This window comes from Hydra vulgaris, chromosome 05 (assembly GCF_038396675.1).
Source record: "Hydra vulgaris chromosome 05, alternate assembly HydraT2T_AEP".
Classification (NCBI taxonomy): domain Eukaryota; kingdom Metazoa; phylum Cnidaria; class Hydrozoa; order Anthoathecata; family Hydridae; genus Hydra; species Hydra vulgaris.
The window spans coordinates 24,765,394-24,837,482 of NC_088924.1; the positions used below are offsets into that span (position 1 = coordinate 24,765,394).

The 72,089-nt window shown below is 27.9% G+C and overlaps 1 protein-coding gene across 1 annotated transcript; it reads right to left on the reverse strand.

Annotated features, from left to right (window-relative positions):
* Nucleotides 1–18,774: 18,774 nt before the first annotated feature.
* LOC136080285 (uncharacterized) lies at nucleotides 18,775–57,992 on the reverse strand. Its single transcript, XM_065796901.1, has 6 exons — nucleotides 57,753–57,992; nucleotides 54,514–54,550; nucleotides 42,384–42,854; nucleotides 30,708–30,842; nucleotides 18,982–19,116; nucleotides 18,775–18,830 (listed from the first exon to the last, which is right to left on the reverse strand). The coding sequence occupies exons 3-6, from the start codon at nucleotides 42,775–42,777 to the stop codon at nucleotides 18,775–18,777; spliced, it is 720 nt and encodes a 239-aa protein (XP_065652973.1). The 5' UTR covers nucleotides 42,778–42,854; nucleotides 54,514–54,550; nucleotides 57,753–57,992.
* Nucleotides 57,993–72,089: the final 14,097 nt, after the last annotated feature.

Below are 72,089 nucleotides of genomic sequence, written 5' to 3' on the forward strand. Positions count from 1 at the left end.
TTATTGCTTTTTTGTAAAAAATTGTTGCCCTAAATAGAGCCTTTAAAACTTATATGTTTTAGTATTTAATCATGTTCCTGTGAGCATTTATTACTTCTTTTATACGATTTTCCATAGATGATGCAAACCTGTCGCATAATTCTTTACTAATTTCCGTCACCAGGTCAATTTGAGAGATTCACTTAATTTTTTAACCGATGCTGTATTGTAGCATTGTACCTTGTCCTTCAATATTTTCCCGGCCATTCCAGAACATTTATATTATGCTCATTAAGCCAATCTTTGACTTTTTTAGATGTGTGGCAAGGAGATGTCATGTTGGAATAATGTTGTTTTAGGAAACCGCATAAATTGCAGAAGATCAAGGACTTTAATATAACGATCTCCATTCGTTATAAAATTGGAGGCAAAAAATCCCAATGCTTGTTGGAGGCAACATCCCAATGCACATTTAGCAAAATCAAGTTGTTTCTTCATCATGGCGGCTGTGATGAGAGACGTTATGTAATGATGCTGCACTGTCTTAATGGAGACATTTCCAAGTAATTCGAGATTCTTTTTTCTTCTGCACGCCAAATAAAGTCAAACTTTATTTGGTGTGCAGAAACAAAAGAAATATTAACTACTGCACGTTTTACAATTTTATCTGCCTTTCAAGCTATTTTCCTTGGTCTTCAAGAAGGTTTTTTTCTGATGGGGGTCTTGCGTTCAGGATCGGCCAAATACCCATTTAGCCATCTTGCTACCGTCGAATGATGTCGACGAATTTCCTTACCTACGTCCCTAGTATTTTTTCCCTTTCTTATGTCATAGAAAAATGTTGGCAATCTTTTATTTTCAAGATTACAGAACTTCATACAGCCAAAATTTTTTAAGATAGACGGATACATGTCTTTCAACGAAGATGCAAAAAATAGGCTATTTTGCTGAAAGCAGTAACGCAATTGAACACGAAAGAAAACTCCAATATACTGAATTGAAATAGTTTAGTATGCATTAATATAGAGAGGAATTACTGCTAGTGATAATAGAAAACGGTTGGTTTCAATGAAATGAGTGTAACCAATTTAATTAATTTTTTCTACAGAGATCAAACTTTTGATTTTTTAGCACTTCTTGCAATACATTGCGGGTACTGTATATTCTAAGTGATTATTATAATTATTATATTAAAACATTAAGGAATATTAAAAAACTAAGTTATATTTTTATATTCATGGTTTTATGATAAACTTTTTTTTAAAAAGTATGATTTATTAATTTTCTATATTGAATACTAAGTAGAAATTTAGTTACTTAAAATTGTCAAACAGCATCAACAGACTGTAAAACCACACCTATGTAAAAAAAAAATTGGGTAATCCTAAAATTTTTTATTAACTTTTATAATACAACATTGTAAAATATAAGTTTAACTTCTAGCTTATTGTTTGTAGTGTTATTATAAAGAGTTAGATTTACTTAAAAATTCTCTTTACTTTTACATCTATAGTTAATAATGTTCAACATGTTTTCTCCACCTGTTGTCAATTGACCTCTTCTAATTTTAATATGTTCCAGAAATGAATTGTAAATGAAGTTAGACCTGGTCACTCCTCAAACAAGGTGTCATCTCTTGTTTCATTACCCAAAACTCAACCTTACATTACTTCTCATTCAGAAACTTTGCATTTTTTTTAAAAGTAAATTTACCTTCGTGCTCAAAAAACATTTATTTAATTTTTTTTTTTTCTCGCACATCATCGCTTTGAAAATATTACTTTTTTAATTGTATTTTAACTAAATCTTAACAATACAATTTATAGTTATTTTAATTCTCTTTTTTGTTTTCTGTTGCCTTGCTTATGTAAAAGAAAGCAGAATAGAAAATTAAAATATCTGAAAATTGCATTTTTATCATAATATAACTGTGAGAACTAAATATAGTTTTAAGTAGTTCAATAATTCCAGTTGCTAAATGTGTGTTTTATTTTCAAAATTTTGACATTATGTGTGAATATATTGTGTTTCTGGGATTTCAGACATTTTTACCTAAATATGTGATGTATATATACTTAACTAGTAAATGACATTAAAAAAAAAAAAGTAGGTATAACAAAACTATTTGTTGCATCATAACAAAATTAAAAATTAAAAGGAGTTTCTGGCAGGTTTTATACATATTTCATTTGATAATGATATGGTAATGATTTGATGATGATTATTATGATATATTTTATACAAAATGATATAATATGATTATTAATGAGTTTGATATGAATTAATAAACTAAATTTGCCTTTCAGTTTATTAGTGTTAATATGAGTAAAAAAAGTAGATTAAACAACTTAATAAAATACATTTTTCCAAACATTGATAAAGGATACCACACAGCTTTTAATGTATAAGAAATCATTGAAACATGATTTGATGAAGTGCAAAAGTTTAATGAACTTTAAAGTCACAAAAAAAACAATGAGTGAAACAAAGCATACATACATCATGTCACAGTATGATGCAAACTGAAAGTTGATAAACACTTGCGGTTTTTTATCTGGAAGCCGCTCCATTAATTTTTTTGCAAGATATTTTAAAAAAATCAATTAAAATTAATATAAAAAATACAGTTGTGAATTTTTGTAAAAAATGTAAATTACAGAATTAAAAAAATGGGCAAAATAGATACCTTTATAAAAGAAAAGTACCACATCAATAACAGATAGTATTATTAATGCAACTTCCACTAAATTCCAAAACTCAAAAAAGTATTTACAACCAGCTCGATACAAAAACCGAGACTCGCGAATTGTAAATATCATAGTCATAAAAACAAATAAAAAATAGATACCCAGCATAACCTTTGATCCAGTTACTGATGTAATCAAGTTAAACTTTTGAACAGTGAAGTTAGGAACAACTCCACCTGAAGCTAAAAACTCTAAAGCCATTGTAACCATGATGAAATAATTAGTAGCAGCATTAAACAAAGCAAACTCGATTATTATAGCTCGAGTTTGTCTATCAATCCATCTGCGATTTTTTGCTTGATCAATAATAAAGTAATTTTTCCATTTCTATAACATAATCTCCACCATAGTAAATGTCTAAACTAGCTGCATATGGATACCCATCAAGTTCTTTCCAAGTTTGATACCTTCAAGGCATTGTCAAAGTATTAATTGTAGAGTTATATTGTTTTTAAATAGTTTAATTCAAGTCAAAATCTCTTGTCCCCTCTAATGCAGTTTTATATGGAGACAAGCAGTTTATTGTAATATACTCAGCAATTGAGTTGGCTTTTGCACAGGAGTCTAAATTAAACTATTTTTGTGTGCATACTTTGCAATATTATTGCAGTTTTTTTTATTACGCAAGTTAATATAAACTATTGAGCAGAAAATAGTAACATTATTTATAAAATGGTAACATTAGGCATTAAACAAAACAAATATAAAGTGAGCTATAATCAACTATAATCAAAGTGAGTTTGTTAAATGAGTTTGCAACATGTGATTACTACTAATGCCTTGATCAGCACCGACAAAAAATTTGGTTACTTGAAAAATCTATGAAATGTTACAATAAAAAAAGCTTTACAAAAATTGCTAATAGTATAGTTTAACAGTAATAATAACAGTATTTGATTTCAAATAGGATATAGGTCCTATTAAAGCCATGAAATGACTAAAGGCATCTATCTATTTTAATGTCAAGCAGTCGTTAGAAACGATACATTTTAAACAAATTATTTTCCAATACCAATGGTTAGCAGCACGATTACTAAAGAAATATTAATATTATTCATAATTTCACCTAATTTCACGTATAAGCTGTTCTCTTTTATCGAGCTGGACAAATCAATGGGTAAGTAAGCCAATTGATGATGGCTGTATACTCTGTAAATACCTCTTGTCAGTTCCGGCTCCCATCATCTAGTAAGGGATGGCCAAAACGTGGCTCGGGAGCCGCATGCGGCTCTTGGAATGTCAATGCGGCTTGCTTTCCGCATGCGGCTCTAGGAATTTTATAAAGGCTCTTTTCGTATTTACTTTATTTAATCGCAAAATTTTTTGAAATGGATAAAGTAACTACTAACAATAATTCACTTCGCAACAGCAGAAAGAAAAGAAAAATTGATGACGAGAAAAGAATCTTTAATGAAGATTGGACAGAAAAATTTGCATTTATTGAAAAAATATGATCATATGGCTCAATTTATCTGCAAGAAAAAATATGATCATATGGCTCAATTTATCTCCAAGAAAAAATAATCACCCTAAAAAAAGTATATTAAACAGGCGATGCTTCAAGAACTTTAACAAAAATATATTTATTGAAGATGTTTACAACATTAACTGGGCCCTTTATATTAAAAAAGATGATGATGTATATCAATCTATCAGTTTTCTTTTAAAGACATTTGAAAAAATATTAGACCTACATGCTCTATACAAAAAACTAACTAAGCAGCAAATTAAACTTAAATCAAAACCATGGATCACCAATGGCATACTTAAATCTATTTCTATTAAAAACAAACTATATAAAAAACACACAAAATGTAAGTAATGTAAAATGAACTAAAAATGAGCTGTTTTCTAAATTTAAGTTTTATAGAAACAGAATCAGCAATCTACTAAAAAGTAGTAAAAAATCTTATTACACAACCTATTTTAGTAAAAACTTAAACAATATTAAGAATACTTGGAAAGGGATAAGAGAAATCATTAATATAAAACCTTCCTACTATAGTTCAATTCTCAAACTTAAATTGAAAGAAAATATTATAACAGATCCAACTACTGTATCAAATGTATTAAACAACGTTTTTGTTACTATCCAAAACAAACTTCAAAACAAAAACATACCTTCAACATCCAAATTTACTGACTATTTCAACTCTCCAAATTCTAACACGTTCTTTATTGATCCTGTCAGAGAGAATGAAATCTCTGGTCTTATTAAAACCACTCTTAAAACTGGAAAAAGCTTTGGTCCTAATAGCCTTCCTACATTCCTTCTTAAATTTATTCCAGACATAATTTCTAAACCTCTTAGTATTATTATAAATAACTCATTTCAAAACGGTTTATTCCAGATGCTTTCAAAGTTGCTAAAGTCATTCCAATATTGAAGAAAGGTTCTATAATGGATATGTCTAACTATCCACCTATCTCTCTTCTTTCAAACCTAAGCAAACTCTTCGAAAAAGCTATGCATAAGAGACTCTTTGCATTTTTGAATAAATTTAAATGCCTTTACAAACACCAGTATGGTTTCGTGCTAATCATTCCACGACTCACTCACTTATTAAAATTACTGAGTCAATTAGAAAAGCTCTTGATAATAAAAACTTTGCATGCAGCGTCTTTGTAGATCTACAAAAAGCTTTTGATACAGTAGATCATTCTATCCTACTCAAGAAGTTAGAATATTATGGAATCAGAGGAATCCCTCTTAAATGGTTTACCTCCTATCTTCACAACAGATCTCAGTTTGTCTTAGTCGGTGACTCAAAATCTACTCAAATAAAATGTTCCAACAGTGTTCCTCAAGGCTCAGTATTAGGACCACAACTTTTTCTTCTCTATATTAATGACCTCAATAACTCAATTAAGTATGCAACTCCTTACCACTTTGCTGATAATACTAACTTGCTCATTATCAACAAATCTTTAAAAAAAATTAACAAATACATTATTCATGATCTTGCCAATTTAATTCAGTGGCTTCGCTCAAATAAGCTTTTCCTCAACTGTAACAAAACTGAACTGGTCATAGTCAAATAAAAAAAAACAAAAATCAATAAAAATTTAAACTTTAGATTAAGTGGCCAGAAAATCATTCCTGTAAACTCAATCAAATATCTTGGAATTTTAATTGATTCCAACCTATCGTTTGTATCCACCTCAAAGACTTAGCCTTAAAATTGAGCAGATCAAATGAAACGCTGGCTAAAGTTCGCCATTATGTCAATCTGAAAGCATTATTAAACATATATCATGCCATTTTTGGCTCGCATATACGATATGCTTGTCAAATATGCGGACAATCTCAACAGCAAGAAGTTTAAAGGATATCTCATCTTCAAAACAAAGCTTTAAAAATAATACATTTTCAGAATTACAAATCCAATCCTAATGTGCTTTATCTTACTTCTAAGATCCTTAAACTATGTGATCTTGTTCAATTCTTGAATTGCCAGTTTGTCTGGAACCACAAACACAAAAACCTACCTCTTACCTTCAACAATTTCTTCCCAAAAAATGCAAATAACCGATACTATCTTCGATCAACTGATAATCTCAATCTTGCAGTCTTAAATCATCGTTCTGTTACTTATGGAAATAAGTCCATAAAAAACCAAAGTATAAAATCTTGGAATTACCTTCTCTATGACCTAAAAGCTCTCCGTTCAATTTTTTTGTTTCAATTCAATGTTTTTAAGATTAACCTATTCCATTCCTTCCTAATCAAATACAGTTTATAAATCCAAAGATATGCGTATCTATGTATAAGTGTTTGTGATAAGCGCATGTGAATAAGTGCGAGTGTATATGTATGTATGTGTATATGTATACATGGGTGTGTATGTGTGTATATATTTATATGTGTATATTTATGTGTGCGTGTGTATCTAAGTATATATATTTATATATATATATTTGTGTGTGTGTATGTGTATGTATATGTATGTATGTATATATATATATATATATATATATATATATATATATATATATATATATATATATATATATAGATATATGTATATATCTATATATATGTCTAGATGTATATATATGTATATTTGTTGGTGTGTGGTTATATATATATATATATATGTGTGTGTGTGTGTGTGTGTGTGTGTGTGTGTGTGTGTGTGTGTGTGTTTGTGTATATATATGTGTATGTGTATGTATATATATGTATATGTGTATGTATGTATGTGTGTATATATATATGCGTGTTTATATATGTGTCTATATACGTGTGTATGTAACATAACGTGTTTATGAACATAATTTTATATTCTGATATTTTTTTATTCTGATATAATTACTGTCGTGTAAGGTTTTTATATAACCAACTTTATTAATATATTTGATTACCTATTTGAGTTTATAAATCACAGTTTAGAATAAATCACATTAATAAAATATGATAATAATATAAATCACATTAATAAAAGGTGTATGTGTGTGACTAATACTAAATGACTATTATTCTTTTTATGATTATTGTAATTATTTTTATTTTTGTCATTTTATTTTCATTATTGTCTTTATACTCTTATCATTGTATTGTTATTATTGTTACTACTACCACTCTTATTATTATCATTATTAGTATTTTACTCCTTTAACTTTTATTGTTTGCTTTGTTACAGCTGTGGATGATTATTACTCTTATAAGGTTTTTACTTAAGATTAGTACATGTACTATTTGTAAACTTCCGTGAAGTTAACAACTATTTCAGAATATATGAATTGATTGATTAATTGAAAAAAAATAAACTATTCTGTTTAATTTGTAATAAAGAACTTGCTCATAACAAGTCAGGGAACGTTAAACACCACTATGAAACATATCATATAAATTTTTCCAAGGAATATCCACTAAATTCAGATTACATGAAAAATAAAATTGAGTTGCTCAAAACAATAATTAACAATCAAATAAATGATTTATCTTTCAATAAAGAATCAATTATTACAACAGAAGCAAGTTTTGTTATAGCATGGAAGCCATTACAAAACATAACATTACAAAAAAAAAACATCCAACCACTGATGGAGAATTTGTAAAGCAAAATATTTCATATGCCCTCTTAGTTTTAGAACCTAAAATTTACAAAATTTAACATCAGATGTAATTGTGAAAGAAGAAATACTAGATTTGGTTGAGCTAAAATTCGTGGAGTTGATTTAAAGGAAGCTCTTGAAACAGTTCTAGTTAAAGCCAATGCACCTATCAACAAACTTGTTAGTGTTGCTACAAATATTTCACCCGCAATGGTTGGCAAACATATTGGACTTATTGGTTTATTAAAAGTGATCCTAAGTATCCAGAGTTCATTCCAGTTCATTGTTTGATTCATCGAGAACAATTAGTGGCAAAACATTTTACTTTTTCAATGGTTCTGAAATCAGTGTCAGAAATTGTAAATTATATTCAATCAAATGCTAAAAATTACAACAGTTTAAAAACTTTATTAATGAATTGGATCTTGCTGACAAACCAAATGATTTATCATTTTACTGCGCTGTACGGTGGCTTTCAACTAGCGATGTTTTATTTAAGTTCGTAGAATTATTAGAACCCTTAAGAAGTTATATGAAAATTGCAAAAGTTCTTTCGTTATTTTCTTGAAATATATATATTTTAAAGTATAAAATCTGACCAACAACAAATTGAACATGTTAGCTTCATTTTCACACTAAATTAATTTCGATTATGCAAATAAATTCATGCTTAAAATAACATTTTACAATGATACTTTTTTTATGATGTGACCATGAGTAAAACTGTAACTTTTGGTCCCAAACAGTTACAAAAATTGACATAAATTAAAATTTGCATAAGTGCGCTAAATAAATTTGCAAACAAATGGGTATTGCGAACTTTCATAAGTGAGAAGCAGTTGCAAAAACTGGAATAAGAGCAAATTGGCATAAGTGCAAATTGGCATAAGTGCGCTGAATAAATTTGCAAACATTGGTATAAGTGCGAAGCAGTTGCAAAAACTAGCATATGTGCAAACTGTCATAAGTGCACCAAAGAAAATTGCAAATATTAACATAAATTTGAACTGGCATTTAGAACTTATGCCAATTCGCACTTATGCCAGTTTGCACTTATGCCAATGTTTACAAAATCTTTTGGCGCACTTATGCCAGTTTGCATTTTTGCTGTTTCGCACTTATGCCAGGTTTTGCAACTGCTTCACACTTATGTCAGTTTGCACTTATGCCAATTTGCACATATACCAATTCGTACTTATGCCAATGTTTGTAAATTGTTAAGCATAATTATGCCAATTCACATTTATGCTGATTCTCACGTATGCCAGTTTTTACAATTGCTTTGCACTATGCCAGTTTGCACTTTTGGCAAGTTGCACTTATGCCAATGTTTGCAAATTCTTAGAGCGCACTTACGCCAGTTTGCATTTATGCCAGTTCGCATTTGTGCCAGTTTTTGCAACAGATTTGCATTTATGACAGTTCGAATATATGCCAAATTGCACTTATGCCAGTGTTAGCAAACTCTTTTGGTCAACTGACATGTCAGTTTGCACTTATACCAGTTTGCACTTACACAAGTTTGCACTGACGCCATTCGCACTTATGCCAGTTCACACTTATGAAATTTGCACTTATATAACAACAACAATATAAATAATCATCTTGCAGTTTTAGATAAAAAAAAACAAACTAAAAGTAACTTGGTCCTCAATTACAAAGAGAGAATTAGTTTAAATTAGAGTTTCAAGCCATAAGGGCAATTTTTACCTTAATTAAGGACATTAGAAAGTGAGAAAATAATGTCTTTTATATGTCTAATATTGTAAAATATATGTAAATTATAAAATATATTGTAAAACATTGTCTTTGAAATGTCTCAAAGGAGAAAGGAGATTGATACTCAAAACCATAAACTTTAAAGTGTTGATTGATTTATTTAGAGAAATAAGTGTGAAATAAAATATAATCAAAAAAGTTTTTTTTGAAGCAGCCCTGTTTTAGAACAAATAACCAAAACTGAATAGAAATTTTGAAAGCATCTAGAAAGCTTAAGACGTTGAATAATTTTCTAAAATTATACATTAATCTGGATTAAACCAAAGTCGAAAGAAAAAAACAAAAGAATTAGTTATTGACAAAAATAAATACAACAGAAAACTTGCTATAGATGGAACCATCAACAAGTTCTTGACATGGTATTCAAGGAATTAGTCAGCAAAATCTGAATAAAGTAAATTGACAAGAAAATACAGTCATCTGTCTTGCTGGTATACTAATGCAACATTGCTAAACAACAAGTTTGATGAACTATTAATTAATATTGAAGTTAAGCAATCACATATTGTAATGTGAAACATGGCAAAGTTAATCATCAACAACAAATACTCAGAGTTATTCCTTGTACAGACAAAACAGACAGATTAATATGGGAGATGGTGTATGCATTTATGGCCATGAACAAGCGCTGTAGACTTGCATAAAAACATGTTATTTGTTTACAGAGGATTGTGGGATGCCCTGGTTGTATAACATTTAAGTGCGTTGTTTTAAATATTCAAATGCTGTCAGTAATTGGTTGCTCGTAATTTATTTTGCAAACTATTTATAAAATTCTTTTTTTTTATTTTCTTTTTTATACTATTTTGACATTATTTTAAAAAATTTCCGATTAGAATTTTAGGTTTCTTAAACAACTTTGCTTAAAAGAACAGTAATATTACAATAAATTATTCAAACAAATTTTTACAATGTAATTATAAGTAAAGTTTTATTTGAAAATCTTCAAATAAAACTTAAAAAATAATTTGCAATGTAATAATCACATAGTAAATTATCATTATCAATTTAAGTTTAAACATACATACACACATATGTATATATATATATATATATATATATATATATATATATATATATATATATATATATATATATATTTATATAATAATACTTTTAATATTATATATATATATTTATAATTTTAAACATACATATATATATACTAAATATATATATATATATTTATATATTTATTTTATATATTATATATACATATTTATTATTTATATATATATTATATATATATATTTATTTTATATATATATATATATTATACATATATGTATATATATATATATATATATATGTATTATATGTATATGTATGTGTGTATATATATATATATATATATATATATATATATATATATATATATATATATATAGCGTTTTGAAAATTTTTGTTTATTTTCAAACAGTAGCAATATTATTACGCAAAAAAAATTAAATGATCAAAATATATTTATTTTATTCAGGTGCAGGTAGGTGCACCACAAAAACCGCATAAATGATGGCATACTTGTATTTTCTTATGGACAATTTATTTACAAATTTTTTTAGAATTTTTCATTACTACTACTATAAATAACTCCAGAGTGCTGCTAGAAATTATTTATAACTGGTTACTATTTTTTACCATGTCAAAAAGTCATTGCTTTTTCAATGCGCACCTCAAAAACCACATCAACAAAAATGCAAATAAAATTTTTTCCTAACAAGTTTAAACTTCAGAATATGTTTTGCGGTAGTTATATTATATTCTGAGTTGATTTTATATGTGATTGCAAACTTTTTTATTTAGCATGTTATTCACTACAAAATCCAAATCATACGCACCCCAAAAACTACATTAATTTTTTTTACTATCCAATAATTATTCTTAAAATTGCTTGTTATACATATATAGCTATACCACATGTAGCAGTTTTATTAGATTTACTTTTATTTGCTTTAAATTGCTGTCAAAGCAACTTAATTAATGCAAAATAATTGCAAGAAAGTACATAAATGCAATAAACAGTTGGCAGAAGCTGTAGCATGGTGCAAAGATAACAATGTAAGAGGACATTGTGCCCTGAAATCAAAACTTTTTCCGTTGATTAAAGATCGAGAGACAATAAATCAACGTTTGGATGGTAAAATAGAAACAGGAAAAGAACGTCAATACTGCTCTAAATTATTAAAAGAGGAAGAGAATTCAATTGTACGATATGAGAAAAATAAAAATAGATCTTTGCAAGGTATCAATAAAGCATAACTGACTAAATTAATGTTAGATACATTGAAAATAAGAGATTACACAAACAAGAGATTAAAAGAAGGACAAAAATATCATCCATTGTCATCTGCAGCTAAATTGGCATTAAAGAACCAACAGTATTTCTAAAACTTGCTTTTATTTCCAGAATTTTAAGTACTTGTTAAACTAACTAGTACTTGTATTTTTCACAAGCTATAAAAAATACTTTATAAAAAAAAATGATCTATGTTTGCATATTTAATTTTTTAGATTTGGTCGTTTATTTTGGCTAAGATTTCATGCAAAACATAACAGTTTAACTGTCAAACGTCAAGGACAAGTGTCAATCAACAGAGCTTTAAATTGTACAAAAAAAATGGCTCGCAATCACATTGGTTTTTTGTTATTGAAAACTGATGATGTCATGTTTTTAGAGAATAAATCATTATCTAATCAGTTGTGTTAAAAATATGTGTTTTCTCTTCAATTCCTTTCTTTCTTTTTAAAGTCTTATTGCAAATAAGTATAGTCAGTTTAACCAATTATATTGTAGATGCGCTTGCAGAGAAACTTATTGCTGCTGGAATTATGACAGAAGCCGAGCACATCGAGGAAGGTATTTAGAAAGGAAATATTGACACCACAAGAGTTTTTAATAATGATGAAACTCCACAATTCATTCATTATGGTGTTGATGGAACTTCTTCTGGTTTGGTCTATGCAGCGAAATAATGATGAAACTCCACAATTCATTCATTATGGTGTTGATGGAACTTCTTCTGGTTTGGTCTATGCAGCGAAAGGAGATCAATCCAAAAAAATGCAGAAAGAAAACAGAGAATGTGTTACCATCCATACCTTCGTGTCATTCTCAGGTTTGTTTTTATTTTAATATTTGATATTTTCTTAAAATGATTAAATTTTTTCAATATTTTCAGATGTAAAACCAATTTTCTTATTTAAACTATATTTTTTAACAAATCTATTATTATCAAGACTTACTGGTCTATTTTATCATTTAACTAAATTAAACGTAAAGTACTAAAACTGTGCTGTTTAGTAACTTTTTAAACTAACTTAAAATGAGATCATATACTAAAAAAATTACAACTTACAATTTCAGGAGAGGTCTGTATGTGTCAAGTAATATTTTGCAATTTTGGTATAACAAGCCTGATGGCACCTAATAAAGCAGCAGGTAAAATAAAGCATCTACTGGTAACCACTTCAGACCATGGCGTATAAGATGGCCATACACTTTCAGCCACTTTTAAGGAATTTGATGAGTATTTAAAAGAGAAAAATATCAAAAGACCAGTGGTCCTATTATCAGATGGACATAGTTTGGGATTTGATTATTGTCATTCCTTCAAACAAAAGACATATGGATGTTTCTTACCCCACCAGATACAACAGGGGCTGCACAACTATTAGACCAGTTAAATAAAAATATTCATCACGAATATAGAAAAGAAAAAGAAGAAATGTTTACTGAGGCAAATTCTCTAAACAAACAAGCACTCATTCTTATTCTAGCAAATATATGGGATAAATGGGCAACAAAACCCACTCTCTTAAAAGCTGCAAAGCAAGTTGGTGTAACCAATGAAGCCTTGAGCATTGAATTCATGCAGCAGGACAAGTTTGATAGAGCAGATAATTGCATAGAGGCTCCTTAATAGGCATCAGTTTCATCCGTGCAATCAACATTGACTTCCCCTAATTCAACATTTGTTGTCTCTCCTGATAGAAGAAGAGGATCAGCATTGTATTGGAAAGAAAAGATTGAAAGTGCTCAATCTTTGGTTAACAAGCTGCATGAGAAGAGCATCCAACTTGAGGAGATTTACTGGTTTATGACTATTACTTTTCTAATAGTCATAAACCAGGATTTATGACTATTAGAAAAGTAAAACCAAAACTATCTACCAGTTCAACACGAATAACTCAAGTTCATGGGTCCATGAAAGCTTAAGACATTTTGAGTTTAGTTGCAAGCATTAATGAAAAGAAAGAACAAAAGGTTCAAACACAATTGCAAAATGCAGAAAAAGAAGTAAAGAAAGTCTTTATTAAATGTAAAGAGATATGTGTATGTACTGGAAACATTTGTAAAGTAACAATGTTTAGGGAATGTCCAAAATGCCACAATATTTTAAAATCTCAGTGCAGCAAGTTAGCGTGTCGTGTTGAGGGTAACAAACCTGCAATGATTTTTCCTGCTGCAGCTTTGCAAAAAGCAGGGACAAGTCCAGGGAAAAGTTTATTCAATAAGTAATACATCAGAGAGGGATGAATAGTTTTTTTATAAAGAATTTATGTATAACTAAAACATTCATTTCAAATGTAATGTATGATTTTAAGTTATTATGATTTCAAGTTATTATTAAACATTATTTTTGTTGCGGTTTTTAACTTTCAAGTTTATTTTCTAAATACACCCCAAAAATTACAACACAATTAGGTTGAACTTGGCTCAAAGATGTAAAAAATAATACTGCAAAATAACTTAACTTCATGATTAATATTGAAAATATGTATATATGTATATGTGTATTTATATATATATATATATATATATATATATATATATATATATATATATATATATATATATACACATATATATGTATATATATATATATATATATATATATATATATATATATATATATATATATATATATATATATATATATATATATATATATATATATGGCAATCTTGAAATAAAATGTCAAAAGTACAGAATTCCATGATTTTAAATATCGAATAAAATCAATGATATAAATAAGGATTTTGGTAAATAATATTGGCGGTTTGTTTTCCTATTGGTCTCTAAACTATGCCTAATATCCATTGCTCCACAACAAAACATTACCACACACTGTTGACACAGTCAGACACCTTTTTTAACAAGATAACAAAATCTGCATGCTTTGTACAATAGTTTTCTTTATAAGAGTCAAGATTCTAAGAGCCAACCAAAAATGTAAAAGTACCAAGATTGTAAGAGTCAACCTGTTTAAATGAATTTTTTTTTGTAAATAAAAAATACACAATCTTGTTTGGTTGGTTTTTTAAGTGTAAATGTTTAAATAAAGCATTTATATGCAGTAAAACGCTATTATCTGTTTCTGTAAAACAATTGTTTTTAGACCTGCTAGTTTCTAATGACAACAACAACAAAACATTGAGGTAAGCTAATCCAAATTGTTTGAAAGTCTGTCATTTCAACCTTCTTTGCTCTGAAGAGCTCCAATCAAACTTTCTAAATAATCTTGATTAAAGTGAGATGTGAAAATACAGCTAAATTTTTTCGAGAGAAGCTCCTGACACAATTTCAGTATACAGTTATTGTAACATTTAATCTCTAATGAGATAGGGATTTTAAATCAAAAAACATTCATTTTTTAATCCGAAGTTGATATTCCCTTACCAGTAACATGTTATTTTCCATTGATAAAACATCACATTTATTTTATCAGCATGATACTTTTTTGAATTCATTAGATTAAAAAGAGAATTATTTTTATCAACAAATTGGTTGGTCAGCAAGAAGTCAGTATAACAGTTGACAGTAATATTTAATTCAAAAAATGCTCCAAGAATTTTGGTGCAAGACAGATGGAACTGCATTTGTCTATCTTATACAGCGTCTGAATGTGGCGCCATGAGACAATATTTAGAACTTAAATACTGTAGAAATTGGCATTATGGAGAAGACATTTTTCATAATGCTAAGGCTTTTCTGAACAATGAAGAGTATTATTTATTAAAAATTAATGCAATATAAAAAAGAAAAGTTTGTAGAGTTCTAACCAAGGTTGTTGTTGTGAACTTATTTCTACACAACCAGGACATCCCATAATGCCTTGAGCATACGATTACACTTTAAACAATTTGATTGTAAAAGAGTCGACAGCGCTTGGTCATGAAAGCATCAGTTCATTTAATTTGACTGATAGTTATTTACATAATGACAATACTGAGTAAAAATGGTGCTTGGTTTAAAATAATTTTTACATTTAACTAATAGATAACAAAAGCATATTCTAAAGTTAATAAAATTCCTTATCTTAATTTTAAAAGTTATTAAAGTTAATAAACATAAAGGGTAATTACACATTATATCAGGTTTTCAAACATAACGTTAACCATAGATCATCCAGGTCATATTTGAAAATCAGGAAAACTGTTTAAGTTAAATATCTAGATAAAATCCAGAATATATTTTTCCCTTAATTTTGCTTTTAGCTGAGTTGTTTTTATTTATTTTTTCCAACTTTTCTTAATTTTTGTTTAAGTGATGAGTGAAAAAGCTTGGAAAACAAATATATTACAAAAATATGTACCTGAACATGTATGTATGGAAAACGTTTTGGATATCCGGAAAGACTAAAAATTGGAAAAAAAAATTCAAAATTCCGTATATATCCAAAAAAGATAATTCATAGTTAACATAACATAAGTTTTTTTTCATAAGAATTATGTTGAAAACTACAGGAATTAATTGTTTTGTTCAAAATATAGCTGTTATGAAAAAAACGTAATGGTATTTGTCATTATGTTTTTTTCATGAGTTATACATTGAACATAACAGTAACTAACCTTTATTAAACACAGAATCTAGTGTTGTATTTTTTTATAATATAATTAGTATTTTTTTACAATGTATAGTTAAAATGTTTTACATCAAAATGGTTTTACATCAAAATGGTTTTACATCAAAATGGTTTTACATCAAAATGTTTTACATCAAAATGGTTTTACATCAAAATGGTGACACCAATTTGAAATGAAACTCCTCTATATTAAAAAAGACAAGTATTTCAAAAATATACATTTTCAAAATGAAATTTATTAACCTTTAATTTAAATGAAAAGTAATATTACTAATATAGTATACATTTTCGGAGATGATTTTAAGTGTGTATTTATTTTGTTTTGTGCTTTATTTATTAAATATGTAAACCCAATAAAACATATTATCTTTTCAAATAGCTTAACATTAATGTAAAATTAATTAAGATAATATGTTTTCTGCGGTGGGTAACTTTTTTTTAAATTAAAACAAATAACAGATTTATTTAATAATATACATAAATACACATTAAGGGCTATGGAGCTCACTACTTCTTACCATTCACTATAAATGGTTAAGGCCATTGCTCTTGACATTTCAAAAGCTTTTGATAAAGTTTGGCATGCTGGTCTTCTCCATAAGCTTTTTTCTTATGGTGTATCTGGCAACATCTTTAAGATCATTAAATCCTTCCTTTCCAATTGCAGCATAAAAGTTGTCCTCGATGGACAACACTCTTCTTCTTATTCTGTAACTTCAGGGGTTCCTCAAGGTTCTATCCTTGGCCCTATACTCTTTTTAATTTACATTAACAATCTTCCAGATATTCTCACATCTAAGGTGGCATTGTTTGCTGATGATACTACCATTTATTCTTGTCGTGATAAGAAACCATCACCCTCTGATTGCTTGGAGGGGGCATTTGAGCTTGAAAAGGATCTCACTTCTGCTACAGCATGGGGCTCACAGTGGCTGGTGAACTTTAATTCAGATAAAACTCAATTTTTTTCAGCCAATCATTATCGCAATAATTTAGATCTTCCTATATTTATGAACGGTGATGTACTTGATGAGTCATCTACTCTTCATCTTCTAGGATTAACTCTTACTTCCAATCTTTCTTGGAAACCATATATCAAATCAGTTGCAAAATTAGCATCTGCTAAGGTTGCATCTCTTTATCGAGCTCGTCACTTTCTTACTTCGGATTCTATTCTCTATCTCTATAAATCCCAAATCCGGCCTTGTATGGAATACTGTTGCCATATCTAGGGCGGATCTTCTAATCATGCCCTTTCTCTTTTAGACAAGGTGCAAAAACGCATTGTAAACATTGTTGGACCTGCTCTTGCAGCCAACCTCCAACCATTATCACATCGTCGTAATGTTGCTTCTCTTTCTCTTTTCTACAAATACTATAATGGGCACTGCTCTAAAGAGCTAGCGTCTCTTGTGCCATCTACAAAAATTCATTCTCGTGTTACTCGTCATTCAATTAAGTGTCATCCTTTTTCTGTGACTGTTCCTAAGTGCTCCAAAAATGCTTATTCGTCTAGTTTTTTTCCTCGAACATCAGTTCTTTGGAATTTGCTTCCTTCATCTTGCTTTCCTGATTCATACAATTTGCAATCTTTTAAGTTGTCTGTCAATCGTTATCTTGCTCTACAATCTTCATCTTTTCTCTTTCAGTAACTTCCAACTTTAATTAGTGGCTGCTTGCAGCCTTGTTGGAAGCAAAGATGTTTAAAAAAAAAAAAAAAAAAGTTAAAACATAAATACAATTTGTTTATATCTCAATTTAATTTTTTAACTTAAGTGTTATTCATAGTTTTCCTCTTTGAAACATTTTTTTAATTTTTTTAATTAAAAATATTTTAAAACCATTGTGATGTCTTCAGCATTATTTACTAAAAGCAAACATGAAATGACATAATCAACCAAGGACTGCAGCAACACAACAGCAATTACAGTATCACGACAAGTTACCAAAAACAGATATTGTTTTGTTAATTGGTGAATTATTTGTTAACTTTTTAACAACACATAAATTGGTTATTTAATGTTAATATTTATGTAATAGTTATGTAATAAACAAAAGGGTCAGAATTATAAAAAAAAAATTGATATTTGTGAAAATTTTGTTTTAGAGATATTTGTCATTTATGATGGAGAGACATATTTATATAATCAATTAATTTAGTTTGTGCATTTAAAGAAATAAAAAATTTTCTTTTTAAAAATAAAAATAATGAAGGGGGAGAGGGAGACTAAAAAACTAAAAAGCATTTAACATTTGAAGTTATTAATATTATAACAAGTAATACACATTTTAAAATATATAAGAATTTATAAGAAGTTATAAATTATTTAATATTCATTGTTAATTCAAAGCCATGATAAAGTATCATTATTATCTACCACTAACTTAAACTTATTAAAATCTATAGATTAAAGAATAACTATATAACAGGGTGTCTGCTGGATCAAGGAATTCAAAAAAACATTTTTCTAAAAAAGTTTAAATCCATTTTTTCTGAAATGGGCAATTAAGGAAAGTTATGAAGATAAGTTAAGATTTCAGGATAATTTTACCTGAATATTCCAATAATTCTGATTGGTTAGCATAACTCCACTCTAAAATACTTAAAACAATACACTCTCTTGTTCTGTTCATAAATCCATTAGAATTGCTACAGTTTGACCAATTGCTCCATTGTGCCCAAAAAACTAAAGTAGGGTAAAAAGTAAAGGAAAAGGAAAACATTTTATAAAACCATTATAAATATGTGGTAAATAAAAACGAACCATAAACAAAATAAATTGTTTATATGAAAGGAAATTTATTTGAAATTAATTTTTAGCATAAATAAATAATAATAATATTAATACTAAACGGTTTAAAAATTATTAATAACATTTAAACCATTTAAAGTATTATGGTATTAAGGTATAATATAACACTTTTTTATTACTTTTTATTATTATTTTTGCATATTTATTTTAAAAAACAAAAAGTAAAAATAATAGTAAAACTTCATTTTGCCTAATATAAAAATATATTTATATATTTAAACATATACCCAAACAGTATGATCAAAATTTTATATCAAGTAAAACTGTTAAAACACTTAAACACAGTTAACCACACTTTAACAAATTGATTGCATGATAAAAAAACATAATGTTTTTTTATTAAAGCATAATCTACATGATTACCAGTGATAACTTGATGTTAAAGTATAAAATTAGCGATACCAGTTTGTTGTCAAATCAACAACACACATCAAATCTTTTGACTTGACAAAATACTTTGCATTTGAACTTGGTTTTATAAACAAATTAGGTTGAAAAAAAATATATAAAACTCATACCACGTTTAAAATAAATGACCACTAATGTTCTCTCCATGGTTTCTATGGATTTTAAACTCCATGGTTTCTCTGGATTTTAATTGCTATGGTTTCCTTATTTTTAAATTGCTTTAAATAATAACCTTATAACTTATTTTTAACAGATTAAAAGCAACTAAATAATGTTGATTCACAATGATATTATATTGAATCAAAGTACTTTCTTCTAAGAATAAGAGCAATATTTATTTAAAATTAAGATAGAAGGTCGCATCACATCATATCAATTAAACAATGAAAACCACACTAAATAAACACAATCAAGCTCATCACAATCAAGCTCATCATTGGTATGCAGCTCTTATTGACAAAAACATAAAGGCTGAAAAATGTAAAAAAAAGATTTGTCAGATAACATATACAAGACTTGTCTAGAAAAATATACTTTATTAAAATTTGATGATGCAACATTTCATTACATACTAGGAAAATACTTATTGTTAAAACTTTTTATTTTAAGTTTTTATTTAATACTTTATTTTAAATTAATTCATCCAACGGAGAAATTTTTATGCATTAAAGTTTGCATCAGCTCATTAATTTTAAAACAGCTTTTATTTTGATTGTAATTTTGCTAATTAAAATCAAAATAAAAAAAGTATAAAAGTTCTCAAAAAGAAGAGCACCGCTCAAGAGCATCTAACTAGGAAATTCATACCCCCTTCCTTACCAATGTTGCCTATTGGAGTAGAGCTGACATCAAACCTTGACCTCTGGGTTATGAGCCAGAACTCTAACCACTATACCACCGCTACTTGACACTACTTTAGACAATGATTACACAGTGAGCTGCTATAGCTGCATTAGTATGGTGAATGCTTTAATATCAAATTGCTACATTAGCATCACAGCAAAACTTTTTTTTAAACTAGTAAACTTTTCTTCTTTTTTTTTTTAATCTTTTACACTCAAGTCATTCATTTGAGCTACAGAGCAACCAATCAATAAAATATGATTCAGATGAGGGCAGATTTGCTCTAAATACTTAGAGCAAATTTGCATTTTTAACAAACACTGATTCATACTTTCATAAGTTTTCAGTTAAAATATATTGCTTATCTTTATCATATTTTATCATTTAAAATTTTAATGTTTTAGTGCAACTTAATAAGACATTGATACTGAAAATACTGGAATATTTTGTAGCATACTTTATTGTTTTTATTATGTTTATTATTGTTTCTTCAACATTATGTTGCATAGTGTTGAAGCTAACTTTGTCTTTCTTTGCAACTAAGAGTTTTTTTAAACTTTTTTAAAAGAAACAACGAAACTTTTTATTAAAGTAAAAAAAGTCTCGATGTGTCTGCAAATCTCTGTATTAGTTCTGCTTTCTGGTTACTTCTATAGAAGCTCAACTATTAGCAAATTTTAACCTATAAAAACCAATTAACTTCATCTTTATATGCTAAACTAAATAAACCCTGCAATTTCTTGTCTGATCACAATCATTTTCCAAGATTATTTTGCTCAGGTTCTACTATGAAAAATAGACTATTGAGGACTATCTAAAAAAAAAGGTAAATTCTACGCAATTTTTTTCTTCCTTCAAAAAATTATTTAACAAATTATCCAACAATATCATTACATCTATTCCATGCAAAGTGATGGAAATGCTAAGTGATGGAAATGTTTAAGATGCAATGCTAAAGCCTTTTCTCATCTGAAAATTTTTCCAACCCCTTGGATATTACATATGTGTGTCTATTAGGCTGGAATTAAAAAAATTTAAATATTTTCACTAAAAGCAGCGGTATTGTGCTTTTTATAAGTATACTATATATAGCAAATTGTGAAGAAAAAATATTTTAAAAATGCACATTTTAAATTCCTCCTATTAACTTTGGTATTGTTTGCTTGTCTGTGGCTAAATCTTGTGACGGACTTTTAAACCACATCCCCATATCAATCTGAAGTTTGATCATAGACTTGATATTGTTGATAATGCATTCTATCAAACTTTTGGAGCTAGGACAATAAGAATGGCAAGACAACATCAATTTATAAATTGAAAAATGATAAGGATCCTCCTTCAGATTTTTAAAAAACATTTTCAATTTACAGCTTAATAGCTATGATTATACATAGGATGTTAATGCAATATTATAAAAAACTTGTAATTGATAATTTTAGGCATAAATCAAGAATTTCAATTTAAAGGAGCTATCAATTTCAATTTATAGGAACTAACTGCCAACACATATTTTGTTCACATTAAAGCTTTAAAAAAAAACGTTTAGTTTTTTGATTAAAAAAATTAAAAATGCATAAAAACTAAACATAGCATTTTAGTTAAAGCTAGCCTTCCTCATTTTACTCTATCAGAATCTTTTTTTTTTTTATATATCAAAGTTTTTTTTTTTAACGCACAATTAGCAATCATTTATTTGCATAATTTTTCACTAATTCTGAAAAAATATTTTTAATAAAATTTAAATTTATTTTGAAAAAAATAAGAACTTTTAGATTTCTTGTTAAAAGTCTCCATAACTTTTACAATTTAAATATGCATGAAAAATAATTCAAGTAAGTAAATTGAGGCATATACTATCAAGACTTCATGAGACAGAAAAATGGAGAAGGTAAGCTTGGCCTAAAACTAAAAGTTTAATTTTATTGATATACATTTTTCATTTAGCTTTAATCAAAAGAAATTTACCTCAAACAGTTTTTTTTTTACATGTTTTTAAATATGAACACATTAGGTGTTGGTAGTAAGTAGGGAGTTGGTAGTTACACTTTAAGAATACATGTAAGATTCAATAGTAATATAATTCAAGATACCTTTATAGACATGATTCGAAGTGTCTGAAAAATGTCTTATGTGTTAGATTGAATCTCATTTGTTTATTTAGTAGCTACATAAACTGTAAATATTTAAAAATTCATGATTCATTTTATTGAATCATCAATCTATTTTTTTAATGCAGTTAATTCTGGGTTTATTTGAATTTTTTGTAACCTACTTTTGCTATGTCCGCTTTGTCAAATATTTTAAATAGTTATTGCTCAGCCAGTTATTTGTCTTTCATATATATACTTCATAAAAAGTAAAATAAATTTTTTTTGTCACACTTTTCTAGTTACTGCTTATTCAGTGATTATCTGTTCCTGTGTTTTCATATTAAACTGCCATTTTAGTGTGCACCAATGCGCAATAAAATGTGTCTAAGATTACAGTTTTCCATGTGTTGGGACAAGTTACTTGCTCCATAAGAAGAAATTTTATTGTCCATGGCAGAAAAACATTCTCTCGATTAATTATGTACAGTTACTTTTTTGTTTCTGCTTCTTAACAAATCAACTTGCGGTAATCAATTCATACTCTAAAGAAACTGTCCTTCTTAAATACTATGACTACTAGGCTGGACTAAAGACAAACACTTAGTTCTATGAGATTATTTATTAGCATCTCATCAATATGCTTGCACTGAAAGTAATTTTTTTTGCATCAAGTTTATTAATCCTGTTGGTAGCCTAATGCCATTTCCTCTAGGCAACTTTGCTGGTAGCTGGATGATGACAACAATTACTTGGGTTTTCTCGATTGTAACCTAGTTTTCTGAAGGATTAACAGCAGCAGTTAACATAGGCAAAACACACAAACATTGCTTTTCAAATATTATTGTTTCTGACAAAAATAAACAGCCTGCATCAGATGGCAAAAATAAACGGCTATCCATCAGTTAGTTATTATTTATAAGTTATATTATACTACAGTTATTATCAGTTATATTATGAAATGTTGTTGTCAGGTCAGGTTATTCTGCTACTGACAACATGTTATCAAATACAACCTGCTTGATATCCTGCTGTCTTGCAGGATACACTTTTTTAGGCAAAGGTTAGGAGAAGTTGACTCTGACTTAGCACACCCACTACTTTGGGGCTCTTGGTTGAATAAAGGCATTAGATTGTGTTTCGATAAAAATACTTATCTTGGGCAGACTAAATGCATTTGAAAACTGTCTTGTAGAAGGCCTCTTAGGCAAAGAATTAGGGGGTAAATAGATTCTGTAGACCAACTTTGCCCCCCTTCTTCAACTATAAGGCAAGCGTAGATGTGTTTATAATAGATTATTTTCCAGTTTATGATTTTGAATGCTGGATCTTCTTGACTTGAGACTAATTGCATGGGTTTTGCTTGTGACTCTACTGAAATTCATTCTCTTGTAACTCACCATTCAATTAAGTCTAATACTTTTATTGTGACTGTTCCTAAGTGCTCCAAAAATATCTCATTATACATCAGTTCTTTGGAACTCGCTCCTTTCAACATGTTTTCCTTATTCATATAATTTGCAATCTTTTAAGTCGTCTGTTAATTGTTATCTTGCATTATAAACTTCATCTTTTCTCTTCCGATAACTTTTAACTCGATAATGGTTGCTTAAAGCATTTAAAATGAAGATGTTTAAAAAAAATGTATATTGAGTTTCAACCAGATTAACTTAATTGGTTATTGATTATTGATTAACTAATTGCTGTTATTGATTTTTTATTGATTGCCTTGCTTTACTCTTTGCGTTGCTTTTCTATTTAAAAGAAAACAATTTTTTTGCTAAATCATCAAAAACTTTTTTCCAAAAGCTGAAAAGGTAAATCAAAAGCAACAATTATCTTTACCCGGACAAAATATATATGTGATGGTAATGTAACTTCTTTTAGGTGGTACTTTAAAGTACCATCAGTAAACAAAGGATTTTAAAAATTAGGCACTTATACTTAGCACATACTTTTTTTTAGTTATAGCCTTCTTTGCAACAGGGTCAAATCATTATATTTCAACCAATTTTGAGAAAACATTATGGGGTACTATCTCTGAATTTCCTGATTTTTACATACCATTATCTACATTATGTAGATCGGTTAAATTTGAAATTTCAAACTTCCAAGTGTAGCGGTTTAGAAAATATAGCTTTATAAAAACTGTGCAGTGGCCCCCCTCAATTTAAGAGTTGTAAAAACAGGCTACTTTAATGCCTTATAACTTTTTTCTAACTTTTAACAAGTGTCTCATTTTATGTAGAAGTGTTTCTGGGTAGTTCTGTATTAAAAATACTGGTTTTTGTTAACTTGTATTATATTAGAAAAAAATTATAGCCTCCTCAACTTCGAAAAAAAATTTTAAAAATGCTAAAAAAGGCCAAAATGAAGTTAACTGTAGTACTTTTCTATTGAACTGAAATATGTCTAAAAAGTATTGTCTGTTTGTTTGTCTGTCAACAAACTCCTATTTTCAGCCATATTGAAATGCTCGTAATTTTTGTTAACAATCTGTATTGATCTAAACTTAACTATCTGAAAATGCAAACATATTTTATTTGTTGCATTCACAAAAAAAATGTCAGCACTTTAAAATAGCCCTACTTTTAAAACATATTTTTATCCCAAGAATTAAAGCAGAGTTCAGTTGATTATGCTTATGATTATGATTAAGTGACAGTTGTCAGATTTCCTTTAACCAACTTCGAATGAATTGAGAGAGGGCCACAGCATGACTTATTAAATGTTGGATAGTATTTAATAAATTGTAGACTATGATGAGAAAAAAGTGTATGCAGATTATTATTTTTAATTCCAGTTCTTAAGATCAGCAAGAAAATTTCCTCATTTAATATTTCCAAAATTTCAGTCTGACCACAGTATGTATCTTTATGACAATCTAACTTTAGTTCAATCCCAATAGAACGATAGAAATGTCAAATATATATATATATATATATATATATATATATATATATATATATATATATATATATATATGTTAATATATATATATATATATATATATATATATATATATATATATATATATATATATATGTTAAATATATATATATGTTAAATATATATATATATATATTTATATATATATATATATATATATATATATATATATATGTATATGTATGTTATATTTATATTTTTAAATAAATAATCTAACTAATGATCTATATTTCTAATTTCTATATTAATAAACTTTTGATGTCACTTTTGATTAGATCACTGGCCCTTGTGGCCATTCGGCAACAAAAAATATAAGTCATTAACTTCAACTTCTGGTCTTTAATTTACTTATTAATAAAAGTGTCATTGTATTTTATGATGATTCAGCATTAAGGAAAAGAAAAAAAATGGTTGCCATAAACTTTTAAATACTTTTTAAGTCCTGATACTTGCGCTCAGTTTTTAGACTCTGATTTTGCTGTTTTATAAATCTATAGTGTGGATTTTTTATAAAATAAAATTTAAAAATTGTTTAGCTCGTTCACATTTTCTAAAAAATAATAACTCAAGTTATGCAATTGTTATCATAATAGTTTCATTTATATTGTTCTACTTCACATTGCCATTCATGCATTCATTCATTTCCACTGCCACTGATTGCACTTATTCAGTTATTAGCATTTTAAATAACAGAAACAAAATGTGGCTGTAAATTAAATTTTAAGATTAACTTAAAATATGTTTAAAGTATTTAACAATAATACTGGGTTTTAACTAGTTATTGCTGCTCTATTAAAGTTGGTGAATTAAAATTATTACATATACGTGGTATAAGTCATGTTGATAAATGTGGTAAAAGTCACGTAGAGAAACGTGGTAAAAGTCACGTAGATAAACGCGATGAATGTCACACATTCATTTATGGTTTTTAATGACTATTGTTGTTTTATAATTGTCATGGGAATTATAACTTTGTATTTATATACGATTTTGTGTGATAAAAGAGAAGGTTGAAAAACGCTTAGATAGTTGTTTTTAATATATGTATATAAATGAATACAAGAATGCAACAAGCTATTTCGGCTATTACGCCACCAGCATTTGATAGCAACCATCAACGGTTTATCTGTCAACTGCGAACATATATTGCAGCAATGAACATTGACGAAGCAAAGAAAAAGACGATAACATTAACATGTTTTAATTGTGGAAAATTTGGACATTATGCACTGGACTGCGAGGCAAAATGTAAGAACTGTTCACACAATCATCGAGCCAAAAACTGCATCAAACCATTGCAAGGTTTAAAAGGAAAAGGGAGAATTTAGAAATAATGGCATCCAGTATTCTCGCGGAAACAGCATTGCCATCATTAAAAGTTAAATAAGAAATAAACGAAGAGAAAGAAATAAACGAAGAGAACGAAATAAACGAAGAGAAAGAAATAAACAAAGACAACGAAATAAACGAAGAGAACGAAAAAAACGAAATAAACAAAGAGAAGAAATAAAAGAAGAGAACCAAATAAAGAAAGAGATAGAAATAAACAAAGAGAACGAAATAAACGAAGAGAACGAAATAAACGAAGAGAAAGAAATACACAAAGTGAACGAAATAAACGAAGAGAACGAAATAAATGAAGATAACGAAATAAACGAAGACAACGAACAAAAGATAACGCGCCGGACGAATAATATAAGAGCCTCACAACGATTAGACTTATGAGTTAATTCACCAAGAGGGCATGTTCTATTAAAGTTGGTGAATTAAAATTATTACATATATGTGGTATAAGTCAACGTTGATAAATGTGGTAAAAGTCACATAGAGAAACGCGATGAATGTCACGCATTCATTTATGGTTTTTAATGACCATTGTTGTTTTATAATTGTCATGGGAATTATAACTTTGTATTTATATACAATTTTATGTGATAAAAGAGAAGGTTGAAAAACACTTAGATAGTTGTTTTTAATATATGTATATAAACGAATACAAGAATGCAACAATTCCCCCTTTACTTGTGCCCCTACCCAGGTTAAAAAATAGATCATAAACTTCTATGATAAATCACTAGAATAAAATAATCATTCTTGCCATACAATTAGCCGCTGCCATTTGTCACTTGATCACAAAATACATGCAGACCAAACACTAATTTATAGAAGTTCTGAAATCATGTCTCAAATAAACTGATGTTTGCATCATAGCTGGAAAAAGTTTGACAAATGCAACAAATTTAAAAAGTAAAAGCGCATAATCTTTTAAGAGACTAAGTAGCAAGGATAAGAGCGCATGGAGAGTACTAGGTGTGTTACCATATCTCAAATTATTGTTCAGATTAAAAAATTTTTTACAAAAATTTCAATATTTGTTCTCATTAAAATATGACATCAAAACTTGTAGAGGTGCATTTTCAGGCAATTAAATTGCCTAAACTTATCCTTTTTACTGTTACAATAGTTTTTGTTCATTCTATGGCAGAATCAGCTGTTTGGGCGGATATTAATTTACCCAAACCAAAATTTACCAAACCCAATACTTTTTAGACATTTTATATTATTGATTCATAGTTTACTCTAAATAATAAATTTAATATATTCAGACACAACTTCTTTTTAAACCTTCTTCAACTTCTTTTAAGAACTAAATTCATAATTACACAATTAATTAGTCTTTACTTTTGCTACAAACTAATGACATTCACTTGTATGTGATTACATTAATTTATTTTACAGACATTTCACAAAAATTCATTTCAAAATAAGGTTTTAAACATGGCTTTAGAGATAGCAGAAACCAAAACTGCAAAAAAAATTTGAAAAAAGAAAAAATGATTAAAAAATGAGTGTTTTTATTAACAATTTTCCTGTAATCAGGGGTGTTGCAATGTAAAATCACACACAGATAGCCATACAAAAATATCATTTATTTAACAATAATTGGTGTACACTCTGTATGTACTCAGCTGTATCTCAAGGATTTAGCCAGTAACTTTGTCCATATGCCCTAGATCTCGTGTAACATTTTTTACGTGTAACGTTATTCAGTAACATTTTTTCATTAAAGTTTTTAAATTTTTTTTTTTATTTGAGTTCACCTCCCCAAGGTCATGAAGACCACTACAGTCAAGGAGGCTACTAAAGTTGTAGTTACAACCCTCTCTTAACTCTATAATTCCAAAAATCAAACCATGACGAACAAGGCCACTGCGCAAAGAAACAAGTTAAGCGCAGTACTACCAGAGACATGATGGAGATCGAACTATAAAATAAAAATATAAAAGTATTAATAGAATTTAAAATGTTCTTGCCAAGAACTTAAATAAATTTTTCTTATTTTAAAATAAGCTTGTCAACAATAAAGCGATTTATTGTCAGCAAATTGAAAACCAGCATTATTGTCCCAACAACAAGTATTTTGTTTCCCAAACAAAGTATTTTGTTTTAAGAAACAAAAATTGAATGCCTATCATGCTGTTAATGTAAGAAGATTTATAATGTTTTAGGTTGATTTAGGTTTAAGATTAAATTCCATACTTTATGAGCTCCTCATACCCTTACCCAAAACTAATTATGGGGTTTATATCAGTTTTTCTTTTCTTAGGTAAATTGCCTTTACCGTTGCTCAGAAGTCCTCTCTATAAAGCTATACAACGATTTGATCCTACAATTTGTACTGGATTACATGTTACTAATAGCAGGGTGACCTGACCATAATTGATTGATTGATACAAATTCAAACAATCTTTTAAAAAGTATTTTATTTATAAAACTGATATCTTAGTTAATAAATACTACAATTTAAACTACCTTCTAAAAATAGTGACCTGACCTGACTGATTGCAATAAAATGATAATTTATAATTTACACTGCAAAGATATCTTTTTTAAAAAGGACTTCAACTACACATACTTGTATCTTTCCTTTGCAAATATCCTAAAAATATCTTAAGTAGAAGAAAATAAATATTATTTTAAAAAGCTCTGTGAATTTTCCATCACTTTAAAATAAAATTTGAAACAAAATTCCATGACCAAATAAGATTCCATGGCATTTCCATTATTTCCATGACCAGTGGCCACCCTGTTTATTTATGCTTTAATTAAACTATTAAAATTATAAAATTAATGAACACATGTGAGTTCATGTTCTTCTGGTTACAATACTTTTTAAATTAATAGTTTCAATGTTTATGATTCTAACCATTTTAAACAAAGTTTGCAATGCCAGAAACTTGAAAACACAGTAACCTGCTTAATTTTAAAATCTAAAAATTCTGGAATTATTTTAATTAAATTCAAAGCTTGCTTTAAAGAAATTTTAAAGATTTAAATAAAATAAAAAAACTTTTAAATGCAATAAAACATAAATATTAAATTCAGTCTGAAATTTATTATTATTACTTTAATTATTTCAGAATTTAACCCTACCAAAGGCATTAATTATTTTACAATAGCAAGAATGAAATTTACTTAAATAAATAGGTAATGACTAAAAACGGAGCAAAAACAATTATCAAAAAAATTATCTCTTGAAAAAGCAGAAAATAATACTGTATAATGTTGATTTCAAACAAAACTTCAATTATTTAAATGTAGTTTTTGTGCAGAAAACTGAATTTCAATTTCATTTAACAAGCGGACACCAATACCAAGTAATGGTTATACTAATAAATAAAAATAACATTTTATTTTATTAGTTTTATTTCTTCATTTGATATATATTTTTAAAATACTTTATTTTTTAAATAGATTTTATCATAGAAGGTTTACTTCCACGAACAACAAAACAACAAATTTTAAAAAACATATAAAGTGTAAGTTGGAATTTGATATAAGTTGGGTAACAACATCTTAGCATAGAAAGCGCATCTACTAGACACCCTGGTGCATAGTTACCACGGTGCACAGTTAGCACAGTTAAAAATCTAAATAACTAGCTGGTTCAAACATGAACTACATAAAACATTTAATAATAGATCCACCAAATAAAACTAAAGTTCTCTATATTTAAGCTCTCATAGAACTTCAATTTTCAAAGTTGAAACAATAACAGATTGTGTGATAGTCTTGATAAATATTTGAAATTCATAAGTGTTTCATTACAAGCATGTTTTTTATAAACAATGTTTTCAGATATGCATAAGAAAAAAAAACTCCAAAAATCAAATGTACCTTGATTACTGCATGATTTAACCTTACTACTATTTCCAACGCAATTCAACCATTGATTACTGCTGCAATATCGGGTTTTAGTCATAACAAAAGATGAATTGCATTGTGAACACTCACTCCACTGTGACCAAAAAACTATAAAACAAATTCAAAAAACATGACATACACAAAATGCTCCTGAAAATTAATAAATAATATTTATATCATCAAATATCATTTTTTATGAAGCAACATTCCAACTATTTCACAAAAAGTTGTTAAAAGAAATGTTTCTGAAAAGGTTAAACACTTAATGGCAAAATAAATATTCAATAAACCAACACTGAAATAAAAATTCCATTTTTTTTTTTTTTTTTTTAATTATTCACCCCAAGGCCAAGAGGACCACTACAATTGAGAAGACTACTTTTTGTGATAACAACCCTCTCTATACTCTATAACCAAAACACGAACCTCAATAAACAAGGCCGCTGCATAGAGAAACAAGTTGAGTACTGTACTACCAGGGACGTGGTGGGGATCGAACTCAGAACATCTCGCTTATGAGGCAAGTGCTCTACCACTACCGCGTTTATAAAAATAATTACTAAAGTGTGGTGTTGCATGGAATGGAACAATTATTTAAGTCATACAAATTTTGAAAGTGAAACTAAATACAATTTTGTTCAAAATACAAATAAATGCTAATCTTATTTGTAAAATTTAACAATAAAAATATTTTTAGCGCTTACAAAATTCTGTAAAAAAATGTTTTCACATTTTCTGTCGCTTTCAAACTTAAATAATCTTTTTAAAAAACTATAATTGAAAACAAAAAAAAAATGAATATCAATAACGGTAATATGTAAAAATCTAAAGAAAAAACTATTTTTACAATTTAAAAACATTTTAAATACGATTATTATTTTTAAGAAAGTAATATCTAAAAGTTCAAACACAATTTTTGTTGTTTTAATTAAAATATAAAAATAACAAAACAAAAAAATTAAATAGTAATAGCAATAATATATAAAAGTTCAAAAAAGAATCTGTTATTAATTCTGTGATTTTATAGATTGTAAGATAAGAATAAGATGAAAATAATTTTATGATTATTTTTATTTTACTTTTTTATTTCTATTGAACAGCATCCAAATTAAATACACATAAAAAGTAAAAATTAAATAGACTTTGACTTTTAAAAACAAACAAACTGTTTAAATTCTTTGTTTTTTTATTTCCCATTTTAATCATTATGAAAACGCTTTCATCTCAGTCTTAAAAGTGAAAATGGAAAGTTTTAAGGGTCTCCGCTGTTTACAATCACAATTCTTACTTTTTTGAAGTACAAAACATGAAAAAATTAATGCTATGTTATTCAACTATTTTGTATACAGTTCCTATGAACCCACTCACATAAAAAGACTTTTGGTTTGGGGTGAAACATAAAATAATTATATATTTGACTAAAATAGAAAAAATGATTTTTATTGTTTTAATTTCTTTAATGTAACAGACAAAATAAGAAAACATAGATTATCACAAGGTACTATCCAAGTCACTAAATAAGTGTGAATCCCATGAATACATTTTTCTGTGGTGCTGCAGTTATTTATTTAGGAATCAAAATCCTAACTATTACAATATTAAGGATGATAAGACTTCAATGTGTGACATAAAATTTAGTGATAGTAGTAGTCTTCCTTAAAAGAAATACCAGCTACTGCTATTTATGAAACATTTAAATATATAGTACAGTAATATTAACAAAACAAACCTGGAAAAATTCTTTTTAAGCAAATTTTGTAACATTGTATAGTAACACCAAAAAAAAACTGATTGATAGCTCATGAAAAAAATGAGTTCTTGACATTACTCCATAACGCCAGATATACTTTATGTTTTAATGTTACAAGTTTATGCTAATATTTCATCAATTAAAGATGATAGTGATTTAAAAGTTTGATAAACTTAATTGATTAATTAAAGATGATAGTGATTTGAAAGTTTGACAAGTGTATCTCATCAATTTAAGATTATAGTGATTTGAAAGTTTGACAAGTGTATAGAGTGTATCACATTCAGTAATAGCATGCACAAATAAAATATTGTTTCATTTATCGTTAGATTTAATGACTTTATGCTCTGTCCTTAATGCAGGTGCTCTTTGTAGAAAATAATTTCACATTTCATTTTTCAAATGATGAACAAGCATAACAAAAATATCTGTGTCATTAGCAACCACAACAACCTTTTTTCAGAATTTGACAAAGCTAATCCTATGTATCAGCACTACCTGGGTAATGATAACAGTATTCTCATCATTTTTAAATAGTGCACAAAACAGCTTCATAAATTCAATTTTGTTCAATTTTGTTAGCCATATATATTTGTTTAGAAAATTTGAATTTTTTCACTTTGATATCAGAGCTTTGGTTATTACATATCTTCTGTTATGTCAAGCATTTTTAGTTAATAGAATCTAGCCATCAAAATGCGATATATGCCAATTCTAATTGTTGATGAATATATTTCAAAATATTGTTGACAAGGTAGAGCTTTGAGCAAACCAACACAAAGTAGAAGGGCAATGCTGTCTATCAATTTTAGCTGTCCTTGTCCATTATATTGATATCAAAGACTTCAGCATCTATTAAAACAGCTTTTTTACGAAAGGTTTGTCTGGCTTTCTCATCTTAATTTCTTTAAACATTAGCTCTTTTGTTAGCACAAATTGGAAATGCTTTGTTGTCTATTTTAGCAATTGCTGCGAATCTTGTAAACAAAGAAAGCAAATTCACATAAACTTTCTCTATAATCAAATCTGACCACTGACCTTTCCAATAGTGTTCACTTTAATATACATCATGTTTCTTATTATTAAAGCAATCTTCAAGCCATGGGTGCAAACTACCTAGAAATATTATCTGATGAGCATAACATTTTGCTGTTTTTGCATAGTTCATATGATCACAGGCTGCAAAAGATTTAGCATTTATAGCACCATTTTGGCAGATGCTAGTTTCATGTTCTATACTCAACGATGTAGAGTTTTGTCAACTTTATGTAATGTCGGTAAAGAAATCAAAGTTTTTTATATTCTACAATTTTATACATTCTCAATAATTTTACCTGCTAATTATTGTTCATTTTAATCATTATTTTAGATTCACGATTTTCTCCTTTTCTACCATCTATCCTTTTTAGAAATTTTTTGATCAGTGAATTTAATTTCCTTATTAAGATTATATGTTAAGCACAAGTCTGTTAACAGGTAGACTTGCAATTCTCCTAATATCTGGAAAAACACAGTTTTTCCAGATATTATATACTCTACACTGCTTTCTGTGCATACTTGAGAAACAAATTTTTCTAACCCATATCTTTTCATGATTTACCCAGCACAGTACAGCACCGAGAAAGCTCATTACTGTGTGAAAACTTTTGCAAGTAATTACCTAAAACAATTAGATTAACAATGGTGCTTAAAGTGACACTTATTTAATTGAAACTAAACCTAATAAATTAACCTTAACTTAGTTGAGTAAAGGCTAGAGATGCTTTCTTAATAAAATATTCATGTTAAACAAAAGCTAATTGCATCCAGCTATTGTCTTGAGGAAGGACTACTAAGTAAAAACTTTAGGTGTAAACAAATTTTGCTGACAAGCCTTGCATATTATGGTTGTCTAATAGATATAATTGATATAACTTATGCTATAATGTTTCCTGTCAAGGATTGGCATCGGATCTTGACTCTACACAAAAAGTTTGCTATGCAACTCTTTGTGTTATCTCCTAATAAGGCTACATCTCTAAAATTCAGCTTAATGGTTCTGAGGCTGAAAAGCTTAAAAATATAAAAGAAAATTTCAAATATAAGAGTTCTAACTGAGTCATATTGTGCATGGAAAGCACCTCGTGACTGTTAAAGTTTTAGGTATATACTGTCTAAGCAAAATTGACTATTTAATTTATATAAACATAATTTTCAAGAAATCTCTCATTGTCATCCTAGTAATGTAATACATTGCAATAATTATTTGCAAACTGAAAAAAGGCTCAATTTATCTCCTTTATCAACTTTAAATTTAAAAACAACTTGTGAAGTGATCAAAAATACTGTAAAGAAAAAATCTATTTCCTGAGGAAAGAAGTCCTTAATGCTTTCCGTTTGTGAAGATTTATTAGTTCATCGCTTTTAAGACACCAATAATAGTCAGATTGTCAAAAATATTGGGACATAAACATCAACATATTTATGTCCCAATATTTTTATACCCTGGTGGAATCTTTCACCCTGATTCTCACAGTAATCTCCACAGTTTTCAGGAAAATAGTCAAGATGTAACTAGAGAAAATGTATTTTTATTGATATGCGAGCTCCCAGTTTTTCAAAGCTTTTTATAAGCTCATTGACATGTGAAACTTATTCAGAGCTTCTTTTATTTCCCAGAAATCCTTCAAAATCCTTCAAAATGGTAGATATTGAATGTTTGCCATGCATCTCCTTCAATGCCTGCCATTTTGATATCAAAATCTTTGTCCTTAAACAGAGTTCTAATTTTGGGTCCATCAAATATACCTGCATGTAGCTTGGCATCACTGATCTGTGGGAACTATTGCATTAGATACTTGAAAGCTTGGCCTTCTTTATTCAGTGCTTTTACAAAAATTTTCATCTGACCAAGTTTGATATGGGGAGGAGAAAGTAAAAAATTTTCTGGAGGGACTAGTGGTTCAGCCATCACATTGTAGCTGCCAATTGTGAATGCCTCCCAAGATGGTCAGTCTTTCTGCTTATAGTAAAGACTATCTGCCCTACTATCCCATAGACATAAGAAGCAAGGATATTTTGTGTACCCCCTTGCATTCCAAGTAGAAAAACCTGAAAAGAAAAGATTTATTCATAAAAAATCAAATCTTAATTAAGTTATAATATATATCTATTTCTTATTAAAAAATTACTTACAGGAGCTAAAGTAATTTCACGGGAAAGCTTTATATTGACAAGAAAACTTAATAAGTATTTTACCTTAAAGTCACCACATATTAGCCAATTGTAGTTGGAGTATTATATTGCATCAATCAATATTTTCATGTTCTTGTAGCTTTCTGTTAACTGAACTGAATGTCCAATAGGTACATATGCCATTTTATTGCTAATGTGTAGGAGTACTGTCTTTAGGTTTCTGCTAGAGGAATCAATAAAGAGCCTCCATTCTCTTGGTTGGTAAGGAACGTCAAGTGCCTCTATTAAACCTTTTACATCATTGCAATATACCAACAAGCTAGAAGAATTAATTTCAAAGAACCTTTGAAACTTTTTTTTTCTGTTTCTATACCAATAGAAGGTAGTTTCTTTGGAGAGGAGATTGCTCTCACTAAGACAGGAACCAAGAAGTAGTGCATTCTCTTTAGAAAGACCAAGATCTCTGGTCAAGTCATTTAATTGACTTTGAATGAGTGGTACTGGCTTAATGGCAGAAAGAATATCAGGATAGACCACCATGTGTTTGATTTTCTTATTGACACTTGAAAAAATTCACATATTTATTTTCAGATTTTTATCCACTTTTCTATACAATTTAAAAAAAATTTTGTTGAATTTCAACACAATTTTTAAAAACAATTCAAACTTTATCAGACTATAAAAAAAAAATATGTTTGGATTAGTTAAATATTGTTCTTTTAAGAAATTATCTTACCTTGAAGATTGGTCATACAAAAATAGCAGTTTGTAGTATGGTCCTTGCCTTCTTTCCATACCATCGGTACACCAAACGACATACAGTTTGTTGTGCCCTCATTCTAGCGCCTTAAGGTTATGACACAGGCTTTGCAGCATATATGTGGGGCAAAGCTTTTGTCTTGATCGCCAAGCTTTATTCCAAAATATGCACTGTAAAGGGACTTTACTAATGTAATTATGGTGCATTATTGATCACTAAAAGTTACCTTTCCACACACATAGCAGAATCTGTCGGGACTGTTTTCACATTTTCTATTCATTTTAATGAAATAAATTTTATTTATCTCATATATTAGCTTGTAAAAAAATTGACAATGATAAATAAAACTTTATAAATATATTTTAGATATTGTTTATAGATATATTATTACACAACTGTCGCCTGGGAATTGCAATAAAATGGACACTGAGCTGTTATATGCGGTATAGAGCCCTAAGTCTAAATCTTAAAAACTAGACCGGATTGAGAAATATGAATCCTGAATTCGGATTTAGAAGGCAAATTTCATTGAGAATCACCTAAGAAAACCTTAGGAACATTTTTGACACAGACCAATAGTGTAATAGCTTATGTTATAGCATTAATTAATCGAAAGTTATGTTACGGAAAATAAAATAATTGCTTATGTGCACTAATTAATCGAAAGTTATCTTATGGAAAATAAATGAATCGCTTATGTGCGCTAATTAATCGAAAGTTATAAAAAGAAAATGATTAAGATTGAGACCGAGAATTGTAAAAAAAAAAAAGAGTAGACCTTCTCCACTGTAGTGTGAATAAAATGAAAAAATATATATTTTAAATGAGACACATCTATATTGAGTAAATAGAGCTTTGCGGTTATTGACTCCATAACACTCTTAGACTTATATCAAAAAGTTTGGTTGAAGTCAAAACTAAAACCAATCCTTTTAATAATATTTCGACACAATTCAAAGTACAACATAGAGTTACAGCATTTAAGTTAATGGTTTATTTAAAATTTCTTTAAAAATACTTGGTGTTGGGTACTGCAAAAAAATGACTGATTACAGGTACCCAGGAAAACAGCCAAACTACAGGGTCCCCGGGTCCGAAAAAGGTACCTGGCACATCACTAACATATATTAACAAGAACAAGACAACCAAATATCTTATTATTTATGGTGTCATACACTTGCTATAACTAACTCAAATTGTCTATTAAACAAAAATATGTATAAAGTATTTAAGAATGTTATTCACAAAAAACAAACACTACCATCAACTTGTTTCCATTGTCCTGTGCATAAACTTATGGATTGGTTCACTTGTTGTGAAATTAGGAAAAATTATCTGAATTTTGTGTTCCATGTTTCTGCTTCTTTACTCAATATTTTTTCCTTTTACTATTTATCAAACTTTTTTTAAGACTTTTCTTTATCCAATCATTGCACTTCTGACTACCTTAGGCTGACTGGGCTACCTTTTGTGATTTACTATGTAATGGTTTTTAGGGCTAAGTATTTTATCTCTCTGCTTAAAGTTGTGTCTTCTTTATAATCTCTTAGGTTTAATCAGAAAACTTCAAATCAAATTGTATAAATGTACATTCGTTTTTATTACTAATTTTAGAAAACCAATTTATAACTTCAGCGGTATTTTTCCACTGTTGCAAATTTAAATTTTTTCAAATAATATTATTTATTTCATCTGATTTAATTTTATTAACGTGCCCTAGTTCACTTTTTGAAGGTACTAGTAGCCTACAAGGGAGCTTATTTTGAAAATTTGGTTTATGATCTTAATTTTGTATATTAATATAAATTCAAATCATGATCCTCAAATCTTATAACAAATTCCTATTTCAATTAACAATAGACTTAACCAAAACTCTTCTAATGAAAATATTTTAAACTCTTCCAAACGAATGTATGAAGATGCTCTTAAAAAAAGCGGATTTAAAAATTTCAACCTAAATTTGAAACAAAAATTGCAAAAAAGCGAAATAGAAATAGAAATATAATTTGGTTTAACCCTCCGTACAGCAAAAACGTTTCAACAAATATTGAAAAAGCATTTTTAAAATTAGTTGACATACATTTCCCTCACTCTAATAAATTGCACAAAATTTTTAACAGAAACACTATTAAGGTAAGCTATAGCTGTACAAAAAATATTCAAAGAATTATAAAAGGCCATAATTTTGCATTGATTATAAAAAAAAAAATTCCAAAAAAAAAAATACTGAAAATTGTAACTGCAAGCAAAAATTTGACTGCCCTATGAATGGTAATGACTTATCAAAATATATTATTTACAAATGCATTGTTTCCTCGCAAAACAACCCTGATAAACAATTTATTAGCTTAACCGAGGGCAAATGGAAATAACATTATGCCAACCACAAACAATCTTTTAAACATAAAAAATACTCAAAAGAGACTGTGCTATCAAAATATATTTGGCTACTGAAAGAAAAAAATATATTAATTTTAAATTAAACTGGTCTATTCTAAAAACTGCACCTGCCTATAATAACATTTCCAAAAAATGTATACTATGTTTACATGAAAAGTTTGAAATTATTACTCTTTTAGATCAAGAAAATTTACTGAATAAAAAATCTGAACCAATTTCTAAATGCAGACAAAATTATAAAACCAAATGACCAGTCTAAAATTATCCCATTCTAAAGAATTCTTTTCATGATTTTTTAATTACCTAATGTAGTTGATGTAACTACCTGGATGTAACTTCCTGGTTGCAAAACACTACAGTATTACATAATTAATTATAACAATTCCCAACCACCTGTGAAATAATTTTTCTATAATTTGAACTTTTTGATGTTTAGATGTTCTTCCTGATGAACCTACTGATGGAGAAAAATGCTGTTGAAGAAAAAAATTAGATAAGTGTTTTTACTAATTTATTATTGCTCTGTTCTTTAAGAACATTAAGCACTCTATTTGTATTATACACTGACATAATTTATATATATATATATATATATATATATATATATATATATATATATATATATATATATATATATATATATATATATATATGTATATATATATATATATGTATATATGTATATATATATATGTACATATATATGTATATATATATATATATGTATATATATATATATATATATATATATATATATTTATATATATATATATATATACATATATATATATATAAATATATATATATATAAATATATATATACAGCGGTGGCCAAAAATTAAAGACCACTCATTTTTTAGTTGGTTTCTTAATCTTAAAATTAAAATTAAGAAGATTCTAATTGACATATTTAATTTATATTTTTTAATATCTTGTTAATTAAAACATACGGATTAAAGTGGTATAATTTTTTTAATCTAATTCTAATTAAATAGCGTTTCACTTATTAAAAAACTGATGAGTACTTATAAATCTTCTTTAAATAAATTGGACAAAATTTAACTACCACTTTCAAATCTTTAATTTGCACTTATTAAAAATAATAATCCATTATTTTTTTTAACTTTCTTTATTGTTTATTATGTTGGCTATAAAATAAAATGTCAAAACCTGAGTTTCGATATCAAATAAACATTTATTTTTTGAATTGCAATAAGGATATAAAAATATTGCAAAAATGCGTGCAAAGATCGAAGAAAAAGACAGATACGCGGCTCTTGTATTAAAAGAAGAAGGCTATAGCATTAGTCAAATAGCAGAAAAGCTCGGAAGGTCTCACTCTTGCATTATTAACATAATTCAACAATACAAAGAGACCCGGTCAATTAACGATCGTCATAGGACTGGACGGAATAAAATTTCAATTGACTGTGATGTTCGCTCGATAGTGAGATTAATGAAAGAAAACAGACAAGCATCATCTACAGACTTGTCTACGAAATGGACACTGTCAAATGGTCTGAAAGCAAGCCCTAGAACTGTGCGAAGGGTCCTCCACAATTTAAATTATTTATGGCGTGCAGCTACAAAAAAACCACGATTAAATAAAAAACAAAAATTTGCCAGGAAAGAGCGGTGCAAACTACATAAAAATTGGTCAACAGATCAGTGGAGCTGTGTGGTCTTTAGTGATGAAATGAACGTTGAGGTAGACAACAGAAAAGGTCGCGTAATGTTGCGTAGACTTCCAAGCGGTTCGATGAATCATGCATTTTGAAACGAACAAAACAAGGCAGTGGTTCAATAGGCATTTGGGCCTGTATGAGCGCCTGCGGAGTTTGCGTTTTTCATTTATTCGATGGTAGACTCAACAAAGAAAGGTATATCGAAATTTTGGAAAAATTGCATATTCCTAGCATTGATTTATGGCAGTTGCAAGATGGATTTATTTTCCAGCAAGATAATGCACTGTGTCATAAAGCGCATGTTGTTAGCAATTGGTTCAATTCTAATAAAATTCAAGTGCCTACATGGCCTGCCAATAGTCCAGACTTGAATCCAATAGAGAATTAATGGTCGTGGCTTGATCACAAGCTTCGTAAAGAACAACTTTACAAAATCTCTCATCATTTGAAAAATGTGCCTGATGAAGTAATCAAAACTTTAATGAATTCGATGCCAGAAAGAGTACAAGAGTGCTTGAAAACAAATGGAGGAACAACACGTTTCTAAATTATTTCTTTATTGCTTTTTAAAATATTTTTGAAACTGGTTTTTTTTTGTCCAAACTTTGTCCAAATTTTGTCCAATTTTTTTTCCCATTTACATTTTTTACTAGTCAGTTTTTTAATTTTTTAACATTATTTTGTAAAAAAATTATAAATTCTTTAATAATAAATATAAAATACAATAAAAATTCTTTCTAAAAATGTTTTTCTTTTTTTGATACCTTTTTCCAAAATAAAATTATACTAAGGTTAAAAATAAATTTTGAAAAAAAAATGAGTGGTCTTTAATTTTTGGCCACCGCTGTATATATATATATATATATATATATATATATATATATATATATATATATATATATATATATATATATATATATATATATATATATATATATATATATATATATATATATATATATATATATATATATATATATATATATATATATATATAATATATATATATATATATATATATATATATATATATATATATATATATGAATATATATATATATATATATATATATATATATATATATATATATATTTACATATTTATATATATATATATATATATATATATATATTTATGTATATATATATATTTATATATATATATATATATATATATATATATATAATATATATACATAAAACAAATAACTATTCGTTTAAATATATATATATATATATATATATATATATATATATATATATATATATAAATATATATATATATATAATATATATATATATATATATATATATATATATATATATATATATACATATAGTATATATGTTACTGTTATCCGCAGTACCAGGAATTAGCTAAATGCTAATGTTTATAATATAATTTTATATTGCAACTCTGAGTTTCATGTGTTATCACAATTTCATGTGTTATCAAAATTATGGTGCAATTTTCTTTTTTTTTTTGCTCAGAGCCATATGTGTGCGTTTTAATTGTCACTTTCAATAATGCACTTTTTTTCTTGTTCAGAGCTGTTTGTATGCATTTTACTCTATGTATTTTTTTTTGTTCTATCTTTTTGTTTTAATTTGTTTCTTTACTCTCAAAAAAAATTTATTTAGTTGTAACAACTGAATAAATTGAACTTTGTTTATTTGTTACAGCTGAATAAAACCTAGAACAAAAAAAATAAATTAAAGTGAAACATATACGAATGGCTCTGAGCAAGAATGTTTGTTTTTTGTTTCTCTATTTCATATATAGACAAACTAATAAAAACAAATAACTATTCGTTTAAATTTTCAGCATAATTAAGATTTAAACATGATTAAAAAACTAAATTATTAGTAGATTTGTTTACCTTGTGTTTGACTGTAAATTGATAGATTTTTAATTGATCCTAAATTTTTAGTTGTACAATCATAATTAGTTCTACAATCGAAAAATGTATACAAATAAACATCAGTGAATACCATTGGCTGAGTATTTACACTTGAAAACTGAAGAGTTCCATTAACAGCTACAGAAATATTATAAGTATTGGTACGAGGTATGAAAATTTTAGAAATTACAATTGAATTCCATGCATTAGCTGTTATTTGAATTTCATAAACTAAGCTGTCTGCTTTAATAACTAAAAAAAGATTTTTATAATTTTCAAAAGTTTCAATACTCCATAAAGTATTATCATTTTCATCATAAACTTCAATAATATATGAGGCAAAAACTCCACTTGATAAGAATAGAAATGACATGACAAATTCATCATTTACAAAAGCATTTAAAGTAGTTTCGGTGAATTTATGTTCTATCTTCTCAACGAAGAATAAATCTATAAAAATAATAAAATAAATTTTATTTTTTTATTTTCATTTTTTTATTAAGAGATTTATAAGATAAATTATATTGGATTGATTTAAAAAAAAATAAGATTAAAAATAAAAAGCAAAAACTGAATTTTTATTTAAATTTTTTTTTTATGTTTTATATTTCTGTCTTTTAAGTTTTATTTTGCTTAATTAAGGAAAAAGGTTTAAAAGATGGTTGAATATGGCAGACAAGACTGTGATACAAAGTGATAATTTCAATTTCAACACCTGTATACTGGTTTGGGTAAACAAACTAATTCGCCTAGAATATAGCTTGTTGTTGTTAAAAATCTTTTCTATATTGATTATTTTAAAAGCATTAAAAGAATAACATCTGTAGTATTTGTCAGTTACATGGGCATAAATTTTTAATTTAATGATTAAGTACATTTTATTGTAAAAAAAAACAATTAAATGGACTTTGCATTTGTGTTAATGGTTTATTGGGACATATAACACTAGAACTCTAGAAAACCGCATATTACAAATAATATGTAACTAAAACACAAGAGGATACATCTTCATTTGTATGTTTAGTATGTATGTTTAGTTAGTATGTATGTTTAGTTAGTATGTATGTTTATTATGTATGTATGTTTAGTATGTGTGTTTAGTATGTATGTTTAGTATTTATGTTTAGTTACTATGTATGTTTAGTTAGTATGTATGTTTATTATGTATGTATGTTTAGTATGTGTGTTTAGTATGTATGTATGTTTAGTTTAGTATTTATGTTTAGTATGTATAATAGATGATTATCTTTTTATACCAAGATAACAACCCTTGATACAACCTAGCAAAAATTATAGTTTACAAGAATTTCTGCTGCATATGTGATAATAGCTGATTGTTGTAAAGCTTTATTGTTACGTTTATAAAATTCTTGTCATAATATTATTCAAGTCAATTGATGTAGATTATTAGTCATAGTCAACTACTTTTGTATATAATTATGCCCTCGAAAATTTCTGTTTCTGTATAAAAGTTGTAAATAGAATTTAATAAACAGAGTCAAAATAAAAGTAAACAAAGTCGTTGTATTAACAAGCTATTTTGGCAGTATGGCATCCATGGCAAAAATGATTGGAAAATTTGATGGATCTGTGTTGTAGTGTAGCTGAAAAAGATCTAACTGGTGGGAGAGCTCTACCAGATGCATTCGCTGTTGATGGTTTCCAAGCTTAGGAGCAGTTCAGAGATCGAAGATGGAATGACAGTGAACCTGTCATTGTGTATATGGCCAGTTTGCATCAACTTATGGGTTTGGCCAATATTGAAAGTGAATAATTATTGCTAAGAGCACTCATAACTGGATTGCTGGGTGAAACTTCAAAGCAGCTTCGAGCACAAGTGAAAATATTTGGGATCAGTTTACAGGATGCATTAAACCATGCAAGAGTACTCATGATGGAAGAAACAAAAAAAGAGTATGTTTCAACAACAATTTCTGGGTTCTATAAAAATGTTAAGAAACTATCCATAAAATGTTTCAGATGTTGAAAATTTGGACACATTGCAAGATTTTGTTCGTTGCATTAGGGAAAATCAAATAAGGAATCGCCAGAGCCAGCTGTTTCCCTCAACAACTAATGGTGCTTCCAATATGCACTGCGCAGGTGAACCCTTTGCAGGAAAAGCACTGGTTGCAGCAGATGTACTCGAACTATGATTTCAAACAACATGGCTCAGAAAGCAAGTGTTCATATCAGAAGAAATAATAGAGCAGCAATAAGATGCAGTGAATTTTCAAATATATGTATAAACCATCTGGAAACGGGATTGTGGAGTAACCCCCGCACCATAAAACAAACAGTTGTGAGGGCACATTATTAAAGTTAATTGATACAATTTATTAGTCATAACTCATAAGCTATTTTTGTGTATAAATACCCCATATTATCACTGAGCTGCATACTAATTTTTTAATTTCGTTGCAGGCTGGGAACTCCTTAAAATTTTTAACTTTACAAATGCCGTTGCAAACGAATTTAGATTTATGAAACTTTTTTGTTGTTGCTGTTTTTCTTGATTTTTCTACTCTTTATGATCCTGTTTCTTCTTTTTTCCATTTTTAATCAACTAGACCAGTTCAATGATGTTTTGTGTTTCCATTGAGCCATGTATATTGGTATGTTGGTTATTTTTTGTTTTGTTTATGTCTTTATGCTTTACCTTGTTAACTCTTAGCAAACCTGGTATATCTTCTAAATTTAAACTTTCCTCATAACTTTTATTCATAATCATCTGCAACAGCTTAAACTAAAATTTCCAATAATTTTCACCAAGACACTGATTGTCAAATCTGATTATCTTTATTCATTTTTTTCCTCTAAACATTTGTTTTTTTTTCACCATTGCTAAATTATTTATACTACTTTTATCTATAAAAATACAAGGTATAAAACACTTTTGAGCAGAAAAACAACTACATCTGTTAAATAAAAATAAAATTTTGAGAGCCTTTTGTGTTAAATAAACAAGAAATATTTTCTAGCAGAGGTCTAATTATATCATAATTCACAATTGAAGTTGTAGTTTTTAAGCGTTAACTGTGTAGTTATTAAGAGTTTTTGTGTTGCTAATATCTTTTCCTTTATAGAAAATTTAGAAAATGTGTGTGCTAATACTATGGCCAAAAAAAAATGCAGGCCTTGTTTTAAAGCATAAACTAGCACACCATATATGTACGCACTCAGCAGCTTCATGTAAGAGGTAAGTCATTTTTTATCATTTTTAAATATTTATTTTACAAATGCTATTTACAAATCTAATTTAATGTTAAGTTAAAAAAAAAAAATTCACATTTTTACTATTTTTATTATTTTAAAATTTCAAGCAAAAGAAAAAAAAAGATGCTTACAATGCTTAAAAAAAGAAATATAAATGAAAAATAATAAAAAAACTTTTATTTATCATCTTGCAATAGCAAGAATTAATTTTTAATTTTTTTGCGGTAGTTAAAAAAGTTAATGTCCTTAAATAAAAAACAAAGATAACTTTATGACATCAAAATCACGACGAGCTAATGAGCTGCTCTGTTTTTTTATTTAAAGCAAGGCCTGAAAATGTTTAAAAGATTTAGAATGAATCTGATCATCAACTCTAAACTAAAATTGTTAACTAAAAACAAGTTTATGGTGTTTAAGGGGTAACAAGTAAAAAACGTTTTCAAGAAATATTAGAAATTTACTAAAAACCGTAGGTTAAAAAATATGGCCGAGGAAGTCGATTATATTAGGTTGTTTTTAAGTACAGAAAATTCTATCACTTTTTAAGTTACCAATTTTCAATGATAGGGTACCAAATTTTATTGTTGCTTCTAAGATGTACCTACATGTTCATAAAAAACATTTACAAAGACATTTACAGTTTTTCACAATTTCATATCAACTTTTTTGTGTATATAAACTTCACAGCTTCATTCGATTATTTAAATAAGTAGGATGTAATATATATATAAATAAGCAGTATGCTAAGAAAGTATGCTGAAGTTATATTCATACATGATTTTTAAGTAATTTTTTGTTTTATTTTATAGTTATAAAAATTGTTTAACTTAAAGAATGGAGGCTAACTTAATAATATTAAATTAAGCTCATTTATATTTTTCAAATAATTGTTTTTTTACTTGATAATGAATCCAATAAACTAAAATAAAACAATGGTAAAACTCTGTGAAAAGTTGTCAAAAGTGAAGCTCAGCAAAACTGTTAATACTTTTATAACAATGAATTGAAAGATTTTCTTGAGCAGAGATTTCCTAATGTTATTCATTTTTATTTAAAAAGCTTAAAACTTTCTAATTTTTATATGAATATAAAGAAAACTTTTAGTATTTTTTTAGCATCATGTGCATAACATAAATTTGGTGCAGCTCCAATGATGCACAGTAGTCTAAAAATATCACTTTAGAGGCAAAAACGATTTCTTTGTCTTTCTAGCTTACACTATAATATTTTCAGTGAATTTTTAAAATACTCTTGCCTACTATGAATAATAATTTAATGTTAATGCCATCCTGGTCTCCAATTTTTCCAAAAAATCCAAGGAAAAAAAAATCCAAAACGCATAAACAATAAACAGGTGTCAGATGTGTCACATATTTTGTAGCTTCTAAATACAAATTTTGCTGAGTTTCCATCATTAGATGTACCAGAGCCTACACTTCTTGAAATATCAATAACAATTCCAAGTTTATTTTTTATTTTTTTCTGAATTTTTTTTAACCAAAATGCAATAAATTGTTTCTTTTCAGATTTGTTTACATGAAAAAATTGAAAATGGTTATATAAATGATCATTTATGTTATATTTTAGCTGTTCATTCTAAGAGAACTATTTATAAAAAAAAGATGGCTGCGCAACTATAGAGTAACCATTTTATTATCTCATCTATAGATAAATAATAAGGTTACTCTATAGACTAAATAGATAGTACAAGTATAATATTAGGAGTAAAAAAAATATTATAAATAAAAAAGTATTTACAGAAAGCTGTCATTTTGCACTTTCATACTAGCAGTTAGTGTATTTATAAACATATATATCTATGAATACTAAATATTTGTATCTATAATATATACTTTTATATTTGTACATTAAATTGACTGGGCATTTACAAAAAAAACTGAATTTGGAAATTACAAAAAAATCTAAGATTAAATTTTTCGTTCTTTAATGTTTTCATTTATTTTTATGTTACAATCTATTTATGATTTGTTTTTTTATAATGTTATTTTTCTCTGTCTACTTTTAATATGAAGGTAAAGCAAACTGTTGGAAAGTATTTTAATGAAAAAAAGCTTGATAAATCTTTGACATTAGTACCATGTTTAGTTATTAAATTTGAAAGATTATTTAAGATTGCAAAACATCCACAAGTGAAATCCTTAAGTAAAAGTGAAGTAACAGTAAGGCCACCTCTTAAAAATATTTGTAGATATTGACCAAGATTTATATTGCTCACATATGTAGCAAGCATAGATTTTCAAACCTTGCATTTGCTTTTTTATATCAGTTTCTTTGCAAAATAACCAGCAATTGTTGTTGCAATTTCTTCTGTTTCAGGTGAAAGAGTTAATTCAGATACTTCATTTGAGCTAAATCTTATGTTATCAGTAATTCATTTTTAATTGAGTTATCAAAGCTGTTCTTTAAATCTTCCTCCCAAAAATTTACATTCTCCTTAAGTAAAGTCCAACATGCTAAAATAATTTCTGTCGAACTTCTAGTAAGTTTACTAGAAATCTCCCACTACTCATCTGTCGATAGCGAGAAAATCTAGGCTCTATGACCACTTTGAAGTTGTGAAGTATCTTTCTTCCATAAGCTCATCTATAAGCATTGCTTGATAATGCGAACTGTAATAAAGTAAAAAATTGAGATTTCTGCCAAAATTCAATTCAATTAACTAGTTGCCAAATAAAAATTGTTTTATCATCATCAATAATAATTTCATTACCAAGTTTATTTTGACTAAATTGTTGTTTTGAATTTGAAACAGTCCACCATTTTGAAAAAATGTTTTAAAAACCAGAAATGTCATTACATTCTGGAAAATAACTTTTAAAACTGACAGTGAAAATTTGTTGAAAAAGGACAGTGCAAGAGAAATATTTTGATTTTTATTACCAGAGTGAAGTCATTGTAATATGTAACTTTTCAAGTTTTTTTTAAATTAACTCAAAGTTCTTCATTTTTATAATGTAGAAATAAAAATATCCTCAAATAACAAGCTGGATAATTATAGAAATCATCTTTCATTATATACAAATGATGGAAAGACAAATTTTTTACTTAATTTTTACTTTTAATAAGTTATAAATTATAAATTATTTTGATATTATTAGGAGAATCAGGATGAGATAATGGAATCAGGATCTTATAACAAATTTAGAAGAAAGCAAACTAAATGCATTTACATTCCCTTTATGACTGTCAGTAGCAACTCCTTGAATTTTAAAACCAGATAGAGAAAGAGAACTAATAGTATCTGAAATTTGATCTGAAAGCCATTTACCACTTATGGTAACTTTAGGTACTGCTTTTATAAAATAAGGAATAGATTTCCTTAAACTAACAATCATAAATGCAACAACTTCTTTGTATATCAGCACCCACATAGACACTTCTACAAAATTGTGCTTGTTTCTAAAATAAAATTTGTTAACAGTTAGTTTTATATCTTCATGTATTGAACCTTTCTCACAAAGTGTTTTAACAACCTTTAGCATCAACTCCATCTTTTTTTATTTTATTTAATAAAGAAATTGGTAATGGAAACAATTCGAATAAAATTTCTTATGTTTTTTTGGATGGATATCTTAATAATTAAGTGTCTAATTATATTTGCAGAATACTGTGGTTGACCTTTTGTTTTATAATATATTCTACTATTTATTTCATCAAGAAGTATATTTCTATTAGAAAAAGCTCTAACTTTTATGAATAATACAAGATTTTCTAGCATACTCAAACTAGTTAACTTACCACTATGACCGTCAGTTAACGATGGAGGAAGTGGTTAACTGAAGGTCATAATGGCAAACTATGCATAAACAATGATCAATTTTTACTGATTCAAGAACTGACGTAAAATGTGTTAAAGAATCAAATTTTAAATTGTAATAAGTTTCACAAATGAGATGTTTTTTAAATTGAAAGCCTAAAAATTTAAACCCTATTACTGGAATTTTTTAAGCATTCACTTAAAAATTTCAGAAATAGGGTTTAAATTCCAGTTTAACTTGCATTTTGGTATGTCCAGTTTAACTTGCATCATGGAAAAAAGTATTTAATTAGTTAATTCATTAAAATGCTTTTTATTCACATAAAACAGAATTTGGTAAAGGCACCCACTCACAACTAGTGCTAGCAAATTTACCAATATTTTAAAAAATCGGTAATTCTGTAAAAAAAAAATTATTACAAGGTTACCGGTAATTTACCGGGTTTTTTTCTAAAGGCTTAAATAGTAATAATCTAAACACTGAAAACAACAAAAAACATAACAAATGAATATATTAGTAAAACAGCATCAGTTTACAGGTCCATCCTAGTTAAAAATAAATAAATTAAACAATCAAAAAGGTTTTTTTATATAATAAAATATAATTAATTCATTTATTATACATTAACATTTTTGTATTTAAGCGTAAACATAAACAAACATAAACATAAAGAAAACTTCATTTTTAAAATAAAAATAATATAGTCAATTCTTTTCAAGGAGCATAAATTGTTTATTGAAGTAAGCTCTTAAAAAACACATTACATTTAATGTTTCGTCGTTTAAACTTGTTCTGTGCCTTGTGCCAATTAAACCTGCTGCAAGCTCTTTCCGACTCTACACTGGTTGGGCGAAATGCAGAAATATACTTTTGGAGTTTGTTTAAATATTTTCCTTTAATATTTTGTTCCTTGAAATACGCCATTTCTTTCCTGACTATATTTAAAAGATCGGATGTTGTCTTCGGATCACTAATCTCTTCGTGAGCAATAGTTATCTTTTTTTTTTCAATTACTAAATCAAGTTTTTCCTTCATTGACATTGCTTGACTTGATGTCGCCACTACTGATAAAACCGTAGATTCACTAGTTGATTCAGTTTCATACACTTGCACAACTTCAGCTTCATTAGTTTCGGAACCGTTTTTTAAAAATTGTTGAATGATTTCTAGAATATTTTTTTCCATAACCAATTTACTTGTTGTATTAAACACGCCATAATTATTTTCAATATTTAAAGCTGTACGTGGACATGGTTCATTAAGATATGAATATATATCAGAATATACAGTTCTTCTCTCACTTATTCGAAATATTAAATCTTGTTTCAATTCATTACTTAAGAAATTCATCCAACATGAACCTAATTGTCAAATCTGCAATATATAGATTCCTGTCCCTTGAACAGAGAGCTTCCACAGCTACTTTAGCAGGTTGCAAAGCCATTATTATATTTGATACAACATTGAGATCATTTTATGATAAATCTATATCGGATTTGATATCGATTAGACTCTTACGAACACAATTTTTAATCTCATAAATTCTTTCCAACATTATCAACATACTGCTCCACCGTGTTTTTGTGTCAAGGATTAGCGTAAGTTCTTTTTTAAATTCATCCTTAACATGTTTTTGGAGGATGTCATTTTTTGTTGGTGATCTACGGAATATGACAACAATTTTTCAAATTTTTGTTATTATTGGACATATACTTTCATGTTGAATTGATGAATTAGTAGTTGATGTATCCTTAACAACGTCAAAAACCCCAATATCTTCCATTACATCGTCCTCTTCATCTTCACCATGATCAAATTCAGTAATAGCCACTTCTTGATTTTCTACGGAATTATTATCTGAAACAGATCTTTTATACAGCACCTTAATTACTGATAACTGGATGCCGTGGGCTAAACAAAGTTGATGATTTACATCCAGTAATCTGCCTACCTTTTTCATTACGGCCGCCCCATCCGTAGTAATGGAAATTTTATTTTCTATCGCAATACTAAATTCTTTAAGTGTATTTTAAAGATATGTTATACATTTTTCAGCAAGCATCGATTCTTTAATCCTAACCAATCCGAGATTCCAAAATACATTATCATACGAGTGGACATTCACATTCATAAACCTTCGATTTTTGAGAGATGTCCATTCATCGAAAGTCAAGCTGAATAATTCACCACGAGCTATTCTTTCTGATAACTCTGTAACGATTTGTTTTTGGATTTTCTCACCGTACTGCAACACCATTTTCTTAATTGTTTTTGGAGACTTTGGGCAATCATATCCTTTGGATTTAAATAATTGCTGAAGATCATATGATGTGCAAATCTTTTTAAATGATAAACAATCTTGTGCTGTCAGTCGTGCTAAAACAGCTGGAAATGAGTCATCAATCGTTTTAATAATGTTGAAATAATCAGAAATTTTTTATCTAGAATTTGTACCATTCGTAACGGAAGTTGTGTATTGATATTAGAACAGCTAGCTTCTGCATCATCATGTTGAACTCTTTTTAACAGATTAATTTTATGTCTTCTGATTACGTGATTGGGCAAACCACTTGTGCTGTCGCCAGAGCATTTTTTTTTTTTTTTTGCATACATTGCATATAGCTGAATCGCCAGCTTTCGTACGTAGAAAATGATTCCACAATTGATTTTGTCCGGATCCAGTAGACATCATAGATAAGGCCATTTTTTTTTTTAAAAATTCAATATGTAAACTTTGGAACAAAATACAATTATATTCTATAATATAATTTTAAAGACTTTTTGTGAAATACTTACTCAACACAATAAAAATATAGAATATTCGCTTTATTTTCAAAGTTATGTTTTGTGTTTATTTTCAAGTTTTTTTATGATACTTAATAATTTTATCATCCAATGCGAAAAACCAAATAATTAAAAAAAAACTCACTAACGCATTATTTAAATTAAATAAAATGCCACCTGTAACTGTAACTGTAACGCGAGCACAAAATAAACTGAATGTAATTATAAATAAACTACATAAACAAATCATAATTGTATGTAAATATTTTTCTTTCTCTATTAAAAAACAAAAATTTAAGAAAAATCAATCAAGTAGGCTATTGGTTAAATTTTTTTTTTTTTTAAGAAATGCATATTGTAATATTGTAAGAAAACTACATTCTTTTCCATTATAAAGTTCCTAATTTTTTGCGATTCAACTGTTTTTTTATAATAACGGGTGGTTACTAAAAATCCGGACTAACTTTCATGGGCAATTACTCCCATAGTTTTTATGGTAGAGATTAAATAAAAATACCATTAAAAAGAGTTTATAGTTATTTATTTATTTTAATTAAGTTTGTCTTCAACCAGTCTGTTTCTTCGGATTCGGCCAACTCTAACACGAGTTGACCCAAAAAGTGAAAATACAAGGTTAAGGTCAATTTTTTTCAGGCAAAGCTTTATTCTGGTTTGTAGTTGCTTCACGTCTTTTGCTTGCCAGTTACTCTCATACACTTTGCCTTTCAAAATAGCCCAAAAGTCTTCTATTGGACGACACTCCGGTACGGCTGGCGGGTTGTCAACTTTTTTGATAAAATTGATGTTATGAGTCTCATAGCAGTTGATCACGGTTTTGGCATAATGCGATGACGCCAGGTCCGGCCAAAATATATAATTACCATCGGCATGATGAGCGTTGATGAACGGCACTAATCTTCTCTTTATACAATTAATTTCATAGATGGCTTTATTGACTGTAAGGCCGCTGGGGATAAAAAATGGCTTTGAAATACCTTTGTCAGAAGCGGCCAGCCAGACAAGCACCTTGGGCTCGAACTTGCGCTTTTTGCGATATTTAACACTTGGTGGAGTCTTGTCTCTGTTGCTAGAGTAGTAGGTGCTGTTTCAATTAATTGTTGAGTGTGACAGAGTAAAGTAAGACTCGTCGTCAAGGATGACCGATTTTCCTTTAAAATCACGCTAAACATGATCAATGCTGGTTTTGATTCGCTCATTCTGGTTCTCTAGTCGATGAGGTATACCCTGTTTTTTATAACTTTTGATGTCAGTGTACTTGGCAAGAGTTTTAATGAAATGTGAATGACTGCATCCATATTTTCGACCAGCTTGCCTCATCGAAACTCGGTCACTGTGATCAAATATGGTTTTCAGGTGCTTGATACCCTTTGGGGTCATGATTTTGGCCACACTACCACTTCCTTGCACTCTTTTGTACCCAGAACCATTCTCAACACGTTTGATTATATCATAGATAGTGCTTCTTGGAATTTTTTCAGCATTGAAGTGAGCTTCTGTGACCTTTTTACCTTGCAATTTATTTTTTAAATAGAACTCGTAAATCGGTTTTCTTACCTCTTCTTGCTTGGCCATCATTATTTTCTTAACTATTATTAATTATCTAAAAACAAGTAAATTAACTTATAGAGAATTAAATAAGCTTTAAAATGGATATAAGCATGAAAAAAAATAATTTAGTTTGTGGCATTTAAAATTCAGTTAAAGATAGTCCGGATTTTTAGTAACCACCCGTTATGTAAAAAAGTTAGCTTTTTTGTAGAATTTTTCTTTTTAGTTAGAAAAAAATACTACTAGTAATTTATTCAGAATTTCCATAAAATTTTACCGAATTACCGGTAAATTATTTGAAAATTACCGGTAAATTTAAACATAATTTTTAACCAATTTACCGGTAAACTAGTTTACCGGTTTTGCTAGCCCTACTCACAACGATTTACAAAATGAACCAAATAATTTAGCAACTGTGAATTTTTTTAACAGAAAATGATAAAAAGTTATTTTTATATCTTCCAGAGAACTGTTGTAGCTCAAGGTACTTGCGCTAAGTTATCTTAAAGCTCTTTCTTTTCTATGGTCCAAAAACGTATTGTAAATATATTTAGACCTGTTCTATCTGCTAAGATATAACAGATAAACTAACTGATGAAGAAACAAATTGTTGAAGAAAAAAATTAGATAAGTGTTTTTACTAATTTATTATTGCTCTGTTCTTTAAGAATATTGTGTACTCTACTTATTAAATACACTAACATAGTTAAAAACTAATAAGATTTTACAGATTGGCTAAAATACAAGTCATAAAAACTTACCTGTATATAGCTCACATGATCCTGATATAACAATAACCTATAAAATAAATAACTTAAATAAGGAAAAGAAAATAACAAAATGAATAAGTTAAAAATCTTCAGTAATTACATTATTAACTTTTTACAATCTTGAAACTAACAAGTTAAAAAGTTTTTACTAAAGAAGTTTACTAAATTTAAAAACATTACCCAAATAAAATAAGGTCAAAAAAGTTTACATATAAATACAAAAAGTAAATATAAAAAAGTAATCCATTTAAATCATAGTAAATAGAATCAAAAAAATAAATAGCAAAAGGCTCTTAAAACTTTTCTACATCATTTTCTTTTTTTTTTGATTCATAAAAAGCAAATATTCTAGCAATCTAATATATTTAAAAAAGAAAAGAAAAACTAATAAATATCTTTTTATTTGATATAATGCTTTCACTGTCATTATAATTTTGTTAATAGAAATGTTCTCTTTTTTCTCAAAGTATAAATTAAAATTTTTTAAATCTTATTAAAAAGAGTTTATTTTAAACAATAAAATTGTACATAAAACATTCAAAATTCAATAAATACAAAAATTATTAAATGATTTGATAAAAATATAACTTTTTAAATAAAAAATTGCTTAATGAATAGCTTAGAAAACTTAAAAAAAACTGAAATCTTATTTAAAAAAATTAAAAAAATTTTAAAACCTAAAAATCTGTATTTCGTTTTAAGCTTTTTCACTGTATTCACCTCTTAGGTCACAGGGAACTGACATATGACATACAGTAAAAGAGGTTATTTAAATTAAACAGCATTTTAAGAAAATGAACAACTTCTTAAGAAATGAACAACTTCTTATGAAAAACCAGAAGTTCTTACTAATAAAGTACCTGTTATGTTAACATAAATAGAATAGAAAAAATACTTTTGTGGAATCCATTCAAGTTAATTAAAATCTAAATGAAATGAAATCTTTTTTAAATCTTTAAATCTTTACTCAATTAATTTAGATTCAAATAACAAACAAACTAGACTGCTTTAATTTAAATGAAAAACGAAAGAAAAAAAAAAAAAACATAAAAAAATTAAAATGTATATACAAAAAAAGTGTTATCTATATGCAGCATTTAACAATTAGTAGATAATCAAGGCAAAAATGTATAATGTTAATACAATTCAATTTTAATACTATTTAAGTTTTTAAAGTTAAAGTTAAGTTTTTTAAATTTTAAAACAAAAAACACAAACATAGCTTAGTTGCATAAACAGTTGTTCAAACAAACTGTTTTAACAAATAATAAAATAATAGATCTTTATTGAACAAAATTTAAAACTATTCATTGAACTTTTTATCATATAATGTAAAGAACAATTGGCTAGAGAGGAAAACAATAAAGTTAGAACAGCTTTGCCTCATATTTTAAAATACTACACCTGCGTTACTGCACACCTCCTTTCACTCTTTTACAAAAATAAAAAGGCAAAAAAAAAAAAACCCAGCAATTTAGCTTTAAGTAATCAAAAAACTGCTAAAAGATAAAATTACAAAGTAACTAAAACAAAGTAACTTAATTGCTGATAAACATGGTTTTACAAAAGATTTTAAAAAACAAAGTATTAATATATAATATAATAATTTTAAATAAATACACACATTACAGTCATAACAAACAAATCTTCCTCTGAATTAGAAACATTGCATTTTTAGATATTTTAAGTATTGGTCAAACCATCTATGTTTTTTAATAAAAATAAGACGAACTAAAAAAACACTTTGATAACAGAATCTATAAATAATAAACGCCAAAAACTTATCAAATATATATAGCTTGTTTTAATGCATTTTAGTGCATTTTTCAGCTTCATTTCCCTTTAAATAAAAAAGTTGTTAAAAAACATGATTGCAGAAGTTTTTTGTTTCTTTTTTTGCTGACATTGGTTTAATAGTTAACAATCAATACTTATTTTTTTGCCTGGAGTTTGCAAAATTTTGGGTTATTTTAACATCATGTGCCAAGATATCAAATGTAAGGCATATAAAACAGATAGAAAATAAAGAGATGACATATTGTCATCAATCATACTTTTTTCTAATGATGAACTACAGAAAAGATATATACTTTATATATCTTTTTTCACATGATCGTATATATCTTTGAGAAAGATATATACGATCATGTGAAAAATGATCTTGATTGTTTGTTTGATACATATCGTCATCAATCATACTTTTTCCTGCTGAACCCTCATTTTATTTGAGCTTCACTATGTAAAAAAATTTGTAATGATATCCCTAATCTTTTGAGCTGTTTGAGATCAAAGATGCAACTTTTCCTATAAATTCTAATATATTCTGTATAACATTAACCTTAGTAATGCAATTTCTATGTATGCTTTGCAAGAGATGTATGTGTTTTAAGAATACTGATACCCATACTACTAAAAATGAATTTGAACTAAAGTTATTATGTTCAAAGTTATTTTCAGACTGGCGTTCTTTGTCTTTATAAAGCCAAAAAGAAGAATTTACTTAACTAAAGTTTTAGTTATTTTGTTGTTATTGTTGTTGCTATTGTTGTTGTTGCTGGTTTGTTTGTATTTTTTTTTGTTTTTTGTATTATTTTGATGCTTTTAGCATAAAACATATATTGACCTTTTGTATTTATATGTATTATATTTTATACGTATTATATTATATGTATTATATTTTCAATTTTGTTCAACATTTAATTAACATTTTTTCTGCAAAATTATTTCATATTTAGGTGCTGCTAAATACATAAAAGGGCATCAATTGCACTAATAACCTCTTTCAGCTATATAGGCATGGTGTTTACTGTAGAGAAAAAAAATTAAAAATACTGAAGAAAATTAACAGTTATATGTGCTTGTGTGTGTGTGATTGTTTGTGTGTGAGTTTGTGTGCATATGTGCATGTTGGTGTGTGCCTGTGGTTGTAGGTGAGTGGGTGATTGTTAAATTTGGTTGTTCAAAATGCAGACAACCAAATTTAATTCCCAACATGACCTTTCAAAAATATAAAACACATCTAGACTCAAAGATAATAAGTCGGAAAAATATATATAGAGTATTAAAAATCATCAAAAAACACTATTTGCATCTATAACGATTTGTACAACCCATTCAATTAAATAAAAAAATTTTTAAAAGTTAAAAAAAAATGAAAAAACAAAAAAATGAGGTTTTAAAAAATATCATGATATCTATACGAATAAACAATACGAATAAATAATATTTACCTTGAAAATTTAACATCCATACGAACCATTATCAAAATACGAGAAGATTAGTTTATACATAAGCCCCTTCTTTCATCAACTCTTGATTTTTAATAATGTTGACAGCTTAATGCTCTTCGCTTTATATTCTCAATCTCAATAAACCTTGAGGTAAGATTACTCATTTGCTCAAGATTTATTTTAACTGTATTAACAACTAAGTTAAGAGCACGTGGATGACTAGTAATTTCCAAAACATTTATCTTGCAAAATTGGAGTCGTGTTTTCAAATCAGTAATGCTAAGTACGCGTAAATCCGACCTTAACCGAGACGTTTTTTTTTTCCAAATTTTGTGTCACTCTTTTTTCTATATTTTTAAGAATGGCATGATATGAACTTGTTTTTCTGAGTTATTCTTTAAAAAATTTGTACCAACATAGATTTTTTTTTAATACTAGAAGAGTTTAACTTTAATTCTGCACGGAAATATTTTTTGTAAAATTTTGTTTATAATGAATTTATTGTTGTTTAAAACTTCCTTGTTGTTTGTGCAAGGCCCGTAGCAAGGGGGGTAAGGTGTCTCAGGCTCATTTGCACCCCCCTCCCCTCCCTAATAATTTTTCAAATAAATAGTTTTGAAAAATTTGACTGAAAAGATTACTAGAAAACAAAGGTTCTTAAAACTAGTAATCCAGCACTGCCCCCCCCCCACCTTTATATAATTTTTGTTCCTACGGGCCTGGTTTGTGCATCAGGTATGTATTGAAGGAACGCTGAGACTTTTTTCTAATATATTCAGACATCAGGAAAAGTCTTTTTCTTGCGAACTGCCAAATTTCATGAAAAAAGTACCCTCAGACTCCCTACAAACTTACCCATAATACGTATTTATTTTTTACTTGAGCTCCGCTCTGCACACGGGTAGTTAGGGAAGGGCGTACCATAATAAACATTCGAATATTAATGATGTTTAAATGTATACTACGATATAAAATAATATTGAATAGTATATATAAAATATATAAAACCTAAAAAAAAGTTTCAAAATTTCAATATATAATATAAATTTAATTTAAAAAAAACCTATTAATATGTTAATATTAAATTAGAAACTTAATATTAGAACATATTAAAGAGTGTTACAAACGCCCTTTTAACGCCCCGCATGCGTTTTTATGTACACTTATTTTCCTTTTTAAGACCTTTTATTTGATACCAAGTTTTATGAATTTTGATAAGAATTGACAAAGTTATGACATTTTAAGTTAAGAAAAAATTTGGTCGTGGTTTCTTCAACAAATCTATATAACGGGTGATGCGGAAGTTATCGGACAAAATAAAAACGTCAATAACTTATTTATAAATAAAAAAACAAACTACTATTATAGTTTTTTTAAATAAAGCATTTATCTTTTAATAAAAATATTTTTTTTTTTATATGAAAAAACACCACCATCTGCAATTGATCTCAATTTTGCTCTGACGCCTTTCATATGTAAAACTGTAAAAAGTTTAAATCAATTTCTTGTAGTTTTAGTTTAATGCGATCAATCAAAACTTGCTCTGTTGAAGCTTGCCAATCTCTCTCGTAAACCCTCGGTGCCAAATGTCCCCAAAAATATTGAATTGGTTGTGCTTGAGGCACATTTGGGGGATTGGATTCTTTATCAACGTAATAGACATTACGTTGATAAAGAATCTCTAAATTACGTTAATTAAGAATCTCTAAATTGGATGGACATATAGGTCCATCCAATTTAGAGAATCTTTAGAATAATGAGAACTTGCTAAATCTGTTAAAGTCTCCATGATACTTGTGAATAAATGGAAGAAGTCGTCTTTCTAAACATTCATTAATATAGATTGATGAATTGATCGCTACAGTCTTGGAAGTGCGAAACAATGGCTCGGACATACCACGGTCAGATATGGCTATCCACATTAATAATTTTTTTGGAAATTTCTCTTTTCCTATAAAACGAACACTTTCTGGGCATGTCTTTTTGTTGTTTGTGTAGTATCCAGAATTTCCAGGCATGTTATCCCCTGCAAAACAAAAGTATTTTTCGTCGTCGATGACTAGAAGCGATTTTGTGTTATAGAGTTGGTTAACTAGTTTCCTGCTTCTTTTCTTTGCCTTTATTTGTTGTTCTATAGTGTATTTTGGAGTCTTTTCACGTTTTCTATATTTAATATTCATTTTTCTTTTCTCTAGTCCAGGATGTCGGACGACCAGGGTGCTTTCTATCAGAAAACGATTGAACAGTTTCAAGTCTTTTTAGGTTATCATATATTGTACTTCGATCAAATCCTTCCTTTTCAAAATGATTAGGATTTTTTTTTTTTTTTAATTTTAGGTTTATTTACAAAAAACATTTTTAGTCGCTTTCGAAAAGATTCTCGTTTAGCTGCGTTTAACCTTATTTTAAATAATTGTGTTTCAAATGATAAAGTTTATATTTTATAGAACGTTTATGCCTACGCATAAAACCCCAAAAACTAATTATTATGCTCAAATAATGAAATTAGGATTTGTCCGATAACTTCCGCATCACCCGTTATTAAAAATTTGGTACTTAAAATACTATAACTTTTTGTAGAATTGTTCAATTTTGATAATTTTTCACCTTTAAAATACTGTTTTCAAGGTCTTTCGAATGATATATAACATTCTAGTGTTTGATTAATATAAAACTTTTATGTCACATACCTTGTAGTGTTTACTCAATTACTGAATTTCAAAGTAGTAGTGTTCTTGATTACTCGGTATAGTTAATGCAGTTTTAAAATATTATAGCTTCTGAATGATATTTTGTTGACTACGACATATTTCCGTTAAATGATCAGGTCTGGCAGTTATGAAAAGACGAAAAAAATTAAAATAAAAAATTTTGCATAAAATTTAAATGTTTATAGCACTAAAATCCAGACCAAAAACTCTTTTTTTTTTTAAAAAAAAATCTTTTTTAAAATCACAATCGCTCGTTCATATGATTTTAAACAAATACGTTGTTTAGGTATAATGAACATTATAGTTTAATTTTATGATTTGTTTTGATCGTTTATTGGCAATTCTTCTTAATTATAAGATCTTTCTAGGTCGGAATTCTAGTATTTTTCGTGAAAATTGATAGAAATATTGTATTATGACAACTATATAAAGTAAATATACGTCAGAACTGATTAGAACTAGGATCTATAGTAAATTGAGTCTTTTTTTCAAAAGAATTCAATTAAATTCATGTTAACGCCGATGAGCGAAAGTGATCAAAAGACTCCAAAATGATGTTCTTTAGATTCACTATTAGGGGTAGTAAAAAGGTTTTGAAAATTATATAAAAAAAGAAAAGTTTTTTAAAATATTAAACAACCTGAAGCAAAAAAAATTATAACATCTAAAGCTCTTGCTAGGACATTTTACGCTAATAAAACCATGCTAATTCTAAATAAAAGAATTCGAATAATTTGTAAATCTACACCGAGTATCGTGTTAAAACAAGAATGTTTAACTCATTATTTAAAAGCCAAGGTTTACGCGTTTGCAATTGTTATAAATAATAGGAACAAATAATATAGCCAAATAATAGGAAACATTTGCGTCGCGTGAAAATAATTTTATACGATTATACATTAAAATGACAACTGTCTCCATCTATCCATTTGAATAAAAAAAACTTTATTGTGCAAAGTAATGTGATTAATATGTTTTACTATTTTGTTAAAAATTATTTTATATATTCAATTATTCTTGTATAACTCTTGTTTAACTATATAACTAAAGGTTTTCAAGTCACGTGATTATTAGGGTACGTTATACTTTTAAAAAATTTTAAATTAAAAAAAACAATTTGTGGAATGATTTTATTATGTGGTAGGTATTTCTAAGCAACATTGAAATAAAACCTTTTTTTTGGGAGGGGGGGGGAGGGGCAAAATTGAAAAAACTCGAAAATTGTGATATTTAAATAAATAACATTAAAATGAAAACAATAGATAAAATTAAAAAAAAGTTATGATAAAAATTAATTTTTATTACACTTGGTTGTTAAAACATTTTACCAGACAAAAAAGTTAAATATATATATATATTTATATATATATATTATATATATATATATATATATATATATATATATATATATATATATATATATATATATATATATATATATATATATATATATATATATATATATATATAGTATATAAGTTTTAACCTTAAATATCAGATCAAACAAAAATCACCTCAAAAAAATCGTAAATCTTTTATGGTTCAACCCCCATAAAAACGTCTCCATAAATGTTGCAAAAATGTTCTTGTATTTAATAGAAAAAAAACTTCCCTAAGACGCACAAACTTCACAAAATTTTAAACAGAAACACTGTAAAGGTAAGCTGCAGTTGCACTGAAAATATAGAAAAAATTATAAAAAACCACAACAAAAAAATTATCTTCCCAAGAATTGAAAATAATGACCAAAAATGCAATTGTCGAAACAAAGCAGAATGCCCCTGAATGGTAAGTGCAAGTCCACAAGTATTATATATAAATGTATCATCGCAGCAAAAAATAAACTAACCAAGTTTTTATCGGATTAACGGAAGGTTAAAAGTGAGTGGAAAACCAGATATAACAATCACAAATCATCATTCAGTAATATTAAATACAAAAAGTCTACCGCCCTATCAAACTACGTCTGGAATTTAAAATACAATTTTAACGAAACCCCTAAGCTAACATGGTCTATTCTCAAGTCTGTACCCCCCTACCCAAATATTTCCAAAAGATGCCCGCTATGCCTGTATGAGAAATTTGCTATTATATTGTATCCAAAACCTGAGGACCTGCTAAAAATAAGTACTGAAATTATATCAAAGTGCTGCCAAAAAAATAAATTCTTATTAAAAAATTACAAAGCTCGCTACAAACTAGATTAATAACTAAAAATAACTTCATTAACCTACTCCATATATCTTTAGGCTAACAAATAAATTACTCACATACACAGCTATTGTAATATATTTCATAATATATACAGTATCGGACAAAACGAGTGCAACCAAATAATGCTAATTTAGTTTCTTTATATAAAAGTGCTGCATTTTTTCAATTTAGAGAAATAACTATGTAAATGTTTAGAGACAAAGTTCTTCAAGTTTTATTGATCACAAAGTTCATTATTTGTTCACGAAAATTAATAAATTAATCAAAAGTATTAAAAAAAGTTGATTTCCTTCTGGACGAAACAAGTGCAACTCGACAAAATGGCCAATCCATCACTAATAGGTGGTTGTCTTGAAACCACTGCTTGACTACTTTTGCAGTGTGTTTCGGATCGTTGTCTTGCTGAAAAACCCCTTTTATTGGCATATTCCATTTAGCATGAGGTAACATAACATCTTTCAGGATATTTTCATGCATGAAACGGTCCATTATTCCATCGTTTCGATGTATTAGACCCAGACCGTTAGCAGAAAAACACCCCCAGACCATTACATTGCCTCCACCATGCTTCACGGTCTTATGGCAGTAACGTAAATCGAGGCGTTTTCCGGCCGGTCGACGTACACGGCAAATGCCATCGCTCCCAATGATGTTGAACTTCGATTCATCACTTAACAGGACAGTTCGCCATTTCTGCACATTCCAGTCAATACGAGATGTAGCAAACAGGAGTCTTTTCTTCTGGTTTTTTAGTGAAATCAGCGGTTTTTTTGCAGGGCGTCGAGAAAACAATCTTTAATGCTTTGTGGAACACAACGTCTTGGTTGGATGTGGACTGTATTGATGTAATGAAACACTTGTTGTATTTCACTTCTTGTATTGGTGTTCTTCGATAAAACACTTTGATAAAACTCACTTCGATAAACTGTCATGATAATACTGACTGATTGACTTCCATATACTGACTGATTTACATGTCGATTTACATGTCTCTTATATAGTAAAATGAACCTGTGTGAACCTGTTCTGGAAGATTCTAGATTCTTCATTTCGATGCTTCTGGAAGCTTCTGGATGCGTCTGGATGCTTCTGAATGTTTCTGGATATTTCTGGATGCTACTGAATGCTTCCAGATGCTTCTTCTGGAAACTTCTGGAAGCTTCTGCATGCTTCTGGAAACTTCTGGATACTTCCTTTAATTATTAAAAAACTTCCGTGACGTTGACACGGACCAGACTTAAGAAAATGAAACAAACCAAAAAAGTTTCACTTGTTTTGTCCGCTGCAATATGGCACTTGTCAACGAAATTCTGCCTGTGTGCTGTGACCTGTCAGCTGATTGCTCATGTCATGGCATGCTATGACTCCAGACTCCTGAACTGTTTGTTGTGGTAGTATAGTTCGTTTCGTTTTTAAGACATATAAAATTAGGAACACTTTTTAGCATTGCTCGATGTTGGTTGCAAATGTTTTGTCCAATACTGTATATTTTTATATTTTTAATATTTTAATAATGTACATTATATGAAATTTATAACCTGCAGATAAATTTCCTGAAACTGTTATATGTAAAACACCAATATGTTCTATGGACGCACATGGATTTGTCCAAATATATTATAATTACATAAAATGTTTAAAAAAAAACATATTTTTATGGAAAATAAAATTTTCACTAAAATCAAGCTTGAACATCAACTAAACAGTTTGATTAAATCTTTCTTGGATTTCAGATTTGGAACAACATCACTCTGCTCTATTCTTGCTCTAATAAAACCATCACGTCTTCTGAAAGCCACAAATAGCAGCTGCTGCTTCAGTCACTTGTTTAACAACTCTTTCACAAAACTGGGTGTAGAGAGGATGGTAAGGTACTTCCATATGAGAAATTAAATGCCCCATTTTAAACAGACTTACTAACGGCACTCATGACTTCGACTATTTGACGTCTAATAGATAAGTTTGATTGATGATGGGGCCCATCGACAATAGAGTGCTTATCCTTAATTCTAAACCACATATAAAAGTATACTTGAGCCACGAACCAGATATATCAAAAGTAAAAAAGAACATCCGTATATCTTCTAGTGTATTCAATCATGTACTGGAGTTTTACAACCGCGAAAAAATATTTCGATGGACTCCAGGTATGAAAGGCTTCATAAAAACTGATGGTGAAAACTTTTTTAAATGTTACTTGTTATTTAAATTAAGGGAATGTTATGCCCTGTACACAGAAGAATTTGGTAGCGAGATAAAATTTTCCAAATTTTGTGCACCTCGTCCAGCTCAAATACTCACATATTCAGAGACGCCTCTTGAACCCTGCTGTTGTCTAATTCAAGATAATTTTATTAATATATACAACGTTTTATCCTTAAACCTTAATTTTGAACCTTGTAACACAAAACCGGGTAAACAAATATATTCTTTGCAACCCTCTCTCTCCAGATTGTTTTTTACTGTCATGTAGTTTTTGTGCTAACTGTCATTACAACCGAATTCTCCATCCAAAGAGCAAAACGAAGAATGCATTGAAGTCAGTTAAATAAATTTGTACAAAGACAAGGTTACAAATTTTCTACAGCAGAGATTGATCAAACAGTCTTTGTATGCAACATATACAGAGTTTTTGAAAATGCGACCTCAATTTCGGATTCACCATTTTTATAAACCAAGCGTCTGTTTATCGCCACCAAATAGATAATGTTATGGATGGTGAATTATTAATACACTTTAATTTTAGCCAAAACTATTGCTGTACTCATCAAAAACAAGTTCAAAGTGCTCTTTAGAGTCAATCTCAAATAACAATCTTCGCTGTTGCTGTTTATGGTTAAGATTTGAAAAATATGGTTGCTTTTTTAACAGATAAATATGATCACAGCAAAACATGCGTCAGTGTTTTCTAATTAACTTTAAAGGTATTTATCTTAAACAGTTCAATTTTATATCTTTTATTTTTATCTTTGAGCGTTGCATAACATTTGTAATATGTTTTTAAAAGGCTTACGCAACCAATTCAATTATACACAAAGTAACATAGTAGAGTGATGGTCCATCTTCTCAAATTATAACCGCTTTATGGTAAAGTTCCTGAAGTATTGTCAAGTGACATTTTCCAACTTTCGAGTGGAATTTTTTGCTACAGCCCACAGAAAAGGAGCCATTAATGGGGTAGGAGTATCGATCAACATTATAGTCAGCTAAATGATACTTTACTGCTAGCAGTAAAGGCTAAAGATATACAACTTTACTATTACTGGAAAGTTAGGAATGAAATTTTTAGCATGAAAAAAATATCACCACTATCAGACGAATAACACAGCAAACAAAAAGTCGTTATTTAGAATATTGATTTGTTTAATTTATTTAAATATGTCTTTATTATTGTAATTTAATAAAGTGATTTGTTACTTTTTTTTTATTAAAAACTTGATGATGTTTCTTTTATTTTTCTAAGGATAACTATAAACATTGTTTAAATTGTTTATATATTTATAAAAACTTTGGCAATGCTAAAATATACCTTAAAAATACCTAAAATGTAATGTCTGATAGTACAATATTTAGTCACAACACAATGTCACGACCACGACTGATTTTATTTTGACATAGCGATGCAACTATAGCATAAAATTTATTGTAAATTTTTCAGATAGTAGTACTTGACCAAATGTACACATTACCAAAAAAAAGGTTGATTAATTTCCTTGCTTATATTTTCACCTTTTGCAGTAGAAATCACGACTATATAGAATGACCTATAACTTTTTGTCATAAGAATATAAAAAAGAATAATGCTCAATCACAAGCAACTATGAGTCGTTGAGCATTGAAATTACAAACAAAGCCTTAAGAAATAATATTGTCTACAATATTATATACAGGTCACCTTTTGGAACAATAAAACTATCTGAATATTACGTAGAAAAGATATTTAAAACCGAATCACGATCAAATAAAAGCGCGTATCTTGTGGGCGATTTTAACCTCAAGTTTTTAAAGTATGACGCAAAAAGAAAAAGAAAAAATTTGTTCAACTATTTTTTCCAGAATGGTTACATTCCATTAATTAACAAACCCACTCGAATTAATAAAAAAAGTCCTACTGCATTTGATCAAATAATCACTAATAAATTCATAAATATCAAAATTAAAACAGGAATATTTAAATCTGACATTTCTGACCACTTTCCGATATTTATAGAGTCACAAAAGTGCAATAATTTTAGTGCCCAAAAAATAAAAAGGAACAACTAGAGTAGTAAATGAAACGACTATTTTCATAACCTATTATCTTTTATAAACTGGAACCATCTTTTAAAAACTACAAACGTTAATAAAGCATATGATATGTTTCTTAACAAGTTCCAAAAAGTTTACAACAAAGCTTTTCCGGAGACTACGAAGTTTGTCAAAACAAAAACGCTATTAAATTCTTCGATAACAAAGGATATTCTAAAGTCGTCCAAAAAAACAGCGGTTATATAATAAATTTATCAAAAAAAGAACACTTGAAAATGAAACCAAGTATAAAAATTAAGCGTCTTTTTGAATCAATTTTAAGACGTTCTAACGTTCATGACGTCTGATTCGTTTTTGCTACTTTGCTTTTTTGCTATTTTGAGGCGTTCATGATTTCAGTTTTATTCGCCGATGACACAAACTTCATTTACTCTAATAGTAACATCGACTTCTTACTTGAAACAGTCAATAAAAGGAACTCACAAATTTAACTGAATAGTTCAAGTTGAATAAACTATTCTTAAATATAAGTAAACCCAAACACACTCTTTTTCGTAGACTTCACGAAAAAAAGTCATTCCAGTAAAACGTCATTTTTCATGGCGTGAACACATAAATATAATAGAAAAGAAAATATCAAAAAATATTAGCTTATCGCATAAAACTAAAAAGTTTTTAAATCAAAACTGTTTAAAAAACATACACTTTCTTTTTATTCACAGCTACCTTAATTATGAGAACATTGCTTGGTGCAGCACCAACGCAACCAAGTTAAAAAAAAACAAAAGCATGCTGTACAAGTTATTTCAAACGTAAATAGTTTAACCCCCTCAAAAGGTTTATTTAATAAACTAAATATACTCAATAAATATACTCTTTATCAACTAAACATTTATCAGATACTTACTTTTATATACAAAATTGATAATAAAATTTCACCACTAATATTTATTACCCTTTTTTTTAAAAATAAATCATGTTTACTAGATTTTCAAATCAGAACTACATTCAACCCAAAACCAAAAACAAAAAATAAAAAATTATACGGCCACCAAGTTCTCTATTGCAAATCTCTATTTGCAATAGAGATTTAAATTAGTAGAGAAATTAAAAGAGGTTACCCAAGTTATGGAGCTCTTAATATCGACATCAAGACTACTACTTCAAATTATGGAGTTCTAAACTTAATAACGTCATAAAACTACTACTTATTGTTATTAAAAAAAGACACAAATATTTTTTATTGCTCATGTTTTGCTCATTTTACAGCTCATGTTTTATTGCTCTTGTTAATGTATTTTATTAACAAGGTTTTTTTTTTTTAACATCTTTGCTTCCAACAAAGCTGCAAACAATTACTATTAGAGTTGGAAGTTACTGGAAGAGAAAAGATAAAGTTTATAGAGCAAGATAACAGTTGACAGACAACTTAAAAGGTTGTAAATTATATGAATCAGGAGAGCAAGACGAAGGAAGCGAATTCCAAAGAACTGATGTTCAAGGAAAAAAACTAGATAAACAAGAGTTTTTGGAGCACTTAGGAACAGTCACAGTAAAAGGATGAAACTTAATTGAGTGACTTGTAACACGAGAATGAATTTTAGTAAATGAATAGACGCTAACTCTTTAGAGCAGCGCCTATTATAGTATTTGTAGAGAAGAGAAAGAAAGAAAGCAATATTACAACGATGTGGTAATGGTTTGAGGTTGGTTGCAAAAGCAGGTCCAACTATGTTTACAATACGTTTTTGCACCTTGCCTAAAAGAGAAAGGGCATCATTCAAAGATCCGCCCCTAGATATGGGAACAATATTCCATACAAGGACGGATTTGAGATTTTTAGAGATGAAGAATAGAATCCGGAGTGAAAAGGTGTCTAGCACGATAAAGATATGCAACCTTACTAGATGCTAATTTTGCAATGGATTTGATATATGATTTTCAAGGAAGATCGGAAGTAAGAGTTAATCCTAGAAGATGAAGGGTAAATGACTCATTGAGTACATTGCCGTTCATAAATAAAGGAAGATCTAAATTATTGCGATAAGGGTTTAATTTAATTTTAGTTAACGATTAACGATTAATATTACATTGTACAATCTATTAACTTTTTCTCATATAAAATGTAAAGGCATCTTAAAGAACATAATTGTAAAGCAAAAAACAACTTTACTAGTTTTATATTATTTTATATACTGTTTTTTATATAACAAATAGTAAATCGTTAAATAACATTTTTTTCGATTAACCGAGTTCGATGCATCGAACAACTCATCGCATTCAATGTATCGAACACGATGAGTTGTTCAATGCATCGAACACGATTGATCGACTCATCGTTAAACGATTCATCGTCGCTCTCTAACTATTAACTTAAGCAGTGTAAAAAATAATTCTTAATCTTAATAATAACTATTGATTAATTACTTTAACAAATGGTTCTTTTTATAACGTTTTATTTCAAATCAGCTTTGATATTTAATTTTTTTTTTTTTGTACATCTTGAGGATTTTATTGTCTTTTATTAAGTGGTGTCATCCTATTTTATTAAGTGGTATCATCCTATGTAGTCTTTCGCAAGTTGAATTACGAAATAAAACTATTTTGCTACATACGGAAGTAGCGCTTACGGAAGTCGCACTTGCGAAACGAGCACTTTCGCTAAACGACGTTTTGAAGTCTATAAAAAAAGTTTGTTGGCCAAACGGATATAATTGTAAAAAACAAAATTTTTATATACCAAACTGTTTATAATAAAATTTTATTTTCATTATTGCAACATATGAACATTTTAATGTTTTATTTTTTAAAATAATGATAAAAAACCAATTTTCTTTCGAAACGAAATTCTTTTGCACCGCAACTTGTGAAACAGTTCTTAACGGAAAAAAACTTACGAAACGTAACATAATAAAAATATTTAATTACGTTTTATGAATCATTTACGTTTAATTAACTATGTGATTAAAATGCTAATTTTAAATATGATATTGACAAGTTTCAGTTTTAAACTTAAAAAAACCAAGGCTTTCATAAAATATACTTTTTAGACGTCATTTAATGAATAAGAATTAAATAATAATGATAAATTGAACAACGTTAACATACGAATGCAATTGCGAAATCGAGAAACAATGCCTTAGTTGAAATTAAAAAAAGACCTAATTTAAGTGATGAATGCTAAAACTTAACTAAGTAATAAAATGCCTAAAAATAGCTCTCACTTGTTTTCAAATAGAAAATTATATATAAAATAATACATTTATGTTTAGCCAGTTTCAATTTTTTTATTTTTGAGGTGCTCTGTTATATGCGCTTTCGCTTTTGTTACGTCAATAACAACAAGTAAATTTAAAAAAAATTTAAAGACATTCTTTTCAACAATTTTTTCTAAAATGTTTTCCTTTATGAGAAGAAAGAATTTGTTCCCTCTTGAGTCGTTGGACCTGATGTTTTAATTTTCAACATCACAACGTTATTGGGACTACCCAACTGCTGAAAGTTTTAAAGCTCTAGTTATTTTGGAGAGCAGTGAAAATTTAGTTGCAAGATTTTGCAGCAAAAAAGCTGGCACGTACAATACAACCCTTCCCCGGGTCTTCGCCCCTGAAAATAATTTTAACATAGAAGCTCACCAGGACTATACAAGTGCTGAAAGTTTCAGAGCTGTAGCTAGTCTGAAAGGCAGTGATAAATTAATTGCAAGATTCAGTAAGAAATGACAACAGCCAAACAACACTTAAAGTTCAATTAAACTTTGTAATGGAACCAAGTATTTTACTAATTTTTTTAATACGAGAATGTAAATAGTAGACCTCCATTTCTGCTAAGCCAAAGACAATAAACAACCGAAAGTCGGAAGTAAACCAAAGTCGGTACTTGATAAATATAAACATATATAAACACTGGCATAGAGGCATGTTACGGACTGAGTGCTGTCCTTTCCTTCAAAACTAACGCAAAGTTTCACTTTTTTCTATTTAAATTTTAGCTGCGTTAATTAAAAATTAAAAAAATTAAATTCAATTAAAAAAACAAAAAAACAAAAAATGTTTTCTGATTGTTGTTTTCTGGCAAATTTTTGTTTTGTTTTGTTTTTTTGGTAAATTTGAACAGAATTGCTTCTGATTTGATTTTAATAAAAGAAAAAGAACTTGATCAAAATAAAGTAAAAGAAGAAACAATGGAAATTACATTGAAAAATATAGAGAAATTAATTACAAACAAGCTCGAAGAACAAAAAAAGAGTAATTTTAAAAGAAACGGAGCGCCTGTAAAAAGATCGAGAAAAAAATTTTACTGGTATAATTAGTGCAAATTTAAAAATACTCACTAATCAATTAGATAAAATTGAAAAAGAAGTAGACACTAACAAATTGAATGTCTTGAGCGTAGAAAAAGACCTTCGCGATTTTAAAGAAAGTTTTAGCTTTCAAGAAATAAGCATCACGGAAAAGTTAAATCAGATCACGAAGCGTTATGAAAAAGAAATAAACAATTTAAATAAAAAGGCATTAGATCCGGAGAACCAGTCTCGAAGGAATAATTTAAGAAAAGACGGGATATATGAAAAATCAAATGAAAATTGGGCTGAGTGCGAAAATGTAGTAAAGGAAATGTTCATAAAACAACTAAAAATTAAAAATGATATAGTTATAGAAAGAGCTCATAGAATAGGCCCACCTAAAGAAGATAAGAAACCAAGAACTATTGTCCTAAAGTTGTTAAATTTTCAAGACAAAACAAAAGTACTCAATGCTACAAAAAACTTGCGAGGAACAGGGATTTATGTTAATGAGGATTTCGCTAAAGAAACGATCGAAAGCCGAAAAAAGTTGTGGGATCAAGTCAAAAAGCTGCGACTCGAAGGTAAGTATGCAGTTATAAAATATGATAAAATTTTTTCTAGAGAATTTCGGAAGTAAATGTGTTCGTTCTTAAAAAGAACTTCTTTTTAATTTATTTGTTATAATATTTAATTTATTTGTTATAATTGGCTTTAATAAGCGACTTTGAAACTCTTGCCTATAATTTTTTTGAAACGAAATTTTTTTCATTACACGAAAACTCCGACCCAGATATTAATTATTTTCATGATACAAAATCGAATGTTTTTACTATTATCCAAATGAGTTAAAGGGAATTCAATTTAAGAATGTTAACA

Excerpts from the sequence above, each read along its gene's own strand:
- LOC136080285 (XM_065796901.1), bottom strand. The coding sequence starts at position 42,777 with ATGTCATTTCTATTCTTATCAAGTGGAGTTTTTGCCTCATATATTATT. Across the intron at positions 30,843-42,383 it reads AATTTACAGTCAAACACAAG|TTTTTTGGTCACAGTGGAGT; the intron begins GTAAACAAATCT and ends TTTGTTTTATAG. Across the intron at positions 18,831-18,981 it reads AGAATTATTGGAATATTCAG|ATTTTAATAAGTTTAAGTTA; the intron begins GTAAAATTATCC and ends TTTAATCTATAG.